Raw genomic sequence first — 71,013 nt, 5'->3', positions numbered from 1 at the left:
CTTCCAAATATTGGTGGTGTGCTTGAATGCATAGAGAAAATAAGTTTCACCATAAATGCACAACCTGTGAGTATTCCGTTTCTTGAAAAGATCCGCATAAAATCAACAGTTTAAATAGTCAACAAAACAAAATCATAGCTTGACTCTTGATGGTGTCTTTATGTTGACTCTTTCCAGGCAGATATCACTCTTGGTAGTTTTGGCCAAAGATCAGCCTTGTCATTGCAACTAGAATCAACTTTTGTACGTGTGAGTAAGTATGTGTGAGTAAGTATGTGCGTGTGTGTGTGTGTGTGTGTGTGTGTTTGTGTGTGTGTCACAACTCCATACAGTTGTAGGGAGGATAAGAGTACCGCTGTAGAGCGAACCACAGCACCCTCACATACCGACCCAGTAATACTAACATCATTTAAACATACACACACCAAAGGTTTACAACGGCATCGTCATGTCGTTGGACAAAGTATAATACTAGTTAACTCAGAGACCTTTCTGATGTTTAGTATCAATACTAAAAATAGAGAATACTTAGTGACGGATTATACAGAGACAGTTCTGGTTGTCCACAAGTTATTCTTTAATATAACACTTGTAATCTGTTTCTTCTAGACTTTAACAATTGAAACTAATATGACGACTGTTGAAACACTACTGGCCACAAATTCAATGAGAGTCTTTGCTGAAGTGAGCAAATGTTTTTCAAATGGTTAGTATGTTTACTCACTCCACAGATCACCTTCTGACCCAACATTCACAATTGTTTCTTTTGGTCATGTTATAATTTCATGATTTGTGAGCTCTACAGTGAACTATGACATTTTAATCTGAAGTAATCCTACCTCATATTTCAGGTGTAGTCCTATCTCCTGGTATCATTGCTGGACCTGACCCAAAGACTTGCGTAACAGAAATCTGCACTGATGATGGATTTTTAATAACATCTACATGTAATAACCAGCAACGCTGTGAAAACGGCAGGTAAATAAAGTGTGTGTCCTTCATCTTGAGAAGGGAAGTTGCTTGCGATGATATCCAGCCTGATGAGAACTTTCTAAACTTAAATTTTATACAGGCATATTCAGTCAGGGCAACAATTTGCTTTGTAGGTTTTCAGGTTGGATTTTTTTCAAATAGCAGCAGCAGGAAATATTGTTTCAGTATGAACTATGTGCAGTGAAATTTGTGAACAATGAGAATGAGAAAAATGAGAATTTAATTTGAAATCCAAACCAGAAGGATTCTCCTGCACACAGATATACAAAGTCAAACTTGAAAATTCATCTCATTGATCTCTTGGAATGGTACAGATCAGTTCTCTGCCAGAAAAAGTTTTTGGCCCACATAGATCAATGCAGTTCTCCTATGTTGTAAGGCTGCAGAGGAATCTCAGTGTTCATCACATGGTGTAATTGAAAAAGGTAATACTGAGGGCCATAACCGATGAAGAATACCCATTCAATTTAAACAAAAAACTAACCTTACTGGCATTTATATGGGTATATACTGCAGAGTATTTCATGATGCCAGTGAGACATGTCCAAGTAAAACCTTAATTCTACGAGGTGATATTGTTAGCAGCAATTTGAGCCAGAGTTGTGAAGTCCTGAAAACACGTATAACTCGTAATGTCAGGCTTAAGCAGAAGGCTTCCTTCCTGCTGTTTGTTTGAGAGCCCCCTGGTGGCTTAATTTGTCTCTTGCAGTTTATGACGATGCTTCTGTGTCTCTCCCTTTAATCAGATGTGTTCATGATCCCTTGTGCACTGTGATCGGACCTAGTGTCATCGATTTCTTCAACTTTAATTTTACTGTTGAGGACCGATGTACATACACTCTGATGTCAACCTCCAATGTAACAATAAATGGGGAATTCAAGCAGAGGCGACGTAAAGATATCTCATTATTGGACAATTTGACACTGATGTTCACGAATGTAAATGAGATCATTAAGCTCTTACATGATGGGAGAGTTCTGGTAAGTACTACCACGATCCTGTGACGCATCGTCTGACACAGCCTTTTTCATTTGTGTGCTCATTGACTCAGAAGCAGATATTATGACAGATGTGTTTTTGAATTTTAAATATGTTGCATTCTTTATGTTTTCTGTTGTTCAGGTTAATAACACTGAATTGAATTTAAAAAATACACCTGAAGACCTTGGAGGTGGCTTGATGATCTCAAAGGATAACTCTGGTGTCATTACAAAATTGACGACCAGTGAATCCAGCTTGACTGTTTTTTTTAATGGCCAATATGCTCAAATCTCCTACACAGGTAAAGACACTATAATCATTTACTCACCATTTGAAATAAGATCTTCTGAGGTATTTAGGGTGTAAACTAGCCTTTTAGTGAATGTGAAAGTTAGTTTACTTTGAATGTTGATACTAATCTGATTTACATTTTGTTGTGCACATGTATAGACGCTGATAAACCTGGAGTACCACTGAGTGGACTCTGTAATAATGCTGCTTCTCTAGATGACTCAAGGCTTCCTCCATTGGCTGGGTAAGACGTCATCATTTAAAGCATTTATAAAAGCATTTATATTGTTGATTGTAATGTTTACATGACTTTTGTTGTTTGGATTTGAATTTACAACCATTAACATATCATCTACAATGTTAATATACACATATTTGAAACGGGTGTGGTTTGGACCCAAATGCAGTACACAGGCGCACAGGAACAGTTGGTAATGACCTTTATTATCACCAAGAAGATGAGCAGGACGCTCTACGTTCTGGAGAGCCGGCTGCACGTGCTTTGAGGCCGACGAGGAGTGAGCTGAAGAGCGGTCGGAGACAGGTGGGGGGGTCGTAGCCAGGTGAGCAATCAGCGAAGACAGAGGCACCGTTGGGGAGAAGGCAGGAGAGGAGACGAGGCCAGGCGGAGGAGTCAAAACCAGATGAGCAGGCAGATACCAGAGACGCTGAGGCAGAGCACGAGGTCAGGGACAGAAGGCAGGTGAGTTTACTGGGAGGCAGACGAGGATGGCAGGTCAGGGACAGGCAGAGTCGACACCGGGAGATCAGACAGGGAATGAACACTGGAAAGTCTTGCATGACGCACAATCTGGCAAGGACTGAAGGTGCTGGAGAGACTATATGCAGGTCTGATTGCAGTGATCTGCAGCAGGTGAGCAGAGTGGGCTGGTGCAGTAGGTGTGGCCGGCAGGTAGAGTGGAGCAGTGGGAGGGAGACTGGAAAAATACTGCAGCAGTGTGACAGGAGGGGAATGAGTGAGAGGCAGGGACTGTGACAGAACCCCCCCCCCCCTCAAGGGACGACTCCCGACGTCCCAAACTGACACATATGTATATTCATTCATTCATTTTCAATACAAGCTTCTTCTGTCGGTGGTCACGGGGTTGCTGGAGCTTACAGGCTCCTTGTGTGTGTGTGTGTGTGTGTGTGTGTGTGTGTGTGTGTGTGTGTGTGTGTGTGTGCGTGTGTGTGCGTGTGTGTGCATAATGTGTATATAAGCATAGATATGTATTTATACATGCATTTTTATAGATATACATATTTACATACTGGAAAATATTTATTCATGCCTTTATAGAACAGTCATCATTTTGACTACTTGTTCAATATTCTTTGCAGCTCTTTTAAATTTCCCCATCCTTTGACTTTTACATCACTGTGTTTATGGGCACCAAGTCAGAGCAGGTTAGTCATCCTGACCTTGTGTTGTGTGTTGCCTCTAGATGTATGAATATGAAAAGTCAAGCTCCTGACGATACAATCAACTGCACTGCTGTGCAAAAGAAGTGAGTAGATGGCAATTTGTATTTGTGTTTATTTGTGTGTTTCACGTAATGTGGGGGCAGGTTAAAATGAACCCTCCTGAATTCAAGATTTTCTTTCGGCAAACTAATTTTGTATGAACAAAAGTCTGTGTGAAGCAAAGCTGTGTCTGCTGTTCTGTATGGAGGTTGATTCCCAGTTGTACAAGATGAGATTTGAATTCATTTTGTCTTATTTTCTTTACATCTGTGGATCAGGTGTTCTATGATAAGCGATGACACCATATTCAACTGCACAATTGTGGACCCAGCACCTTATGAAGCCATGTGCAAAGAAATTTTGTGCAAATATCCTCAACTGGATGGTTTCAAATGTCCATTCCATGAGGCCTTTGCCAGGGCCTGCATCCTGAATAGTAACACACTGGGAGACTGGAGGTCAGCGATAAGCTGCGGTGAGACTTCTCCCCTTCACTTCAGTGATGTATTCAAAACACATCTGTTGACGGAAATCACACAACAGAAAATGTCATCTAATAATATTTGAAATCATACTTGAATCACAAAGAATGAAAGTGTCATGAAAATGCCAGGCAGGATTTCTCACGAGGACTTTATTTATTGAACTCAAGCGTACACATATAAGACATGCTTCTGTCCTAGCATCTTCACGAACTTCCTCCTTCGGAACCTTCCCTTCACGTAATGACGTCACCTGTTCAAATGCGTCAGATAAATGATAACGAATATTGCCTTGCATCACATCTCCCCCCTTAGTTAAGGCAAAACATTACTATAAAACAATCCCCTTCTTCACAGCCAAGGATACTTTCAAATAAAGCTGTAACAAAGCAGAACATCAATGGCTGGTTATTATTTCAAATCTTCGTTACAGTAATTCTTACTTTTCTGTACTGTAGACCATATGAATTCTTCAACAACATTACATTCCACATTTTCAATTTTACATTCTTGACACATTTTTTTTCTCTTTTCCACAATCTTTTCTTTTCTCTTATTTTTCTTTCTTTTTTTTTCATTCACCTCTTTTTTTAAAAAAATTATTTTATTCTTACCACCTACAGTTCTATTTAGACATGTAGTCCTTCAACCAGGTAGAAGGGTTAGTAACTCTCCCAGATGATCTGTATAGGGCGGTAGGTGGTGGGCTTTGGACCGCAGTGGGACCAGGAGTGACAGGCCCTACCATAGGAAGGTGAGAAGTGCTTTGGTCACTAGTGTCTGGTGCTGTGACCTGTTCCGAGGACCCCGGCACTTCCTGGATGTGTCTCCGGTTCCGGCGAGTAAACGTTCCTTGGTCTGTTTGGACGTAGTAGGACCTGGGCTCAGGAGCCTGTGCGATGACTCTTGCTGGAGTCTTCCAGCCTTTCTCTCCATCCAACTTGATACTGACCTGTTGACCTGTCTGAAGTACAGGTAAGGGATGTGTTGAGTGCCGTCGGTTGTAGAAGAAACGATAGGCACTTTTGGCTTGTCGATCCTTGTTCCTCACAGCCTCACGGTCCACAGGGCTCTGAGTCAGCTGTGCAGGTAGGACGGGAACTGTTGTCCTGATCTGTCGCCCGATGGCGAGTTTGGCTGGACTCTCATCTGTTGCAGAGATTGGAGTAGCCCTGTAGCTCATAAGGGCTAGCTGAGGGTCTGGCTGTCGCAGGATGCGCTTTGCTGTGGCAACGCTCCGCTCTGCTGCCCCATTGGCTTGTGGATAATGGGGACTGGATGTCATGTGTTTGAAGTTGTACTGTTCACAGAATGCTTTGAATTCAGCTGAAGTGAACTGGGTACCGTTATCAGATACCAGATCCAGAGGAACGCCCCAACTGACAAACATGCTTTTCAGGCGAGCAATCACTTTCTGGCTCGATGTTGTGGTCAGCAGGGGCAATTTCAATGTCGCGGGAGTAATAGTCCACCACTATGAGATACTGTTTACTGTCCTGTTCACAGAGGTCAGCAGCAATCCTTTGCCACGGACCAGGCAGGGGCGTAGTCGGCAGCGGCTCACGCCTCTGCGTAGGCTTGTTCTCCTGGCAAAATCCGCAGGTTCTCACCTTGTCAGTGATGGCCTTGCTGATCCCTGGCCACCACACTGACATGCTGGCCCTGCTGCGACACTTGGTGAGCCCCTGATGGCCTGTGTGTTGCTGGGACAGCGTCTCTGCTTGCATTGAGCGAGGAATGACGATTCTGTCGTCATACAAGAGAAGTCCTTCGGCTACTGACAAGTGTGCCCTGGCAGCATGGAAACCATGTTGTGTGTAATGCGTGCTCGCTCACCTGGCCAGCCGGCTCTGGTGTAGTGAATGACCGTCTGCAGATCGGAGTCCTGGCTGGTGGCTGTCCTGATTGCATCCAGTCTGTCTCCTGTTATTGGTCGTGTTTCGATCACAGCTTGCACGTAGGCCCTTACTTCGTGTCAGATACGTCTCTGTCTGGCAGAGGGTTAAGTGACAGCGTGTCTGCCATGACAAGATGCTTTCCTGGGACGTGCACAGCTTCTGCACGTCCCAGGTCGCTGACATCTCACTGTTTCCTTATCGAGGTAATAAGAGTTGATGAGAGGGACAAGCGGCTTGTGATCGGTCTGCAGAGTGAACTTTTCCATACCCTGCATATACCTGGCAAACCGCTCACATGCCCATACGCTGGCGAGGCACTCTTTCTCGATCTGGGAATAGCGTCGCTCAGTCTCCATCAACGTCCTGGAACAGAATGCCACAGGTCTGAGCCATCTCCCTGCTCCTGTAGCAGCGCAGCTCCCAGTCCAAAGCTGCTGGCATCAGCGCTTACCACGGTTGGTTTGTTGGCGTCGTAGAACGCCAGCACTGGCGCAGAGGTCAGCATTTTCTTTACCTCCTTAAATGCTTGCTCCTGTTCTTCTCCCCAAACCCAAGCCGTGTCCTTTTTCAGGAGGCTGTTGATGGGGTGCATGACTGATGACAGGTCAGGGAGGAATTTCCCCAAATAGTTGATCATCCCAATGGTCTGCCATAGCTCTGTCAGGTTGGTGGGACTCGGTAGCTCTGTTATCGCTCTGACCTTGCTCGTATCCGGCCTGATGCCCTCTTTGCCTATCACATGACCGAAGTACAGAATCTCAGTTTTAGTGAACTGGCACTTCGGTTAAGCTTCAGTCCGGACGCTCTGATGGTTTCTAGCACTTTGCGAAGATTCTTGTCGTGGTCCTCCCTGTCCTTGCCAAATATCAGGATGTCATCCATGACCACCTTAGTGCCCTCATGGTCTCTCAGGAGAGCACTCATCTTCTGCTGGAAAATCTCCGGAGCAGAGGTTATGCCAAACGGCAGCCTCCGGAAACAGAACCGACCCACCGGCGTGATGAACGTTGTGAGCTTCCTGCTGTTGGCATCAAGTGGTATTTGCCAAAATCCACTGGAAGCGTCAACAGTGGAAAACACAGTGGCACCTGAGAGCTTTGGCCCTATGTCCTCCAAGGTTGGCAGAATAAAACGCTCACGTTTCACAGCCTTGTTCAGTCTCTTTAAGTCCACACAAATTCTGGGCTTTTTGTTCTTCTTGATCACTGGCACCATGGGAGCGCACCAGTCAGTGGCACCTCCTCAATGATGTCCAAGGCGTGCATGTGCTTTATCTCCTCTTACACCTGAGGCAGAATTGGGAAGGGAATGCAGCGTGGTGCAGCAACACTGTAGGGAGTGGTATTGGGCTGGAGCTAAATTTTCAAAAACATCTTCAAAACATTCAATGCCATCCACCCTGCGAATCAGCCCCATTTCAGTAGTTATGTTCCTACCCAACAGGTTGGTAGTGAATGGGCCCCTCATCACATAAATCCAAAATTGGTGATTCACACCACGTTTCTCCGTCTCTGCCAAGAATTTGCCTTTGCTTCGAGCTTTCCGCCTGGGCTAGTGAAAACGGCATTTGTTTCTTTCAAAACAGGGCGCTGGGGCAGGCTGCTGAATGTCTGGTCTGAAATCACTGTGATATCAGCGCCTGTGTCAATTCTAAACTGCACCGTAGTTCCTTTAATGCTCAGATCCGTGAGCCACTTGTCTTTATCGACTTCGGTGTTCTCAGTAACAACTCCTAGGAACCACAAGCTGCTGCCCTCGTCGCTGTCACTGTTAGCTGCTGCTGCTACTGCTCTAACAGCTTTTGATTTGCACATTGCTTCAAATTGTCCCTTTTTATTGCATTTACCAAACACGTGCACTCTGCCACATCTCGAACATGCATTTCCTTGTTTCAGTTGCCCACTTCTAGGTTTAGCATTATTTAGTTTACTCTCAGTCTGTTTGAATTGCTTAGGTTTCCGTGTGATTGCACTTACTTCACTCTCTGGTGATCAGACGGTGAGGCTTTGCAACTTGACGAGCTCTAACTGTCGCGCCATGTTGATTGCTTTTTACAAAGTCAAGTCCGGCTCGAGCTGCAGTTTCTGTGACATGTCCATGTCCACTAATCCAATGATGATACGATCCCGTATCTGTTCGTCTTTTGTCGCACCAAAATCACAATACTCGGCCAGTTCATACAATTGTCTCACAAATGCTTCCACACTCTCCCCTTGCCTCTGCGAGCGCCTGCAGAAGCACGCACGCTCGTGGATAACGTTCCGTTTGGGAATAAAATGTTCGTCGAACTTTTTCATAGTTTCGCCAAAATAATCCACAACATCCTCAGGAAAAGTAAAAGTACTGAATATGGGCTCCGCGTCCATACCCATCGCGTAGAGTAGTGTGTTTACTTGAATTTCTCCATCCTCCTTGTCGAGTTTTGTAGCAATCCGATAGCGGGAAAAGCATTGTCTCCATACCGGCCAAGTAGTCGGTTGGGTGAAGTCAAACGACTCCGGCGCGTGAAACTTCGCCATTTCGTTGCTTCAGTCGAACCCTTCTCCTCGCAGTCGATCACACTTTCACTGGGCCACTTCTGACACCATGTCATGAAAATGCCAGGCAGGATTTCTCACGAGGACTTTATTGAACTCAAGCGCACACATATAAGACACGCTTCTGTCCTAGCATCTTCACGAACTTCCTCCTTCGGAACCTCCCCTTCACGTAATGACGTCACCTGTTCAAATGCGTCAGATAAATGATAACGAATATTGCCTTGCATCACAGAAACCTTCAAGCCTCCTTTTTGGAAATTGAAATTTTAGATTTCCGAGCAGTTGCAGGGGTTTTACTTGACTTACTTGAATTCTTTGTATGTTCATGACAGAATCACAATTAAAAACCCTTCATATCTACTTGGAACAGTGGAGTTCAAAAATAACTTTGTTTTTTCTCTAGAGTCTTGTTGGCAATCATTTTTAGGAGTCTTTTACCTAAATACTCTAATATTTTGTCTGTCTGTCAGATGTCCAGGATATCTTCTGTCCAGGTCAGTCCTGTGTTGCTGATGAGTTCTGCGGGGACACAGAATCTGGTGGTAGAGGCTGCAGATGTCGGGCCTCAGACTCCGGATTGACTATTTTGGGTACGACAGCTATGACACAACAATGTGATTGAGTTCTGATACTCAGAGGCTGACGTTCTCAGTTCAGATGTTGTTGATCTTGGTTAGACTGCTGAATTATACTGACCCAGAGAACATTCTAGAACTTTTTCTATCAGGTTTTCTTTTACTTTTGTATCTCCCTGACTGTGTTGTTATTGCTTTGTGTCAACAAATAGTTTGGTTTCCGCTTCCAGAGGAAACCAAACAGTAATGCCAGGACAGCAGAGTTGACTGCTTTGACTTGCTCTGTGGTCTATTAAATATCTGTAGAGTCTCCTCTGTAACACGCATTATTTTAACTTGTCTGTGCTGCTGAATGTTTAGGTGATGATCCAGTGTGTGAGGACAACTTACATTCAGTCTCAGTTACTCTGGTCGGTTGTCTCCTGAGTGAACAAGGCTTTAACATCAATAATTTACACCTCAATGATGACACCTGCCTTGGTCAGGTGGACAACGCCACCAACATGTTGACATTCAAATTCAATGACAGCAACCGCTGTGGAGCAGAATTTACTGTAAGTTTTCTCGACACATCTTTTCTCTCAACAGATATATCGCTTCTAGCTTTTAGCTCAGCTTCTTGTTCTCTTCCTAGTTTGGGTTCTTTCTGTCATCGTCATGATACTTTATTCAGCTGTATAATGGAAGCAATCCTTCAATTATACAGCTGAAGTCAAAAACTCATGACAAAAATGTACCTGAACAACATATGAATCTTTGTGACCTGGCAGCTTGACGAATTCAACAACCTGGTTGTCACAAATACCATCAGGAATACAAACACGTCTGCCACTGTTGGTTCGACTGATCAAGTCGACATTGACATATCCTGCCAGTTCGCTAATGTGGAGAACCAGATGTCCAACTTAAGAGTCATTGACAAGTGAGTTAATATTCGTCTGAACTTGCTGTGAATCTTGATAATGGACAGTTTGACAATTGCGGAGTTTATTTGTGTGTGTGTGTGTGTGTGTGTGTGTGTGTGTGTGTGTGTGTGTGTGTGTGTGTGTGTGTGTGTGTGTGTGTGTGTGTGTGTGTGTGTCTGTGTCTGTGTCTGTGTGTCTACAGCTCTGTTGTCCTGGACCTTAAAATTGGAGAATTTTCATACACGTTGACTATGATGACCTTCACTGATGCTGACTTCACAAAACCCGTGACAAAAAATACCAAACTCAGCCTCCGCCAGAAGATCTTTGTGTTGATAAATACTACAGGGCTTGAAGGTGCTATGGTCGCTGTGTTTATTGACACTTGCTGGGCAACCGATAACATTTCAAGATTCGACCTAATCAAAGATGGGTGAGTTGAACTCAGATTGTGTCAAGAGAAGCCAGAGGTTAAAGTTCACATATATTCCACACTGAAGTAAAAGTAGACTTACTTGTGTAAAAGAAGAGTGAGGCAAAAGTAGAAGTATTTGTTCAAGTACAAGTTCACCACTCTTAAATGTTCTCTGAGTTTAAAAGGAAATTATTTCCCTTAAATGGACATACATTGCCTATTGGCTCATGCCATACAAATATAAAATTAACATAACATTTAATTAAGACACTAGACTAGGAACAACTATCATCTCCTTTGAAACACGTGGAATGTAGGTAGGGTTGGTTATAGTGTCACCACAACTTAAATTATTTTTTTGTGTTTTTTGTTAATATCCACTGATGTATTTCTGTTGTGTTCGATATACCTTATGCTAGTGATACACCAAGTATATTCCTGTGAATTTTTGTTCCTTTCCATTAAGTTTGAAACCACAAAAAACACAATGCCACATAAATTTTAATAATTTCTTTTTGAAAATGTATTATGGAAAATGGATACGTTTTAAAATGTAGAGAATTAAAGGTAACAGAAAAATAAACATTGATGGGAAAACTGTAAAGTGTTCTTATCTAGTGTCCATTTTTTGTACATTTCTGCATTTCTGTCTGTGTTCAAATATGATGTGTTTTCTCCTTTGTGTGCAGCTGTGCGATCCCCAGTGATATTATGTTGAGCGTGACAGGAAATGGACTGGGAACAACTACCTCTTTCAGCTTCAAAATGTTCCAGTTCTTGGGATCATCTGATGCAGTTAACTTGAAGTGCCAAATCAAGCTGTGTGAAGCAAATTGTGACCCGGTACACCTCCAAAATACACCACACATACATTGAGTTCATTTCCAGCTGACAGCCAATTATTCCCTGTCTCTCCTAACTTCCTGTGAGTTCTATTTTGTTCAATTTATATGAAATTATGAAATTTCCTTTATGATCTCACTAGAATGCAGTTAGACCAATTTGGAGACACCTGCTGCTGAACTTCTAAGATCTTCTAGTCGTGACTTATTTGATTTGTACTGAGTCACATTTTGAATTTTATGCACCAATCAAATTTATATAATCCAGAAAGGTTTCTTGACTTCAGAAAAATTTAATCCAAAACCTAAACATTCCCAGACAAGATCCATTGATCTCAAAGAATTGTAGCAGCCACCAGCCAATCACTATACCTGTGTCTCACTATCTAACATACAAGCGTGTCTTGAAAGAAGATAACTTTATGTTCTGTATGAATCATGTTGTTGCTCAAATTGAAGAACATTGACACAGGACCAATTCTGGTCTTCCGAGAACTTGACTTCATCTCTCTCTGTGCCTTCCAGAATTGCATGACTCAAAGACGCAGATATAACAAGATTTCATTTTTAAATGAATACCCACCCATCATCTCAATGGCCTGGATTGAATAGGCAAGTAAGTCTGCTGACTGGTGATATAGTCACACGAAATGCAAACGCGGTGAATTCAGTCAACTGTGGAGAAAATACATCAGTAACACTTTGGTCTGGTTGTCTTGTCAGGTTGTGAACAAGCTGGCTCTGACTGATTGACAAGCTGTCCACCTTTACAATGATTCCTGACTTTTGATTTGTTCAATCAAAGATTTGGTTGTGTCAATTCTTCATTTTGAAAAGAACAAGCTCAAAAGAAGAGTTCAGCTCATTATGAGATTGTGAGCAACTATAGAAAACATCTTAGGTATACATGTCCCTCTCATGGGGTGCTCACCTGCAACACTTAAGTTAAAAATCGTTAAATTTCTCCACAAACCACACAGACATAATTCTTTGAATTAATCTAGACACTAAAACTAGTTAAAATTCATTAAATAATGCAATCTAGTCATCACCTGGAATGTGAACTCCCATGTGGGCCTCAACCATTTTAACACACAGACACAATCACATGACCAAAAATCAGACTTTTCATTGACAAACCATCAGACTTGCAGGTATTGCCTTGTATACTTATGATTCCTCCTTTTTTTTCTTCAAATCTGAAATGTTATAAAAACATTATGGATATATATATATATATATATATATATATATAATGATGAATGTAAGGGTGTTTGGGTGAAACTTGTAGTTAAACATGTTTCGGTGATTCTGTTATCTCTTGCTAATAACAATAAGTTGTTATTTGGGGTTTTTAATGATTACCAGTAATTTTGCATTGATATTGGAGCCGTGCAGTTGAAAACAGCATCCAATTTTTATTTATTTTTGCTATTTGGGCTTATGGTTAAGCTTTATGGTTAGGGGTTAGGGTTAGGGGTTAGGGGCAAGGAGTTAAGGGTTAGGTTAAGGGTTAGGTCAAGGGTTAGTTAAGGACAAATTGCTTGAAAGTGAAATTCACAACCCTAACCCTAAATTTGTCCACGTATGTGGCCACTAGGCCTTAACTATAATCAGAAAGTGACATGGTGGAATCTGCAGTGTAACGTTCAAGTACTGCATATTGACTAGATTGATAGAAAATTCCAGTTCAGTCAGACTTCTGGGAGGATGTCTCCATATTAGATCACTGTACTGACCAGGTAAACCAAAGGATTGCATGTAGCTGAAGGGAAATAAAATTATGAAAAACTGGAGCAAGGAAAAGTGGATTTCAAATTGCCATTAAATGTCTTCCTTTTCACTCCAGCTGTTGAAAAAGACCACCTTTCAACAAAGTGATTCATTTTTAAATCTTGTAATTGACAAACAAATCCTACATTTTTAGTTTTCCCTTACTCAGTAATAAATATTGAGAAGTTAATGATGGAAATGGTCCTTTCAGCTTAATTAATTGGTGTACATCTAATTTGAAAACACTGGATTTTGCTGTCACCCTAAAAGTGACTGACAGCTGTTCTCACACGAGCTGCAAATGAAGACAAAATTTGAAAAACATGGTTAAAATTTCTAATTCTTTAAGTCCTAATAATTCTAATAATTCTAATAATTTTATTCAGAGAAAAAAAATTCTCTTCCACCCAAAATTTTACTGGCTGACTAATTTAGATAAAATATCTGTTTACAGAGACTCTTTTATGTTAAGGTCAGTTGATCCACAAACACATGCCTTTACAATACCTTAGTCTACATAATTTGTGTGCTCTTTAGTTTCGGTGTTACTGGTGTTATCAATTGATAAAAAAAAATAATAATAAAATGGATTATGGGGGAAAAATCATCACTGAGTTTGTTTCACTTTCTCTCTTTTTTCAACAGTTTTAACGGAATCAGCACAACTTAACAAATTAATCTTTCATCATTTAATAACATACTTGTGAAAAGTCTGTGAGTGAGATAATGTTCAGTGTACAACATGTTAGTGCTGTGTGTTATTTCTGTTAGATCCTACTCAAACATATACAAGACATTTTATTTTTAAAATAAAGGGAAACAAATAAAGGGAAACAAATAATCGGGAGGACGCAAAATATATTCATCCTATTGACAAGGTAATTGCATTTTGCTACGAGTTACAGACTGGGCGGCACCACTCCCACTTTGCTGTCGCCGCACAGCAAAGCGGTTTCGGGTTTGTGTCTCGCTCTGTGCGGGGTCCTGAGTAACTATCTACAAGATAGTTACGTTAACAACATCTAAGAGAAACATGAATACACACTTTTAAAAAAAAACTATGAAATGATGTTAGCAGTTTCCTAATATACACAAAATGGGATTTTTTGGTAGGGCTGAAGAAGAATGAAACACTACTTGTTCTGATCCCAGAAGAAAATGACTGGCCGGATTTTAGGCTGCATTCAGACTGGTAGTCAGAATCCAATTTTTAGGCCATCCAGACTGAAAGCGGATGGAGCTTCTCTAGTCTGAACAGTCAGGTACAACATCAAGTCTGATGATCTTTACAAAACATATTGAAACCACTTTTGGCAAATGTCCCTCACTCTAGTCTAAACAGCTCCAAACACACCAATCGGTTTTGTCTGTGACGTCACTCTACGGGCCACAAGAGCCAAAGCGCGTTCCGGAGCGTGGAGGATGCCTCCGCCCCAATGTTTTTGCTGTGGCACCTTGTCAGATCAGCCAGCAATGTGGCCCAGTCTGAACAGTGCAAAATCCAATTTGAACACCTGCTAAAAACAGTGGACAGTCAGCCCTAAAAATTGGACTCTAATTGGAATCCAATTTGCCTGCAGTCTGAATGCAGCCTCAGTGTAAATTTGAAGGGAAAAAAAAAAGCAAACATGCGGTCCTGGATCTTTTTTGTAACAGGGACCAGTTGTGTGACAATGTTTCTTCAGACCAGTTAGAGGTGTGGGGGTTCCAATAATAAAAAAATCTTTGTCAGTTCAGTATATGCTAACTGATCACAATAATTACATTTTGTGGAAAACAATTTTGCACTACAATATCAACTCACGATTATGCAGTTTGTATGAGCCCTGGGTTTGTTTCCCTGCAACTAAATGGTTTTATCTGGGGAAGGTAGGAGACAGTGACCCTCCCTCACCCCCAGCTTTGGGTCATGTTGTTTTGGTCGTGACCCAAAGCTCATGAACATAGGTGAGAGTAGGAAAGTAGAATGATGAGTAAACCAAGAGTTTCGTCTTTCGACTTGCCTCTTTCTTCACGACAGACATATACAATGACTGCATCACTGCAGAAGCTGAACTGATCCGCCTTATGATCCATCCTTCCCTCACGCCGGAACAAGACCCCGAAATACTCCACCTGGGACAAAGACTCTCCAGCAACCCGGAGAGGGCAGACCACCTATTTTTGGCCGAGAACCATGGCCTCCGCTTTTTGAGGTGCTGACCCTCATCCCAAGTTACGCTCAGCTGTAACCCGCACCAGTATAAGTCTAGGGACAACATCACTCACAAAAAGCAGAGATGAAATCCATTGGTCCCCAAACCAAACTCCCTCCAGCCCCTGGCCGCGCCTAGAAATTCTGTCCATAAACATTATAAATAGCAGGTGATAAAAGCAGCCCTACTGAATTCCAACATGCACCTGGAAAAGGTCCGATTTACTGCCAGCAATGCAAACCAAGCACCGGCTTTGGTCATACAGGGTTGGACGTGCCTTAACAAAGGGCCTCAAACCCCACACTCTCCACATAATACAGGGGAGGTGTTCAAATGCATTCTCCAAGTCCTCAAACCACATATCCACTCCCACAAACCCTCAAGCACTCGATGGAAAGTGTAAAGCTTTTCCAGTGTTCCACAACTGGGATGAAAACAGCATTGTTCTTCCTGAATCTGAGTTTTTTAAAAAACATGTTTTTATTCATTTTTTTATTTTACGCAAGAACATCAAACAATACATACTTTAAAGGAAAACAAACAAAACAAAACCGGGTCCTCCAAAAAAACAAATACCGACAATCAATATTTAGCTTAGATCTCTAAATCCCAACACGGGGTGATTTAGGGGGTTTCTGGTTTCTACAAATCTGATAAATCAAAACAAAAACGAATTAGCAGCAGGAACAGCAACAAATGGGGATAAATCCTATACCTCACGTCATGACCCAAAAATCACATTCTGCCAACATTTAGCATAACAGTCCTGCAAGCCCTGTAATACAACACCAGTCAATCTTCTATCCAAATATCTTAAAGGGTGCCCAAACTTCAAAAACATTATTTGTTTGGACCTTAAATCTCAGATATTCCAGTCAGATATTCCAGTGGTATTGATGCAAAGATTATTTTTTGTCAATGCAATAGGAGGTGGGGTATCCCCAATCCATTTAAACAATATATTTTTGTGGGCAGCAAATGTTACAACATTGAAAAATCCCTGTTTTGCACAAATATTATTATTCGGGCTGGGTAGCCAAAGAAGTAGAGACTGAGGATCAGTGTCTACATAGGTATTTAGGATCAGATTGAGTCCTGATTATTTTGTCCCAATATTCCTGCTGAGGACCATTGGCCTCAGATTTGGAGGTGCTGATCTTCATCCCCACCGCTTCACACTCGGCTGCAAAACCGGACCAGTGAGTGCCGCAGGTCACAGGCTGATGACGCAGACAGGACCACATCATCTGCAAAAAGCAGCGACACAATCCTCAGACCATCATACTGTAACCCCTCCTCACCATGACTACGCCTCGATATCCTGTCCAGGAAAATCACATACAGAATTGGTGATAAAGCACAGCCCTGGCGAAGGCCAACAGCTACTCGGAACAAGTCCGACTTACTGCTGAGAACCCGAACAGAGATCTCACTTTGGGCATACAGGGATTGGATGGCCCTGAGGAGAGGCCCCCTCACCCCATACTCCCGCAGCACCTCCCACAATATCAATCATTTTGATCTTGTGATCGTATCATCTGACCTTCGACTGTGTGTTTTGAACACACCCTACCCAGGGTGCTCTGGTACCAGGTACACTTATGAGCATCCTTGTGTTCAAACATGGTGTTAATTATGAACAATCCGTGACTAGCACAGAAGTCCAACAACTACACCGCTCGGGTTTAGATCAGGGAGGCTATTCCTCCCAACCACTCTCCTCCATGTCTCCATCATTGCCGACGTGTGCATTGAAGTCCCCCAGGAGAACAATGGAGTCCCCTACAGGGATCCCACCAAGGACCCCATTTAGGGACCCCAAGAAGGCCGAATACTCTGAGCTGATATTTGGTGCGTACGCACAAATAACATTCAGAGTTTTCCCTCCCACAGCCTTAAGGCGTAGGGAGGCGACCCTCTCATCCACCGGGGTAAACTCCAACACAGCTGCACTCAGCCGGGGGCTTGTGTATATCCCCACACCTGCCCTGCGCCTCACGCCTGACGCATCTCAGGAGTAAAATAAGCCAACCCCTATCCATGAGTTTGGATCCAGAACCAAGGCTATGCATGGAAGTAAGCCCCACCAGATCCAACTGGTAACGCTCCACCTTCAGCACAAGCTCTGGCTCCTTCCCCGCCAGTGAGGTGAAATTCCACGTCCCCAAAGCTAGCTCTTGCCGCCTGGGTCTGATCCATTGTGACCCCCTGTTGTCACTGCCACCCATATGGCAGTGCACCTGACCCCATTGATCTGGTGGGTCCACAGGAATGGGAAGAGTCCACGTTGCCTTTTCAGGCTGGACCCGGCCGGGTCCCGTGGCAGACCCGGCCACCAGGCATTCGCTGACGGGCGCTCCATCCAGGCCTGGCTCCAGACGTGGGCCCAGGCTTCCTCCAGGCAGGGTCACTTGTTTCCCTACTTTTTTTCTTTATGAGTCATAAAGTTTATATATTTATTTATTCATTCATTCATGTTCCTCGGCAAAGATGCCAATACCAATTCTGGGTCAGACCAGTATGCGTTGCATACTTGTGGGAGAACTCTGTGACGGGTGCACTTGGTTTATCATACCAATACATTTGTTTTCATATGTTTGGTATGAAGTGTGACATTATTGTTTTATCGTGAAATGTCCACGGGTTCCTGCTAGTTCCTGTATAAATTACTTTTAAAAAGTCACAGTTGAAGCCATCAGGTCTTGGGGACTTTCCTGACTTTAAGTGTTGTAATGCCTCCAATACTTACTGTTTAATAATTCAATCCCTATTTCTGATCCCTTGATAACTTTGGTAGATTGAGAGTAGACATAAATCTGGAAATACTGTAGAAGCCTGTACTCCTGGGAGCCCGTCACTACTATACAACTCAGTCTTTAAAGATCCTATCAATATTATTTTTGTCACATCTTCTTTCACCAGTAGTATCTTTAATGGATGGAATTGCCCAGAAATCATTTCTTCCATTTACCAACCGAGCAAGGTTGGTAAACCTGGCTTATTACTATGTTCATATAGCATTAGCGAGTCAAATATTCTGCTTGGTCTTATGAATATGAAGAGAGTTTGGGGATGCTTGTGTAGCCAGCATCGCCGTCACAGTGCTCTCATTAGGACATAGGTCTTTTCTAAAGTAGAATGTTCGATTTCCAATTTCACCTGAGCTTCACAAGTTAGTTTTTTTATTTTTAACATAGAAGATAATCATGTCTTTCAAATACCCTTAACATGTTCCCCAAGCATTGAGAGAGACACTGAAGAGTTTTTATGAATTGAGCAAAAACATCTCATATTTCTGATTTAAAATACGAGATGAATTTGAGATCACTGTCACTGGACTAAATTTTCATGAATTAGTAAAACCCTACCTTGAGTGGTCACCTTATCGTGGTGGAGGGGTTTGTGTGTCCCAATGATCCTAGGAGCTAAGTTGTCTGGGGCTTTCTGCCCCTGGTAGGGTCACCCATGGCAAACAGGTCCTAGGTGAGGGACCAGACAAAGTACTGCTCAAAGACCCCATATGATGACAAAAAACACTGACACACGTTTTCCCTTGCCCGGATGCGGGTCACCGGGGCCCCCCTCTGGAGCCAGGCCTGGAGGTGGGGCTCGAAGGCGAGCGCCTGGTGGCCGGGCCTGCACCCATGGGGCCCGGTCGGGCGCAGCCCGAAAGGACAACGTGGGTCCCTCTTCCCATGGGCTCACCACCTGTGGGAGGGGCCATAGGGGTCGGGTGCATTGTGAGCTGGGCGGTGGCCGAAGGCAGGGACCTTGGCGATCCGATCCCCGGCTACAGAAGCTGGCTCTTGGGACGTGGAATGTCACCTCTCTGGCAGGGAAGGAGCCTGAGCTGGTGTGTGAGGTTGAGAAGTTCCGACTAGATATAGTCGGGCTCACCTCCACACACAGTTTGGGCTCTGGTACCAGTCCTCTCCAGAGGGGTTGGACTCTCTTCCACTCTGGAGTTGCCCATGGTGAGAGACGCCGAGCAGGTGTGGGTATACTTGTAGCCCCCCGGCTTGGTGCCTATACATTGGGGTTCACCCCGGTGGACGAGAGGGTAGCCTCCCTCCGCCTTCGGGTGGGGGGCCGGGTCCTGACTGTTGTTTGTGCGTATGCACCAAACAGCAGTTCAGAGTATCCACCCTTTTTGGAGTCCTTGGAGGGGGTGCTGGAGAGCGCTCCCACTGGGGACTCCATCGTTCTGCTGGGGGACTTCAATGCTCACGTGGGCAATGACAGTGAGACCTGGAAGGGTGTGATTGGAAGGAACGGCCCCCCCGATCAGAACCCCAGCGGTGTTCAGTTGTTGGACTTCTGTGCTTGTCACGGACTGTCCATAACGAACACCATGTTCAGACATAAGGGTGTCCATATGTGCACTTGGCACCAGGACACCCTAGGCCGCAGTTCGATGATCGACTTTGTGGTCGTGTCATCGGACTTGCGGCCGCATGTCTTGGACACTCGGGTGAAGAGAGGGGCGGAGCTGTCAACCGATCACCACCTGGTGGTGTGTTGGCTCCGATGGTGGGGGAAGATGCCGGTCCGACCTGGCAGACCCAAACGTATTGTGAGGGTCTGCTGGGAACGCCTGGCGGAATCCCCTGTCAGAAAGAGTTTCAACTCCCACCTCCGGCAGAACTTCACTCACGTTCCGGGGGAGGCGGGGGACATTGAGTCTGAGTGGACCATGTTCCGCGCCTCCATTGTCGAGGCGGCCGACCGCAGCTGCGGCCGTAAGGTGGTCGGTGCCTGTCGTGGCGGCAACCCCAGAACCCGTTGGTGGACATCAGCGTCAAGCTGAAGAAGGAGTCCTATCGGGCCTTTTTGGCCTGTGGGACTCCTGAAGCAGCTGATAGGTACCGGCAGGCCAAGCGGAATGCGGCTTTGGTGGTTGCTGAGGCAAAAACCCGGGCGTGGGAGGAGTTCGGTGAGGCCTTGGAGGACGACTTCAAGACGGCTTCGAAGAGATTCTGGTCCACCATCAGGCGTCTCGGGAGGGGGAAGCAGTGCAGCATCCACACTGTATATAGTGGGGATGGGGAGCTGCTGACCTCAACTCGGGACGTTGTGACTCGGTGGGGAGAATACTTCGAAGACCTCCTCAATCCCGCAGACACGCCTTCCCATGAGGAAGCAGAGTCTGGGTTCTCTGAAGCGGGCTCTCCTATCTCTGGGGTTGAGGTCACCGAGGTAGTTAAAAAGCTCCTCGGCGGCAGGGCCCCGGGGGTGGATGAGATCCGCCCGGAGTTCCTAAAGGCTCTGGATGTTGTGGGGCTGTCCTGGTTGACACGCCTCTGCAACATCGCGTGGACTTCGGGGACAGTGCCTCTGGATTGGCAGACTGGGGTGGTGGTCCCCCTTTTTAAGAAGGGGGACAGGAGGGTGTGCTCCAACTACAGGGGCATCACACTCCTCAGCCTCCCTGGTAAGGTCTATTCAGGGGTTCTGGAGAGGAGGGTCCGTCGGGAAGTCGAATCTCGGATTCAGGAGGAGCAGTGTGGTTTTCGTCCTGGCCGTGGAACAGTGGACCAGCTCTACACCCTCCGCAGGGTCCTTGAGGGGGCATGGGAGTTCGCCCAACCAGTCTACATGTGTTTTGTGGACTTGGAGAAGGCGTTCGACCGTGTTCCTCGGGGGGTTCTGTGGGGGGTGCTTCGGGAGTATGGGGTACCGGACCCCTTGATAAGGGCTGTTCGGTCCCTGTACGACCAATGTCAGAGTTTGGTCCGCGTTGCCGGCAGTAAGTCGGATTCGTTTCCAGTGAGGGTTGGACTCCGCCAAGGCTGCCCTTTGTCACCGATTCTGTTCATAACTTTTATGGACAGAATTTCTAGGCGCAGCCAAGGCGTTGAGGGTGTTCGGTTTGGTGGCCTCAGTATCGCGTCTCTGCTTTTTGCAGACGACGTGGTGCTGTTGGCTTCATCAAGCCGTGATCTCCAACTCTCACTGGAACGGTTCGCAGCCGAGTGTGAAGCGGTTGGGATGAGAATCAGCACCTCCAAATCTGAGACCATGGTCCTCAGTCGGAAAAGGGTGGAGTGCCCTCTCCAGGTTGGGGATGAGATCCTGCCCCAAGTGGAGGAGTTCAAGTATCTTGGGGTCTCGTTCACGAGTGAGGGTACAATGGAACGGGAAATCGACAGGCGGATCGGTGCAGCGTCTGCAGTGATGCGGACTCTGTATCGGTCTGTCGTGGTGAAGAAGGAGCTGAGCCGAAAGGCTAAGCTCTCGATTTACCGGTCGATCTACGTTCCTACCCTCACCTATGGTCACGAGCTATGGGTCGTGACCGAAAGAACGAGATCCCGGATACAAGCGGCCGAAATGAGTTTCTTCCGTAGGGTGTCCGGACTCTCCCTTAGAGATAGGGTTAGGAGTTCGGCCATCCGGGAGGGACTCAGAGTCGAGCCGCTGCTCCTCCGCATCGAGAGGAGCCAGATGAGGTGGCTCGGGCATCTGGTTAGGATGCCTCCTGGACGCCTCCCTGGTGAGGTGTTCCGGGCACGTCCTACCGGGAGGAGGCCCCGGGGACGACCCAGGACACGCTGGAGAGACTATGTCTCCCGGCTGGCCTGGGAACGCCTTGGGATTCTCCCGGAGGAGCTGGATGAAGTGGCTAGGGAGAGGGAAGTCTGGGCTTCCCTGCTTAAGCTGCTGCCCCCGCGACCCGACCCCGGATAAGCGGAAGAGAATGGATGGATGGATGGATGGATAGTAAAACCCTGTTTTTTACTCAACAGATTTAGAAGTACTGCGCCATGATGAGAAACAGAAATACTTCCTATATCACAAGGCATCATCAAGGGTATCATTAACTCAGGGGAAAATAAATAGTCTAGGTGAGATCTAATTTTATGGGAAATTGAGAAAAAAAGGTGAATTTCTTTAAATTACAATGTGCATTCCTCCATACATGAACAAATACAAATGTATCACATGTCTGCCAGTGCTTTTGCTCTTTTGGAGGGAACCCCAGAGACAGAAGGATGTCCGTCAAACAGTGGGTCCAGGTGGCAATTAGAGTCTCCAGCCAACACATAGAATTCAGTTTCAAGCTCAGCAAACTCCGGAAAGGCCTTACTGATAATATAATAGTAAAAGTCAGGATAAATTGGTAGAGCATGTGTATTACGGATTGAAATATATTTCTCATATAACACCCCCTTAATGACCATTGCTGTCCTCTGCACAGGATGAAGTTTAAAGGGTAATTTCTTTTTAATGAGGATGCAATCTCCTCTACTGTTCAAGGTGTAAGATGAAGAGAAAATCTCACCAACCAAGTCATGTTTAAATTTAAGATACGGCTGATCCTTCAGATGAATAAATCATGGTGCAGGGGGCACCATCAGGAGTCCAAATTAACTTTTATGTGCTTTTCAAGATGTTTATAATTCCTTTTGTCACACGGATGTTATCTGTCTCATGAAAATCCTCCAGAATTTTTGTTACATGAAGCCTGGTGCAGGCAGGTAGAACGGTAGGTGGCGTAGTTTCCACATTTAGCGGAATTTTAACTACAACTACTCAACTATGCTGCACGCACGCACACACACGCACACAAACACACAGCAGCCCCATCTGCTAAGCAAACCTAGCGCCATGTCCCGCAATCATAATGCACATGTTCGTCATCACAGACGATCTAATTTGTTCGATATCGATTGCCATTCCTCTCAATATTTAAGAATGCATTTCAAGTATAATACGAATCACTGTAAAGTGCATGCCTCTTAGTCAAATTCACTTTTCCGACGCTAACGGATTGCTGCCCTTTAGACCAGAGCCAACACCGCCACAGTCTCTTGCTTTGCTTTCTGCTAGTTTTCTGAGATCGTCCCGGCCGCTCCGCAGTCGAGCATGTTGTTGCAAAGGGCGCTACACACCAGCTAGTACGTAGGGGTGTGTTCCCTCTGCTACAGCATTGGTTAGCCGCTTGTCAATGTCCAGTCACGTGGTATCACACAGACGGCCATGTTTCCGAAACACAAACAACAAGAAGAGCAGCGACTAGGAGCTAGCAGACACATACTGATACGCAACTGCGACCGTTGGAGGAGAGTGGAAAATAATAAATAAAACACAGAGTGCGACTTTCTGAAAGTACGATTCTGTCGAAAGAACACGTTTACATCGTTTGAAGAGACCAATGCATACGAAATATTGGCTGTAGACGCATTTTGCAGACGAGCAGTCTGGTAGCTATAAACAGTGAAGGTAAGCCATGGTTCCCCTTTGCAGCTTGTCTTTTAGCTAGCTGGCTAACATTAGCTAACAAGCTAACGTAAGCTTGATCGATTGCTTTGACTTTTGCGGGAAGGACATTTGATCGAAGTCATTTCACGGCTGAATCTTGTCTTTCTACAGTTGTGTGCGTTTTTAGCATTAGCATATTATCGACAGCCAAGCGGAGATGGTGGTCCACATATTGACGGAGCAGGGCCTGCGAGTCCGATCCCAACCCTCCGCCCCCTCCGCCATCATATCTGGTGTCATTTGAACCTCAGGCGAAGGCCCGAACGATTAACGCAAACCTCACGCTAGCTTATTAGCAGACTAGCTAAATAGTCTTATGGGATGAAAAGTAAACCATAAATATCGTATAATAAGAATTATGTGTAACAATCGGTTAAATCATACTTACCACAAATTGATATGCCGCAGTTAGCTGAAAATGCAAACTGAAGGTTACACGCTAATGTAGCCCCAAAACCACAGACGGAAAGGTAAACTAATGGCAACTGCAGGTATTTTGTTTACATGGTTTTGTTTCAGACAGTGAAAAATAGTTCTATGTAAGTAAAAAAAAAAAAAAAATCATGTGTGAATACCAGCTCCATAATAGGTTTACGATCTGCATCACCGCAGCTTGTAGTCCTTGACCCGCCACGTTTTAAAGTGCCCATTTAAAAACATTCAGATGAATTAAGAGTCAATGTTGAAGCAACGTTATCCCTCTGCGACCTGGCTGCAGTTTTTTCAATGCAAAGTTATTCTACTTTTATAAATGTAAAAACATTCTGTGGGGTTGGATTTTTCCAGTCATCTTTCATTCTGAGTGTGAATCACGAGCAAATGCACCTTCTATTTTGAACATTTTCCAATTTAGCTGTCTAAACTTGAAAGGCAGTGTAGTGTGAATGTGTAAAGCAACAAAAGCTATTTACCTTAGAATTTGTGCAGCTTGTGTTTGTAATCAGTCATCCAGAGAAGTCAATTCTCTTTGGAAACCAGAGTCCTATTTTTATATATTTTTTTATTGTACTGTTACCTTTGTGTGTTTATTTTAGCAATAGTAACGCAATAACTTAACAGTAATGCAGTTTTTGTTACCTTTGCTCTCTAATGTTGGCAAGTACTGCAGTATCTAAAGACTGGATTGCAATCTTACAAAGTTGACATGAGAGATTATTTTTCAACTTTCTCCATTGTTCTACATGTGGGTTATTCAGAATTTCGCATTTGTCCAATCAGTGTCTTTTTCTGAGCAACCTTTTATTGGATGCTGGAGTTGAATACCCCTAATTTTGAAGTAATTGGTAATATAAATAGATAATTAGAAAACTGTTTGAAATGAAAATTAGTTGTCAGCTGCTATTTGAGTGTTTGGAGCTTTTATGTTGCTGCTAAAATGAAGTGGCTTTGACTTCTAGGTGTAATGGTAAAAATAATCTACTAGTGGAGTTCTAAACATTTAAAAGTTAAAAAGGATGTAATTTGTACTTATTTATACCATCATTTTTCAAGAATACCATGATCCTCATCAGCTAAGTAAGACAGGGCCTGTATTCTCTAGTGTCCTCAAGAAAGACAAAAAATATCACTGAGCATGCTTTGCAATTTCAGTGTGATGGCCATGGATTTGTTCTGTTCCAGTCAGTGGTGTGTAACTTTCACAAGATATTTTAATACCTTTTTGGCTTAGAACCGCAGTAGGGCATTTATTGCAAAAATAGTACTAGGTACTCTTATGCCAGTGGAAATCCAAACAAGTCAAGAGTCAAGTTGGTACTACACAATGGAAATGCTTCTCTGAAGTGCAAACTCGAAAGACTAGGTATGGGGGTCTTTGCCAAACACATTCAGGGCTAAAGAAGTGGTATGTCAAATGAGAAGCAGTATAATTTGTGCTTTGATTGAACATTGAATCTAAATCTGTTTAATTCTCTAGATCAAATGAATAACACGTTTATGTGGTATCACGGAAAAGTTGCTGAATCCCCCTGTTTTGTTTTGTGTACAAGTAGACTTCAACATATACATAAGTTGAATTGTTTTCAAAAGTCAATTTACATTAAATTTCAATCTATAATCGCCATTTGAGGCCATTTAAATGCCACTACAACTCTAAATAATAAAGAACTATTTCTTAAGACATACCAGAAACAATAACAGGACGTAGATATAACACATGAACAAAATAAAATACTGTAGCAGCATAATGTAACTTTTACATCTCTACCTGTGATGAATGGATTTTATCCTCGGGGTTGTAGAGGCTAAGCCAAGCAATAAGGCACTAAGGTATTCCACTGCACTTTTGTGAATGACGCACTGATGCGCTTCCTAGTCATCAGAAGTCCAGCACGTCATTTTATGCTTGATTACTCTGTTTTATTTCCATTAAATTTCTCAGTTAAATTGACCAGTAGTTAACATCATAGCAAAATATTTAAAGTTCAGCTTTAGCGTCAGTTAATACTTCTGTGCAGAAACCTAGCTGAATACATTGGTTCCTCATCATCTAAATGGCAATAAGACAACAGAAAAAGAACACATAAAAAATAAAATACAGGTACAGATCATTTCAAATTAAGTTGTTATTGATTACACTTTGGTTTCAAAAAATGCAGGAAAAGAAAAGGGGTACCGCTGGACAATAGTATGATATGACGGTGCATTTGTTAATTTCTTTGAATGTTCATAAGTCAAATGTTCGTACGTTGAGGACTGCCTGTATATCATACAATAAACTGAAAATCTCACAAGTTTAGTTTCCCCATTAAGCAACGTTTGTTTTGGAGCTGTTACTACATCATACAGCTTTGCAAAGGTGGAACAAATCAACAACTCATGACCCCTCAATGCATTCAGATACTGGGTAACATTGTAGGCATAACACACCCACAATTAAAGTACTGTCTGAGTGGATCTCGATTTGGATTCATCAATCAGCATCGTAAAGATGTGTTCGCCAGCCTGTAAATGAACTCCAAGAAAACTATCCAAATTGCATTATTTGGTGATTTCGGCTGGATTTGAGACACCCAGGCCTGATTGTTACCACCCTTGTTTGATGAAATTATCATTTCAATCAACCATTTAAGAAGCATGATGTTGGCCGAGAGACTACATCATTAGGAGCCCCCAAGTTAGAATCATTAGACTGAAGAGATGAGTAAGACTGTGACTGAAATTTGTTTGTCTTGGGTGGGATTACAAAGCTGTAAGGTATTATCTACAGGTAGAGAAGATTTGGAATAATTGTGAACCTTTCCAGAACTGTCCAATTTTTCAACTTTCCTTCAACAACGGTAAAGTTTCATTAATTAAATCACAAAAAGATCCATATAAAACATCCAAGGAATCGTAAAGATCTGTGTTCATGACTCCTTTATTCTGAAGACACTGGGCAAAGATTGCATCCGTTTGAGAGTGACGAGGTGAAATCCTCTGCTCATTTAGAAGAATTTTAAGACTCATCAAATTTTGTTTAAACTTACATCTGTCAACTTAATTTTGTTGACTGATGCCTCAAAATTTTAACTATTTGAAAGACAAAGCTCCCATGAAGTCTGCTGTAAACCAATAACATCTGTCACAGAAGTACCGTATTTTTCGCACTATAAAGCGCACCTAAAAGCCAAAAATTTTCTCATGAACCCCTAGGGCGCCTTATAATCCGGTGCGTCTTATATATGGATTAATAATCATATTAATATTGGTTAAAAACATGATCGCTGAAAAAAAGCCGGCAGTCTGGCCGCCAGTAATGCCGCACTCCACCACCAGAGGAGCCCCCTCACAAGGCACTCGGGCCTAGGCCCCTTAACAACGGTAGTCAAGGCTCTGAAGTCCCGGCTCTGACGGAGCTGCTCTCAGACGGTAGAGCAGACTGTAGGAGCACCGGTGATTACGTAGCAAAACAAGGAACTTTCAACAATTCTATTAATAAAGTTTGACTGACTGACTGATCTCAGTATTTCCTAACTATTTGGCGTCGGAAATAACCCACTTTAAATTTAATTGGTCTCAAAATGCCATTGTGCTGTCATCTGGAACCTAGTGACGGTCCATTCTATTAGTCTGTGAAAACACACGGAGAAACTGGCATAAAGATGAATGAAAGACCCTCAAAGCTGAACTTACAGCCTTTTCTGAATATTTCAAGAGCGGAGTCACTGCTAGACAAAGGTGCCAACAGGTGTGCTGCAATTGATTTACAAATGTAGTTGATAGCTCTGGGCGGGCGGCGGAGGGGCGCGTTCAGGCTTGTGTATTCTGTCTGCAGCAACGTGTTGTGAGATTCACGGCGGTGAGACACCGACGTTAAAGTCAGTTCTAGGAGTAAAACAGCATCACATTTGCCAGTAAATTAGCCGCCTGACATTAAAATCTAGTTAAAAAATTGTTTAGGACACACAGCAGCAAATGGCTGCACCTCACCTCCGACTGGACTACCGATCGATCAAAACAATATTTAATTAATAAACGAAGACAAACGTCGGAGCTTAAATATCTGCTTCGAACTTCAGATCAGGAAATAATCCGCTCTGTTCGCACTGACTGCACTCGTAATGAATTTAACCAGTTTTTAATGTCAGGTTTTTTAATATGCGTGTTGACTTCTTTCTACGATGGCAAAGTGATCAAGTGATCAGGTTTCGTTGATGAGGCTCAGAATGGCTTATTGACATAACAATAGGGGCCATTCAAAGGTAGTCAGGGAGTCATGAATGCAATCTTTACTGCCTGAGCAGCGCGGCTCTAACAATTGGTCGGATTATGCAACTACAGCCGCTGCAGTTTATTAAATAAATTTTATTTATTTTTATTGTGTGCGCCTCATAATCCGGTGCGCCTTATATATGAAATACATGATAGAACAAACAATTTATTGAGGTTGCGCCTTATAGTCCAGTGCACCTTATTGTTCGGAAAATATTGTACTTGAAACTTGCTGTCAAGAAGTGTAGTAAAATTTTATGGATGCTTTCCTGCTTTTGGACAAGGATAGCTTTCCATAACTGGTGGAAACATGAGTTGTGCTCTCTACCAGAAAATTCAGTAGGAGAATATCAACCCCTCTGTCAGTAAGTTGAGACTAAAGCACTATCAGGTTATGCAGGAAAACAATACTCCCTCATAAAAGTAAGTCAACCTCAGAGTGGATTTGAAAGTAGTTACATTATATTTTGAACTGGCACATTATCAAACCATAACCTCAGAGAACTGCCCATGTTTATTACTTTATATCATGGTATACTTTTAAAGTTTATTTTCTCCATTTAAATAATGGAGAGATATTTTAGTCATAGATGTATGTAATCACTGCATCAAATCCTCACAACATGTATGATTGACACATAAGATTCTAATCCAAAAACAACAAGAACAAAAAAAACAAAAACGGGTTTTACTGACTTGAGCTTGCATCTCATCTGTGTGGATGTTAATGTTTAACACAGCATGTTGCTAAAGCTGTGAGTCATCTTCCTGCTGCTGCTTCAGCCCGAATGTCTTGAACCTATTTTTGCATATATTCTATCTCCAGAACCGATAGTTTATGGAACATAGCTAGATCAAACATGGAGGATTAAGGGGAGAATGGAGAATATCGACCATGATGTTGGCTCAGTTGGTACTCTTGTCATCCATTCTTCTTTGAACGAAGCTACATTTAAGAAGAGAATCTAGGTTAAAAACGTAAATACATAACTTTCTGACCAGCTCATTCCAGTTTTACAATATCAGGATTAATTCAGGGTCCTATTATGAAAATCACACTTTTTCAGGTCTCTACCTATACATGGTGGTCCTCTCTAACCCAACCAACTCCTACAATCTGGTAAACAAACGCTTCCTGCATTAATAGATATTTGGAGTTTTAGGAATTCATGGCCCGGACCAAATCAAATTGATCAGATTTTGCTAGAATGGTATTTGTGACGTCACAAATCGCTCTGTGATTGGACAGAGTGATTGACAATATTGATTGGATGACATGCCCAAGGGCGTGGCAACCTGAGGGGGAGTTCATTCAAGCTATGGTAGCATTGTGCAATAATGTCCTAGCTCAGAGCTACACACTGAAAGTTCCTCACAAACTGTTGAATTCAGTTAGCATTTGGCTAACTAGTTAGGTCCACTTCAATCGTTTGTGTGCGTGTGTGTTTGTGTGTGTCTGTGTGCACGCTTGTGTGTGTGTGTGTGGTTTGTGATCAAGCTACATAGGGGTGTGTGGTAATGACCTGGCTCAGTGCTACACACTGAGAGTTCCTCACAGGCTGTTGAATTCAGCTAGTATTTGGCTAACTCGTTAGCAGTCAAGTATGTGTGTGTGTGTGTCCGCCCGCCCGCCCACCCGAGGTTATCCCCAGCATCACAGCGAACACATAACCAGTTATATTAATTATTAATCAGAACAATTGTCTGTTTTTTCGTGAATTAAAGCAGTTTTAGCTCTTCTAAGTGATCGGAGAGCTGTGTGTATCCACGCACGCACACCTGAGAATACAAGACAAAAACTTGGTCTTACAGGTAAAATCCCATGTTTGCTTAAGTTTAGCTCCTGTGTAATCCACAATCTGTCACTGTCCATGACGATTTTCGGAAAACACAGCTTTAACTATCACAATACATCACCGTTTTTGAAGCAGGATGTAATTATCTCACTGGCCGGTCTCATCGTGTTTACACAATGAGCCACAAGTCTTTGTTCAGCAAAGACTCAGGAAGCAGTTCCACACTTGGCGCCAAAAAATCAACTGTTATATCATGAACAACAGTACTAAACATGAGAAGAATTAGAAATACATAGCAGCAAAGTTACTGAAAGTTAAAAAAGTTCCAAACTATACCGATCGATCGATCGATCCATCTGTAATGTAGGAGCATTCGAGTGGCGCAACTAAACAAACATACATGAATGCGCGAGGGACGGCGGTGTTGATTGGGCAGCTCAGAGGGGGGAGGGGTGAAGATAGGGAGCTGAGAGCTGAACATGAATCATCAATATTCAATCAAAGATATTGTGGACCACAGATCACTTTGGGGCAAGACATTTCAAATACAGTGTTGTTGGACGTCTGGCAGCTGAATGACATGAATTAAAAAAAGCATAATATGGGACCTTTAAAGCCAGAGGAGATTCATCTGTTTGATGAAGACAAGTGGAAAGAGGTTGTTTAAAATATTTAATGCAAGCAGTTTAGGTTTGTTCATACAGTATATATGCATGCTAAATATGTACGAATGTTGAAATATAGGATAGTAGTTTAGTAGCCATAAAATCACTGGGAACAACTTTAAACTGTTTTGGAAGCCAGTTCAGAAAACTAGATTACCAGCGTCTATAGTCTATAGTCATAGTTGAGTGTTTGTTCTGATTTATTGTGTAGGAAAGTGCAGTGTTTTATCTCTGCTGGAATTGAGCGAATTTAGGAAGTGACTTTCAGTGAGTCTAAGGCATGCTGTGAAAAAATGTCATGCTAAAAAATCGCATGACACTCCCTTCCTTAAAGTAACTACATACAGTTCTGTTCATGTAATCAGCGAACAGAACTGTCACGTCTCTAAAATTTCTTTTCCACTTGCTCTTTTGACAGGTGCCTTTTCCTTTAACGTTAGCTCCTTTCCCAATCTCACGACCATTTAGTTTTCTTTCTCCAGTTAGCCTGCTAACATTCATCTAAGGCTTCGCAATGCCCGCCCAGCGTAATCCATGATTTGCCAACACAAAGTCGTTACATCACCACGTTTATTTTTGACTAAGTTGGGTGCGCTTAGATTATAATACCAACACATTTGTTTTCATATGTTAGGTATGTAGTCTGATATTACTGTTTTATCATGAAATTTCCACGGATTCCTGCTAGTCCATATCTAATATTCTTTCCATGTCTTGTTCTATTTCACTCAGTCCCTCTAATTCTGCTTTGTTTGCAGTGGCGAAAGGGAGGAGGACAGGAAATAGAGGAGTTACCTGGAGGGTCTCCATCAATCCACATTTCAGTTGGAGCAAGAGAATTAGGCACAGAGGGGGAGAGAGAGAACGGAGGAGAGGAGTGCGAGTCGCATCTGCTCTTGGCAGCTGTTCCAGCAGCCTGTTTTGTCGTGTTGGCTGTTATTTTGTTCCTGTGTTACCTTTTTGATAAATCAGTTCCTATTTTAACTTTAATGTGAGATCTAACTGCTGTAAAAAACACACAAAAAAAAGAGAAAACAAGTACTAGCAAGAGTGTTTTATTTTTCCATTGTTACGTTCCAAGGTTCTTTTTTTGTTTCTTTTTTATGTTCAATAACATTTTTCGGCTGTGAGTAGCAAGAGCTTCCAATCTCCAAACTATCGTCAAACCACCTTCCTTGTCTAGTTAGGACCTTATAACCTGGTATTCCTCAAGCACCTAAAATTGGCAGCTATTCTCTTTGTGTGTTTGGGGAGCTCTGTGACCACAGCTTAAGCACCACTCAGCCTTCTTGTCACCTAAGCCTAACTAAAGTAAGCCAGCTCAAGCCTGGTCCAGCCTAGTCCAGCCTGCTCCGATCACCTGGACAGGGTAAGTTTAGCCTGCATTTACCACTTTGCATTAATGTTGTATGAGTGTGTGTATTTTCTTTCTCACCAGAAACATTTTTCTTTTTTCTTCAGATACTCAGTTCTGTGTGGAAGTGAGGAATATGACTGCTGAGACACTCAACTTCGGCCCAGAATGGTAAAAAAATCCTCGATTCCATCCTTTCCATCACATCACGATTCATTTCTATCACATCATGCAGGTTTTAATAAAGAATAACCTGCACAGAATGAATGATCAATAGAGCAATTACTGTCGGTAGTGAGCTTGTTCCTGAGCTTTTGCCCATATCATCTGGTTCTTAGTCGTAGCTACCGAAGAGATGTTGAAAATGTGCTTTGCTTTCAGTCCATGTCTTTTGAAGGGAATCAAGGTTTACATTAAAAAAAAAAAAATTCTGCGTCTGTGGCATCCTGTCCATCTGTTTCTCATCATCCTCTTCAGTATGTATTCACATGAGACATAGTAGCCTGTGACTACTGTTTGCATTCTTGGTGCAATGTGAGCCTCGTGGCATTTTTCTGTGTGGACACATCTGCATCTGCTTTCCTCTCCGTGGACAGTTTTACCCACGTTCATCCCTCCACACTATTTAATATAGCTAAGTGGCTGCCAATTCATGCACTCACCACATCCGACTGTCTGGCTTATTTGTTTACAAGACTTTTTAATGACTGCTAGTGTCACAAAATTATTTAGAATATCTTTGGTTTTATTGGCTATGCTGTCAGTCGCTTTTGTGGAATTCACAGTGCAAATTCTCTGGCTTGTATTCAGATTTGTAAAGAGAATTTTAAGCCGCACACTGACAGAGGATAATGATTGTTAAGATATTTGAAGTGTCTCTTGGATTGCTTGCTTTGTCCTTATAGTGGGGAAGCTTAATTTTGGCAAGGTGAAGTGCAATTATGCAAAGATTTCTGATTTCCCCTCCCACTGGCTGATTTCCTCAGCTCCTCTGTTGTTATGCATATTAATCCCTGCTCTACTTATTTTACCGTTTATTTTGCCTATTTCTACCAGCTGACCTCTCATGGTGCTTTCCTTCACTTGTTCCACTCAACACCCACCTCTGCACCTCTCAGAAATGCATATGGTTTAGATGTGAGTTTGTGAGTCAAAGGCACACTTTGTGGAAGTATGTGAATGGAGCAATTGTTAAACAGCAGGCCTTGGAATCCGGCCTGCTCGTAATAGCTTTGTAAAATGAAATCTTGAGATTGGCAATGTAATACATCGTCTGTGTTGAGCTAAGTGCATTCAGGGGGACCTGTGTAGGAGTATGCTTGATTTGCTACAAAACATTTGTTAAATTCCTTTTTTTCCCCAGCTAAAAGATGGTTTCTGTTAGACCGTTTTATCAAGTCAAATTTGGAGGAATTCTATTACAACTCAGCACAGAGCTAATTTTTGTCCTTTTTGACCTAAGGGAAATCTAACTCTTACCAATGAGGGATGTAATTATTCTCCACATGTACAATGGCAGCTCATACCTGGTGTTTGTCTGTCGGGTTTTTGTGGAGGGAGGGATGTTTAGATATTACTGGAGGTAAGGAGTCTAGGATGTAAATTTCTATGCGACAGGTCTGTGCCTTTTTTTCCCCTCTGTTTCAGTCTAGTTTTAAAAATCATTACCTAATACTAAGTGAGTTATCATGTATTTAATGACTTTAAAAATTAAAACCGTGGAAAAACAATGTGTCTTGTCTTACAAGTTTAACTGTGACTTGTAATCTGTTTGAGAGTCAGATATCCTAATACTTGATGCATTCTCTTCTCAATCCTCATGTAGGCTCCGTGCACTGTCCAGTGGGGGAAGTGTGACGTCCCCCCCTCCTTCCCCTGCCATGCCAAAGTACAAGCTGGCCGAGTACCGCTACGGCCGAGAGGAGATGTTAGCACTTTATATCAAAGACAACAAGGTCAGTGGGAAGTCTCTATCGAAGATAACATAGATGACAAAATAAGAAGAAAGTTTTGGCCATTTTGGCAGTTGATTAATGCTAAAAATGACCAAATACTGTAATGAAGTGACAACCAGTCAGTTGTTTTGTCCTGCAAAGTCCTCATTGTTGGTCCTTTAGGTCCCAGAGGACATGCAGGATAAGGAGTTTGCTGCTATTCTGCAAGATGAGCCCATGCAGCCACTGGCACTGGTACCTCTCACTGAGGAGGAGCAGGTCTGTCTCAAAGCACCGTCTCATAGACGCACATATACCTGTACATGTTGAACTGTTTTGTCTTGTCGTATGACGTGTCAGCGTGGTATGACCTTAGTCCTAAAGCGAGCCGTTCTTTTGAATAACAAGTTTGACTCCATGTTTCCCTTTCAATTCTCTCTCCCCTGCAGAGAAATTTCTCCATGTCTGTGAACAGCGTGGCTGTGCTGAGGCTCATGGGAAAAGGAATGGGTGGGACCGCCCCAGCTGGAGTGGTCCGGGGTCGAGGAACAACACGAGGCTGTCGAGGTAAAAACTTCAAAATTAAAAAATAAAACAAGTTTAATCCCTGTCGGACCCAAGGAAAAAAACGGCAGCAGTATTCTTTCAGCAGAACTGCACTCACAATAAATCCACAACTACTTGTGCTCAAACTAGCATGGTCTAACAGCAACAAAATGCTGCCCAGAACCATTGGCTGAAGCTACAATGGCTGTTATCCAGGGAAAACTAAGCCGTTTAAATCCAGACACTGAAGTACTTACCTCCCTTGTTCTTCCACCATCTTCATGCAGCACACTTCCTCTTGGCTTGTCTGAATAGCTGCCCTTTTGTCCAGCCACACCTGTTAAACCACTAGTGCTGATCAGGTCACCTTGTGCACACAGTTTTCTGCACTTATGAAGGGCCAATGTAAACACGACCCGTCCTGTTTCTGGGCAGCCAAGACAACTTAGAAGAATGATGTTAGGTGGATGTTCTCATTTGTCTTTATTTGTTAGCCCGTCTGTTTAGGATCCGATAAGCAAATAAACTGTAGTTACAAGACATTAGATTCAATTATGAGTGTTAAAATTATTAGAGATTGTTCTCTGGCTTCCTCCTACCTCCAAAAACACACGCTTCAGGTTAATTGGCCGGTCCCAAATTGACCGTAGGTGTGCGCGTGCTGGTCTGCGGCTCTGTGTGGCTCCGTGGTGCGCTGGCGTCACGCGTGGAGTTTCCCCAGTCACACGCCCTAAGCCGGCTGACATAGGATCCAGCTTCCCGCGGCCCGCGACAGCGGAAGAAGTGGCTGTGCAAATAAATGGATTTTAAAAAGTAAAATAAAATCCACACTCTTTGTGCATCTACCAGGACGAGGTCGTGGTGAAGGTGGATTCTACCAAAGAAGTATTGAAGATGCAGAGGTGGGTTTCGGTCGCAGTGTCCGAGAGATACATCGCAGCCAGAGCTGGGACGACCGGTAAGACAAGTCCAGTCAACCATAGCTGCATTTCCACTGCATATACCGGCTCCACTCCCGTCGGTTTTGTGTGCGTTAATGTACTTCTTACGCAGGGTTGATTAATCTGGGTCCTCAATGCAGCACATGCCTTTCCAGATCCTATCATTAGCTATCAAGAGGATGGCTGTGACAGATAATGATTTATGTTGTTCGGGCTGTTGCCTGTGTCCCAGGCATTGGCAGTTAGGGATGGCAGTAAAGATAACGTAAAACTACCACCTGGTACTAAATTGATTGGTAGGTACCAGGTGGTAGACCAGATCCCTTTTACCCAGTGGAAGCACAAAAGACTGGAATTTATCTGGTACTACACAGTGCACCCTCACCACTGTATTACACACGTCTTCATTGTGTTTGTGGGTCTGTATTTATTATTTGCAGGTATCTTATCCATCTTAACCTAAAATTTCTCTTCATCATATTTTGTTTCAGTACTTTTTCTGCTTGAGTTTGATCCAGATGCATTTCTCCAGCATAAAACCTTCTTTCACTGCTAACTGCTTTCCACTGTTAAAGTTATTTAAATGTTTTGATTGTCGTCCTGTCCCCAGGGGTGAACGTCGCTTTGAGAAAACGCTACGGCGGGAGGTCGGGCGTCCCGGCTTTGAAGAGTCTGCAGGTCCCGGCGGTTCAGGGAGGAAGGAGTACACAAGGGCTGACAGCGATAACTGGCGATCCCTCCGGGAGGAGCAGGATGAGGACGAGGTGGAGTCAGGCACCAGCTGGAGACTCTCTGGACCCCGCAGGGACGGTATGGAAGTGCCAAGTATTTGTGTTGCAATGAAAAATTTTGGACTTACTTGACCTTTGTTTTTGTGTGTTGTCATACACACAAAAACAAGAGTGATGTGTTACATCAAACATAAGAAAATCTCAGTCAAAGATAATTTTAAGTAAAAAGGTTTTAAATCATGACTGTGTAAATGTATCCCGTCGCCCAAACTGAATAACTACTTGAGTCTCCTTAAGCAGCAAAAACTGAAACCAAATGCTGCCAGTAAATGGAGATCCGTGTCTAACAACTCCAGAGCGTACATTTGGCCGACTCTTCTTTGCAGGGCTGTTTTAGTGCAGCCACTCGGTGTGGTTCGTGAGCATGAAGTGCTGGTTTCAGGTTCCCCAACAGGATCTCAAAGGGTTCAGGTCCAGGATTTGACCAAGCCACTCCAAACCTTTACTTTTATACCATTTGAGCCAATCACAAGTGGACTTTCTGTTTTGATGGCGTCATTCTACTTCAGTATGACCCATGATGATCTCATGACTGCTTTTTTTTTTCAGTTCTGACTGTAGACATCAGCTTAGTTTAGCCAGAGTTTAGAGTGAGTTTATTAAGAGAGAGAATACGCTTTAATGATCCCCCTGGGGAAATGATCTTTTCACTCTTTTTACTATAAATATTTATCGTGTGTGTGTTTACAGGCCCCTGAAACTGACACACACACAAGTGGCCTGTAGGCATGCAATGTACACACAATGGGGGGGGCTCCATCTTGGTGTGCCCCAAATGTGCAGCTTGTCGGGGGAGGGAGTTGCCTCGAAAGTGCTATGGAGATTAGCTGACAGCTCCTGCGGCCATCTCACACTCCAAATATTTTGGCCCACCCGGATCTCAAACCTGTGACTCCCGGTTCAAAACCTAGTGGACTGCCGCTCAGTCCACAGTTCAAAGTCACATCTGATGTTTCCACCTTGAAATGCAAGCAGCGATTCACCTTAAATCTTTAATTTGAATCAAAATTTACCAATTTGTTCCGTGTAACTCAAGATTAAAAATTGCGTTAACATTGAGTGATGTTCATTTAAACACGTCTAAGCTGTTTATTCACTGATATAAGCTGATATTAGTATTATATATTTCTATCTTATTACCAGTCTGCCCAAATTAGGTAAAAAACTAAGCTAAATTCTGTCTTATGACAATATATAGTTACAGTTAACAGCTATTCGTATGTGGTTTGAAAAACGACTAAGTGTTAGACAACCTCAAACCCCTTATGACATGAGCTCCATTATTTATAGCCAGTATCAGACACATCAGCACCATGATCGCTGGTTGCTGTGGTTGGTTCTGTTTGAGATATTTTGTAGTTTTAATAATGAACCGGATGTAGTTCTGTGGTAGGGTGCATGGTTTGCATGTACGCTGCCCCGGGTTTAATCCCCAGCCTCTGCAACCCCTGGGGGGCACAAGCCAGCGTCAACTGTAGGCTAGTCCCAATGTTGGATAAAATCTTTGCCACACAAATATGAGCGTTCATCTAAAATGGAAGAAGGATGACACGCTGTGGCGACACCTAATGAGACGAGCTGAAAGGGAAGATAGGACCATTCAAACTAGTCAGATGTTTGAAAGAGTTACTTAAGTTAGGGTTGGAAATGTTTCAAAAACCAGTAAAACTTGATAGTAATATTTAATAGTTGATGAAACGGTCTGTGTCGAAGCTGTTGATTCACTGAAAAACCTTCATTCCATGCCTCAGTTGTGAGATTTTGCAGTGTGTTGAATATAACCTGTGTATTTAGTGACATCTAGTGTCTGTGGAGTGAATCTTACTCACCAGGCTGTGGGCTAAAAGAGACAAACATCCAGTGTTTGATATCTGCTGTAAGTTTGAAGTGAAACATTGTTTGTCAGAGTCTCCTCTATGATGGCGATCTGTTTCTTTGTCAGATGGCGGTCCTCGCTCAGCAGGCTGGCGGGACCACGCCGGTCCAGGCGAGGGGCGTCGGAGGAAGTTTGATTTTGACTTCCGAGACTCTGACGGTCACGGTAGCAGCAGCCGCCGGCGCGCAGGCAGCGATGGACCGGAGGATGACAGGGATGGCCTGCCAGAGTGGTGTACCGATGAAGAGGATGGAGAGATGGGCACTTTCGACTCGTCTGGTGCTTTCATGCCCATGAAGGTGTGCATTAACAAAAGCGGAGGCTATTAAAGAAAAATAGATTTTTCAAGTTAAGTTAAGTTAAGTACTGCATCTTGTTGTAATTTAACGTAAGACATTTCCCTTATTGGCAGTTTCTCATGAATATTTCTTACACTCTGTCTTCTATCAGAAGGGCGGCAAGGAGACAATCTTGGAGGAAGAGTTGGAGTTTAAAGGGATAGAGGAGGAAGAAGAAGAGGAGAACCTCGCTGACAATGAGAGGGCCAGTCCTGAAGGAGATAAAGAAAAGGGTGAGAACTGTTACAGAATAATACATAACTGTTGAGACAGGTGAAAACGGACTGGGAATTCTCCAGATAAAGAGTTACTTGATGGATTTCAGTTGTTACATTGTATCATCACTATGAAGGTCACCCAGAGGAACACACAGTCAAATAATGATGAGCAAAATCCAAAAAACTATTTTTTATGTTGGTCTTTTCCATCCTAAATATGAAGAACTGCAGCTTGTTTGTAACTGATCCATTCAGTATTTTTCTTTCTTCATCACAAACCCAGAGAAATGAATGACTAACGATTGAATTCATCCAACTTTATCATCTTTTCCTTCAATCATCCTCTTCCAGAGAGTAAAGAAGCTGGTTCTGCTGTAGCAGATGGTGAGACAAAATCAGCCTCTCCGTCCTCCTCCTCCTCTCCTCCAGCCCAGCGCACCCCTCCGTTCCTGGAGTCTCGGTCCAGCAACAGTGGCCCAGTGGTGGACGGCCCTCAGCTGAGCAACAGCCACTCAGTCCAGGCCAGCAACACACCCAGCGAAGGTGCGCCTTTTTGTGTGCAAGTGTTTTCCGCACTATAAGGTGCACTTGACTATAAGGCGTACCATCAACGAACGACCTATTTTAAACATTTCACATGTAAGACACACTGGATCTGATTATAAGGCGCACCTTCAATAAATTGCATATTCTAAAACTTTTTCCCATATAAGGCGCACTGAATTATAAGGCGCACTGTCGATTTTTGAGAAAATTAAAGGCTTTTAGGTACGCCTTATGGTGCGGAAAATACTGTATCGGTGCTATCAACAACGCGAGATGGATCCAGCTAGCATCAGTATGTTTTATAATTATTTATAGTTATATTTAAACTGTGGTAAGATTATTTTTAAGGTGACATATTAGCATGTATCCAAAACAGTAATCACTGCTCATGCTTCGCTAAACAAATTGGGGAGATGATGTGTGTGGTCAATTTGCTCTACAGTTTTTGGAAGAATGTTTAAACTGTGAGTTTAAATATTAATTTAGTGAATTTGATATTCAGTGTTGTTCCCCAGTTATTTTGTATCTTAATAATAATAATAATAATCTCTTATTGTCCCACAGTGCGGAAATTTGTGCGATTGTGGCAGCGGGGGAGGGGGGGGGTCGTACATAAATACTTAAATAATATACATACATATTAACTTATGCCACATATGAAATATACATATTCACACATTGTGAACATTTTAACATATATCATCAGAAATTTACAGTTACATTTACAAAACTATACACTACAGACTGCAGAACTGCAGATTACACTGGTCATCTAGATTTAGAATGTTTTGTTCTTTGAGTGGTCTGCTGGGAGGATTGCTGGTTATACAGTCTATAACTGAACCTGCTGCTCCTGCTGCGTCAGACACAGCCAGCAAGTTGCTCCTACCACCATCCCTCCGTCACGGTCACAGAAATAGAAAAGCCAAAAATAGAAGCTACTGTTTTACTTACGTTTTGGGTTTTTTTTCTATGCATGTGTCTGTTAGATGTTGCTCCTGCAGGGGGCTCCAAGGCCCAGCTGAACCCCAGTGCTACCACCTCCTCTAACCTGCCTCCCCCACCCCCTTCTTCTGCTGCGCCTCATGTCCCTCCTTCCGGAGGAGACACAGAGGATGATGAGGGCATGAAGCACCTGCAGCAGGTAGGAACAAACAGGAGTCATACATTGAGCGGCCAAATGTTATATAATCATAGTGGGAATCACGCATTTGTCTCCTGTCCTTGTAGGAAGCAGAGAAGATGGTGGCATCACTGCAAGACACTTCTTTGGAGGATGAGTGTTTCACGCAGGCTCTGCAGCAGCAGCAAGAGAGCAGGAACACAGCTGCCGCTCTGCCTCTGTCACACGAGGCTGCCATGAAGTGGTTCTACAAAGACCCACAGGGAGAGATCCAGGGTACTCTCACACAGACGTTACGTCACCTATACACTCCTACATGAAAACATGGAGTACTGATTTGTTTTTACTGTGGTCCGACCAAATTCCAACCATAAGTGTAAGAAGTGTTTTTCATGCCCACCACCACCAGGCCCGTTCACCACAGTGGAAATGTGCGAGTGGTTCCAGGCTGGCTACTTCACCATGACCCTGCTGGTGAAGCGGGGCTGCGACGAAGGCTTCCAACCCTTGGGGGATGTTATCAAGATGTGGGGCCGTGTGCCCTTCGCCCCGGGGCCCTCCCCGCCGCCCCTGCTGGTGAGACAGCCACCATCAACTCAGCGCCCGCAGCCCGTCCGGGGGCCCGCAGGGACTGTGAGTCAGAGCTCAGCCAACATAGAGGATGGGGAAGGGAGGATGCAGAGGAGAGGAAAGATTGATAGACAGGTCACGGTAAAAAAACCAGCAATTAATTCAATTTAACATGATGGGCACCTTTTGATAGTTTGTAATACTGCACCCATTGATTTTATGATGCAGAATTTAATGTTACTGTGTTACTGTACTAAAAAATGTGTGTCCATAGTCAAACGCATGCAATATTTGTGGAGCAAGCAGATTTTTAACCACTATTTGATGATGTAATATAATGTCTATATTGTTGATCTTTATCTTATATTTGTGTTCTGGACACTCAGTCCAGGTTGTAAGGTAGGGTGTGCTTACAAAGACTGCTTGCCATATTTATGAGTAAAATAGTAAAAGTATATTGTAGACTTTACCTGCTTTGAAGGGAACTCTGTGTTTTGATGTGATGTTCTTGAGGGTCCGTTGTATTGACTGTTTCTTTTCCCTCCTTACAGGGAAACCTGGACCAGGAGCGTTTGAAAAAGCAGCAGGAGCTGGCAGCAGCAGCAGCTCTCTATCAGCAGATACAACAGCAGCAGTTATTCCAGCTCATTAACAGGTAGGCGAGTAAGGGGCTGGGGGGTCCACTAAAATGTCTGGACTGGCTTCTTTCACTTTACACCAGAGGAGACTTAAAGTTTGAACTTGACGTTTCTGTGCCTGGCTTTGCCTTTATCTTTAAGGTGCAGTGAGCAGGGTATGATGCCTTCGATGAACAGGTCTATGTCGGTGCCAGATACAGGGTCCATGTGGGACATGCATACCTCAGCTTCACAGCCACAAGGTGCCTTTCAGAACACAAGCGGTTGCACATGTGCATGCATTGACAGCTCACAAATTTGTATCTGCTGCGCGACATTGCTAAAATAACCCGCTTTGATTTCCACGCAGGCGGTGAAGCCAGTCTTTGGGATATAACAATGAATCCTTCTACTCAGGGTCCAACTCTAGAACAGCTTCAAAAGGTGGGTTTAAGAGGTGTTCACGAGTTTCTGGCAGTATTGTTTTTTTTAGTGGGGGGGGGGCTGCTTTATTCTACCTGACCCCTGTTGGTTCCCTTTCAGCTCCAGCAGGAGAGGCGAGACGCTGAACTCAGGGCGAAGCGTGAGGAGGAGGAGCAGCGTAAGAGGAGAGAGGAGAAGAGGAGGCAACAAGAGGAGCAGAAGAGGAGGGAGGAGGAGGAGCTCTTCAGACGCAAGCAGGTGCGATTATTGAAGGAAAGAATTTAGTTTTCCTGTTTTCTATCCGTTGACACGGACACCAAATATTGAGAAACTTTTTGTTAAAACAAAGGTTACTTTTTTATATTACATCCCAATTGTAAAACACTGGCCTTGTCATATCTTCTTGAAGTGTCGTCAGCTGCAAGAACTGTCAATGAAGTTGTTGCAGCAGGCCCCCCAGCAGCAGGGTCCTGGAGCAGGGGGCTCAGGATGGAGCGGGGCCTCCCCCTCTGGGCTCTCCAAGGCAGGAAAGCCACCGTCTCTGGCTTTGTTGGAAATGCAGCAGGAGGCCGAGAGGCTCCTGAAGCAGCAGCAGCAGCAGCAGAGAGCCCAGCAGCAAAGGGACCGCGTGAGTTCCACAGTCGTGCACTCCTCAAGCCTTAGTGGAGTTTCATAGTGGAGCCCACTGGGGAGAGAAATCTTCATTATCTGTTTCATCAATTTGTTTCCAGCACTCCGGAATGTCGATGGGGAGCTCATCGATGGGAGGGCAGTGGGGGGACAGTGTCGGTATGTGGGGCGGACCTGGAGGCATGGAGGGTAAGGGTAGCAGCGGAGGCTCTTCGGGCAGCATGGGCATGTGGGACGAGGCTGTGAAGAGCCAGGCCGGCCTGCGTGGCAACAGCAACAACAACATGGGCCTGAAAAACAGCCGCAGCAGTCCCTCACTCAGGTAACTTATACCACAATAAACTGGCTAGTACACTTCGGATGCTAAACTCGGTTTAGCATCCGATATGAGTGAAAGAACTGCAGTATTACTGCACTGTGTGCGTGCATGCCTTGAACCTTGTATGTCCTCTGCAGCGATCAATACATGATGCGACGCAAGCGGACAGAGGAAGAGGAGAAGCTGCTGAAGCTGCTGCAGGGCATGAAGCCTCAGGACGGCTTCACCACCTGGTGTGAACAGATGCTGCACGCTCTCAACACCTCTGCCAACAACTCCTCCTCCTCCCTGGATGGTATCCCTCAGCAAATTTTATGAATGTCATGGGTGTTAGGAATTGACCCTAAACTTATTTGGTGGAAATGTGCTAAATGCAACACACATCATTGCTAATCAGTAAAACGTGTGTCTTTCATTCAGTTGCCACAATTGTGGCATATTTAAAGGAGGTGGAGTCTCCCTATGCAGTGCTGGACTTTATCAGGTCCTACCTAGGGGACACAGTGGAAGCCAAAGAGTTCGCCAAACAGTTTCTGGAGCGACGTGCCAAACAGAAAGCTAACCAACAGAGACAACAGCAGCAGGTCGGTCTGGGTTCAGAGGGTATTTAAAGTTCCTTCTGTGGAAAACTCTTATCTTTTGTGTGCAACCTCCAGAATTAAACACATAAAGGAAACCTACCACTCACTGGACAAATGAAAGTCTGAAACCCCTTTCTCTGATTGCAGTTTGACATTTACTGTTTAATGGAGGCTGACTTGTATCATCATTCCTAGCTTTAAACAACTAAAAACAGGCTAAACCGGCAATGGGAGAAACCGTTGGACTGTGTTACTCCATTTGATGTATTCCTCCTCTTTGCTCTCTGTTGCAGTTATTAAAGGAAGTGGCTGGATTGAACATGAACTTCCCTCTGCAGGTAAATAGAGACATGCCACTCTGCTGTGCATACGAGCATGACCTAAGTTTCGTTGTGGGGGGAAATAACAGCAGTTGTGTATTTAATGCCTTCTGCTGCTACAACAACCTTCAATTTTCTTCAAGCTAACCACACCTCGACCCAAAATAACAGTGATATTGTAGGGGATATGGAGGGCCTTCAAAAGTAGGCTTCAAAAAATGTCTGCTGGTCTCTGAATGTCAAACTGGGAGAGCTCTCAGAAGGCACACATGGCAGCTGTTTATAAGTTTGCAGTCAGGGATTTTGAAAACAAGCCAATACTAATAGTAACTACTTAATGCTGTCAGAAGAACTGACCTTTATTTTATAAAAGTAAAAGAATTCCTTCCATAGCTGATGAAATAAAAAGGTAAAGGGAGCATAGATATTGTCTTGAAGCTTTTCTGTTGATCCTGACTTTTCTTTTACTTTCCTCTTTTTCAGGACTCAATGCGAGGTATGAATCCAAGCGCCCTGCAGTCGATGTTTCAAGCCAGTCACATGGGCAAGGCTGGTCTCTATGACAACCAGGGGGGAAAGATGAAGAAGAAACAGCCCATGATGCTGCACTCTGATCCCAGCATCTTAGGTAAGTTTGTTACAAAACCAGCAGCCACACACTGGCATATCGGAGTTGGAAGTAATACAGAAAACAGAACAAAAAGTTTAAAAAAAATGAAAAATCTCCTGGAATTAAAAGGATCACAAGAGAAACTTTAAAAGAAGTTCAGCTTCCTGAAACAGCAGTGAGTGTTGTATCTTCTTAAAGGGCTTCTTGGCTCCACTGACAGGTGACGGGTGGGCTGTGGGTGTAGGGTGGTCTGATGTTTGTTGGCCTGTGAGTTGTTCAGTGTATAAACGCCAGAATGGAATATGGCTCGCTCTTGGAAGTTGATGCTAACAGGTGGCTGCGCAAGTGTGATTGCAGTCAAAGTGCCCAAACACTGGACTTCATAAGGATGGGATTGACAACCAAAACCCTGCTATTTTTAACATGTTTGTGTGTTTGAGAATAAGTTTTGTGCATATAATATCCTGTCTGAAGCACACGCTACCTACTTTACCTAGATGTGACCTCACAAATTTCCCTAATGTGGGACAATAAAGGTTTATTATTATTATTATTATTATTTATTTAAATGTCAGTTCGTAATCTAATGGAAATATAATCTTTATGGTTTATAGTGAATGTTTATTAGTAATTGCTGGTTCATGTCTTCTTGAGAGCGTTTCTACCTCCTCTGTGTGCCGTTCTCCTCTGATCTTCCTCTCCTGTCTGTTTTTTTTTTTTTTTGCCCTCATTGCCCTCCCCCCTCTCCACCCTGCAGGGTACTCATTCCACAATGCGGGCGATTGTCTGAGCCTGAATGAAATGGAGATGGTGGAGGATTACTGATGTGACGCAGCGCAGCAATAGCTACCTGAGGCCTTCTGTCTTTTAATCAGACAAACCTGATGACGAATGTGCACTGCTGGGGGAACCGGGGGTGGGGGGGTGGGGAGGGGAAGGGAGGGGGAATAGAAAGGGAGAGAGCATAAGGGGAGGAGCATTGTGGAGGCACCTGGATCTGCGCCTCCCAATTTTTCTTTCGCTTGGAAGAAACGAAGGGCTCCCTGCTGCACCAGTTTATCATGTGAGCAGGGAGCGGGGGGTGAGGTTAAAAAAAGAGATGGGTATCCTCTGGCACTCAAAAGATTAAGCACCTTATACTGAACTAATGCACTTTATTGAGATGGGATTTGAATATTTTTGTGTGTGTGTGTGTGTGGGTGTGTGTGTGTTTGTAGGGAAATGGTGCGCAAACACAGTAGTGTGTACACACACGTTACTGTGTGTGTGCATTGGAACTGGAACACGGATGGCGATGGCGAAGCAGCGAGTGAATGGTCTGGCCGTTAGGTGTTCAAAGTCAGGGGGACCGTCAGTTGAAACCTTATCGGAGAGCAAATCCTTTCTCGAAAGACAAACACTGTTGATATTTCTCTTGTTTTGCTTTTTTTACATTTATATAAAAAGTAAAGCTATTGAAAATGGATTATAAAAAAACTTGAAGATTTGCACTTGCCTAAAAAAAATAATTGACAAAAACAACAAAAAAATTAAACAAACAAATGGGGTTAGTTATAGAAGTGAAATTTTTTTTGTGAATGTGTGCGAGGGTGACTGATGTGTGACAGTTCGTTTGTGTCAGTGATATATACGAGTCTGCACAATGTTATTTTCTTTTGTTGCTTACCAAGATGTATGAAACAAGAGGCCATTATTGTCCTTTTTTTTTTGTTGTTCAAATGTTTAATTTTGCTATTCTCATGTTGTGAATGTTTGTGGCGTGTCTGTGTTTTGAAAGAACGAACAAGTGAGTGAGTGAATGAACAAGAGAGAGGGCAATTGCACAACACATCCTTTCTCTCACCAGCTCTTCATCCCCAGACAGACAGATACATGCATTTGTAAATGTTAGCTTTTTTGCTCATCACATGATGACCACCACTAGTTCATATCCCTTAGCTTCTCCACACGGGGAGTTGTCTCTAGACCTATAAGGATGAGGAGACAGTGCAAATCATGAGGGACTTTACTGTGTGTGCATCAGAATGAGACTTTGTGTGTGCGTGTGTGTGCAGTGTGCATGGTTATTTACTGTTCATAGAAGTGAGTTAGGACTACAGGTACTCATTTTGAATAAATGTGCTTTTTTGTATGTGTATGAATGCACATTTGTGCCTAAGAACTTGGATAGGGTGCGTGGCCATTGAGACATTAACTCTTTTTTGAGAGCAAGTGTGACATGTGTCAGTGCTCAGCACAGCGTATGTAAAGTATGTAAGTTTATATCGTAAATATTTCTAGTACAGTCTAGGGGTGATCCATCGGAAGACGAGTCCAGTCTGTTTTCCTTGGGTGTGATCACGTTGCCTTTTGTCAGCTCGAACTTGTGAATGAAAGGTGTCGAGTTTCTGACTCTGAAAAAACAAAAGAAACAAAAGAAAAAAATACAGCATCTTAATGTGCGGGTGCACAGAACGGTGCATGAAATGTTAGCATATTGTGTTACTTATTCGTTGTTGCAATTTGATAATGACGAGTTTTCTTTTTTAATGAAAAATATATATGAATATATACATTATATACAAAGTTTAAAAAGTATTTGGATTAAGATAATGAGCACTTGGGGCTGCTATTTTTGTTGTGTGTTTTATCTTTTCCTTAATTTGTTTTTTTTGTTTGTTTCATTATCACCATGTGAAGTGTGTATTATTTCTTTCTTAAGAAAATATTGAATGTATTCCAAAAAAATGACAAGAAACCCATGCTGATACCAGATGTTTTTTTTCCTCAGAAGATTTCAAAAATGGAAACAAAATACAAGAACGCTTCAAAGAGTTTAGGACTAAAGGACTTTTTTTTTATTTACACAGTAGAGAAGACAAGAACTTGGGATGGATACAGTTGAACACACTGCCTCTATAATTCTGGTCGTACAAATAGTGACTACGAATTAAAAAGAAAGGACTCTCTATTCCATACTGGAGCTTTGGTTGTTTACAAACCACATGGATATCTGTGGGTGCAGTTCTTTTCTTTTTTTTTTTAAGTTTTTGTTTCAATTTTTATTTTTTTATTTTTGTTCCCACATACCACAGGTGGGGTTTGCAAGTGCGCTTCTGCCATATGGACATTGAGTGGTGTTGATTTGATAGAGTTGCAGGCATCACAACAAAAAGGACAAGATCCTCGAAGCGGGCCATTTTGTGTGTGTGTGTGTGTGTGGGTTTGTGGATCCTGAGACTTGATCATCCGTGGAGCGGAGGTGTGGAAATCAAGGACGGGTTCTGTTTTGTGGAGGACCGGAGTACAGAGCTCTAGACCTGAGAGGGTGATTGGAGTTCACCTGATCAGTGCACTTGTCTTCACCTCCACCCTCGCGAGCACTCAAACCTTGCCCTCACCAACTCACCTATGCACTTTTATTCATTCAAGCTGTGAGGTACCATTTTGGGGATGGGAGCACAATTACAACAGGAGGATTGCTACGACTTTGCTGAAGTCGCTGAAAAGAATATTCCCAAACTGATATGAGACTTGAGAAGCACGTCTTCTCCCACCTCCTGTATATAACCATATTTTTGTATGACCTTTCAGAGTAGAAAGAAAAATTTGAAAGTGGATGAAGGAAAATTCACGAGACATTGATTATATGGAGTGAATGTTCTTTGAGAAAACCAATCTTTTTTGAATATAGTTATAAACTCACTGTGAGTTTCCCATAGTTTGCCAGTAACCCTGAATGAATCGGGGATGGATGGGAAACACATGGACTGAGGTGTTGGACATGTGGCTCCATAACTGTCTGATAGTTCCTTGTCAAAATGGAGTCGCAGTCACTACAAAGAGCCTCGCCAAGAGTGTTGGATCAACATGCACAGTGAAAGAGGCAGACGAGGGTTTGAAGAACTGCTGGCAAGGATAGTTCACTTCATCTCCAACCTGATGGCTGCCTTCAGAGCTGTATAGTAACAGGAGGAGGAGTCCTTGGTATTGGTGAGATTGTGTTGCTACTACTCACTCCATTTGGTCAAGTTATTCTTCTATTTATGTTGTATCTGCTGACCGTGATCTTGTTCACTTTGTCTTCCCACAGGAGATTGGCTGTGTTTTATTTGCTGCCCTCTACAAGGAGGATTCAATCTACAGCCAACCCAACCAGTTAATCCTTAACATGCCCTTTTTGAACTAAGAAACTTTTCTGCCTTGACTTTGGACTGGGCAGGCCCATTGGCATTATCAGTTGGACAGTTACCAGATGAAGTTACAGGTTTATTGACCATGGATCGCGTCTGTGTTGGAAATGTTAGATTTGGGATTTGATCGGCCGTTCTCCAGCAACTAGGAGGATACAGAGTCTCGGATTGCCCGGATGTAATCGTCCACCTCTTCCTGAAGCTCTGGATTGGCCGTGCTTCCCAGACACCAGATATTTGGGAGCACGGCTGGCTTTTCGGCAGACATGGCTGAATAACATTGAAGCCACCAGGAATCCCTGCAACTATAGAACTGGATGAACTGAAAGAATTGTATAAATAAGACTGAAACATAGCCAAACACATAGCAACATGTCACATAGTTCCTCGAGTCCAAAGGAGTTGCAGACACTACATGCACACGTACACCAAAAGCAGCATATAGTAACATTGGCTCTCCATGTCTGCACTCGCAGCAGGACACAAAATAGACACAAGCATCAATGCTCAAAGTATAAACGCTGAGATTGTAAATAATGTAAAAGATGGCGTTGATTTTTCTTTATAGTGGACTTTGCTTTAATTCTCTGTTCAACATGCCTTAAATTGTATAGTTTGGTTTTGAACAGTTAAAAGAAAATTCTGCAAAAGGCAAATATAAGTTTAAAATCACCTTGTTGACTGTTGTATAAAGTCAAAAAAGTAGAGCTTGCTACAAGACAGTTTTGTGAACTAATGGAGCTGTCTGTTCTGTATTAACCTGATACATGTACCACCGTGACATTTACTAGTTAGCTACAGAATAGAGCTGCAAGTAGTTTTTGATTCATCTGATTTTGCTGGTAATTTGCTTTTTGTTGCCCTTTTGGTTTCCTTTAATTTGAAGAGTGGATTTGTTCAGATTCTACGTTGGGATTATTTCTCAAGGTGCAGGCTTATGAAAGGGCTGAAATCTGCACTGATTGGAGCTGAGCTGACTTGGTGGGATCCATGGGATCGGGACGACAGGCCTGTTTCAAACACAATACAGTTTGGGGCGTTTTGTTTGCGTTAAAATTTTTTGAAAGTGACTAATTGCGCCTTTTTATTTAGTTTTTTGAGATGTGAAATCGGGCTTGTGTTAAAAACCATGATTGTCAAATAAATATATACGACTTATAATATTCAGGCGTTGTTATGAAATTCAAGAGGGTCACAAATTGGCCCAGACTACCTGGTTATCTCTTTTAGGCAGTGCTATTTGGAAAGTCATGTTCCATCTACTTATAGCTGACTGGATTTTTTAGTCACTTAATCTATTCTATTCCAGATAATTAAACAATATGCAGATTTTAATCCAAATGGTAACTTGATATTCAATGCATCACACCAGACTAATGATATGTGTACATTTTATTTTTCAGACAGCTGCACTGAAGTGGCTTCAGCAGCCTTCAGTGTTTCCTCACTGTTCATATTGAATTAGAACAAAATGGTTATTAGTTTTAACGTAGTCAGCTAACTCAAACCATGTGAGCATACGGTCAACAAGTCTCCTGTTAGTGAACGCCTTTAAAAAAAAAAAGAGGCCCCTTTGACATTTTTAAAAACTTATGTATTGTTGGTTATTTGAACAGCCTGTTCCACGTTTTGTCAAAGATGTTTGAAGTTTATTTTACTGCACTACAAGTTGTTGGGTTTTTTTATTTTTTATATAGAAATACTAAAACATTAGTTTGTGTTAAAGCCCTTGAGATTTAGATAGTCTTTTTGTAAGGCCTGTCACAACCTGTAGTTGAACATCCAGCTTGTTTTAGCTCTGGTAAAGGACGTTTAAACTAGTTTAAGAGGATTGAATGGAAGATGCCACAGTCAGCTCAGCTCCTTTCCCTTTAGTCTGAATGTTGTTAAAAGAACAACGTACATGTAATAAAGCTGAAAAAATAAGTGAAAGATGTGTAAATAGTTTGGCTTTTGTTTGTTTGAAGAACAAAATAATACAAAAATAAATAGCATTTAGCGGTGGAATGACCCCGTGTTGTGTGTGTTTTCATTTAAAACCTGGTTTGTGTGCGTCCGAGGCGCTGACTTGACCCGACGGGCGCCTCGGCGGAAATCTCGCGAGATTTGGGAACACGTGGCCACAGACGGTGTTTACATCATAGCGTTAACTAGTGAGCAGAAACGTAAAAGTCCTGAAGTTGCAGGTCGTCGAACCGTTGCGTACAAGCGCTACACTGCGGCCGTCAGTGAGACACCGTCGACGACCGACGTGTTAAAACCACAAGTGGAACCAAAGGCCACGCAAACCACGACACAGGTAGGTAGCATCGGACAGCAAGCGTGGGCTAATGCTAGCAGGAGCTAACGCGGCGTGATTGGCGTTTCCGTGGAGCTGCTGACGGCTGCAGGGAGTTCAGGCAGTGCTCATTCATCATCACGGAGCGATGTTGAGGCGTGTAAAGGCTTCATTCTGTAACGTGTGCTTCGTAATCGTCAGGTGATGTTGTCACGACACGACTAGCCACAGGTGTCCGCCGTGTGTTCGCATCTGCAGCTATACGTCACTTGTAGCTTCATGAGTAAAGTGGAAAATGAGTACATATTGTCTGCAAAAACACGAGCAGTTTCAGGTGATCCTTCCAGCAAATGTATTTTTATTTCTATTTTTCTTGCGTGCAACACAAAATGCAACTTTGTACCGACTGCTTGCTGTCTAAAAAACCATTCAACCCCATCATAATATGCGTTTTTAGCACTTTGTAGATCATATTGTTACAGCCGCCACTTTCTCTCAGCATACTGCATTTAGAGGATCATAACCAACTCCTGAAGGAAAACCACTGGTTGTGAAACAGTCCTGTAATTTCGAGTTCCAAGCACCTTTTTCCAATCCTAGATTGTCACCTCAGGTCACTGAATTGACCCCAGACTTCTTCTAAAGTCATTTCTGAGTGGATCCCAAGTTTTGCTTGTGATCACTGGCCTTTCGGAGTATCCCAAGTTTCATCTTCCTCATAGATTGTGAGATATGTTTTCCTGGGATTTCCTCATATGTGATAGAATCCATTTTAGGTTTGTCAAAGGTAAGGTGTGTTCAGTGTATTCTACTTCATTTTCCCCTAATCTAGACCTTTTGTGTATCTGTAGTCTCCAAAACGTATAGTTTTGTTTCTATTGAACTTTTGAGTACAGTAGTCATTAAAAAGACTTTTTTTTTCTTTAATATATGCAACTATCTAGTGAGTTATATACCTAGTATACAAGGTGTGTGAGAAAATTTGACTTAAAACTATTTTCATCATGTTTAGTATTTGGTCTCACCTGTCTTGTACCCCTCTATTTTTCATTTTCACGCTACTAGGATAGTGGGTGCTGTGATGTCCTCGACCCCCAGCAGACTCAAACACCCACACTGCAGGAAGAAGCATTATCCCAGTAGCACTTATCTCACCCACGTCTGACAGCCAGTGACTGGACTTAGACGCCAGCTACAGGACTTAACCGAAGGGATTGATAAACAGAGAGATGTCTGACTCAACTGGAGGTGGAGAAAGTGGAAGCACATCAGGGCAGGATGCAGAAGCGGATAGTGAACCCCCTCTTCGGGTGCCACCTTTACGAGGAGATGACAGTTTTGAAGTAGAGGAGACATCAGAAGAAGGGGCGCCTCCATCTGCCAAGCGGGCCAGAATGAACGAGGAGGACCAGGCGCTGGAGGAAGGTGCAAAACCTGTCAACATGCATGGAGACACATCAGCGCAGGCTAGCCTGCAGCAGGAAGACGAAGTAACGGCGACTGAAAGTAAAGTATCTGTAGCAGCAAGTACTCCATAAAATATAAGATCAGTAGGGAATTCTGTTCAATTGGAAATAAGAGTTTGGATGCTTTCAGAGATTCTCATTCAGACTTAGCTTGAATTAAACTGTATGACATTGTCTGATTCTAGAAGGAGAAGGAGAACAACGTAAAGAGGAAGCTGATGAAGGGGAAAATGAGGGTCCTGTCAGTGGAGGAGGTGAAAAGGAATGCCACCAAAATGGAGAGGCAGAACATGATACTCATGGAGAAGAAGGTGAAATGAAACCAGCGGAGGTTCACAGCAGCAACGGATCTGCAGACAGCCCCAGTGAAGTCCACCAGTAAGTCAAGAAGTCAGGTTTATTTTTAAATCTGTTTGCGGCTCACAAGTGGTAAAGCTACAGGAGACGCTCCACCAATGGGAGCTATTTTAAGCAAGGTTTTGACAGTGAGGGGGTGAAGATGTTGTGTAATAATTATTAAGATGTGTCACAAGTGTTGTTAAAAATGAGAAAGAATATTTTTTAAATGTATTTCAGACCAACAGCTTCTGGTAACAGCCCAGTACAAAAACAGTGAAGTGCAGCACAGCACTTCAAAATCTCATTGTTAATTATTAATATCTTATTTGAAGTTTCATCATTTCAAATATCCAAAACGATCAAAACATTAAAAGAATAGCATCTGTAAAGTTACTACAAGAAGTGATTCTCTGATTTGATGATTATTACACAACTTTATGAACACATGTAGTTGTCAGTGGTTGACGGGATCGTTCGGGAACGGCTTCTCATTTTAAATTAGTGAAGTTAAACACTTCACAGCATTAACTCAGTCAGCATGATCAATCAGCACTGACACAGGATGAACAAGAACAAATGCAGTAAGAGACTGCAACATCCTGCGACACCCCTGAATTCAGAATTTTACCCTGACCTACTTGCATAGGTCAAAAAAGCTAGTGCTCTGACCTTTTACTGTCATTGATCAAATCAGTAGCTTTGATCTATGGTCTTACTCACGCTGGCCTTCTATCTTATCTAGTTCCTGAGTGTACAAAAGCTCAAATTTGACCTTGACCCAGTTTTCTCAAGGTCACGTCTCATTTTCATCCCCTTTGCCGCCTGAGTAATGTGCTTTTTGTTTCATCTTTCTTCCTGCGGTTGCGAAGATATTTGGTGGACTAACAGACGGGCGAACCGAAGAACACACAAACGCTGACAATTACAATACATCACCGCTTTGAAGCGGGATGTAATAAGACCAAATCGAATTCTTGATTATATTGGTTGTGTAGCAACACTATAAATGGAACAGCTCAATACTATCCATTAAATAGTCTAATTCACCTCTGATTTTCATATCAACTAAGTTGACACATTTAACATTTAATACATTTAACACAGTGGCTCAGTGGTAAAGCGGCGGAGCGGTAAAGCTGGTCGTCCAATGTTCCAAAGATCGGCGGTTCAATTCCCGCTCTCGCCCAGCCGACTGGAGTGTGAGCTGACAGTGGGGGGTGTCACCTCACCTCCGGAGCACTGCCGAGGCGCCCTTGAACAAGGCGCCGTCCCTCTTTACAAAGTTGCTCATTTGGGGCGCACCGTGTAGGAGCTGCCCGCCACTCTACCTCCCCTGCATGCCTACAGGCCCCATTGTGTGTGACAGGGGTCTGTACATACTAACATATATTTATGCATGTGTTTGTTCAAACTAGAGTGTGCTCTTAATTTCCCTTCGGGATTACTAAAGTATACTAAATAAAAACTAAATTAAAAAAATAGCTTTCCCCCCCAAAGAATAGGATGTTCCTCAGTTTCTGGTCAATTTAAACAAATTCTTAGTATAAATGTCAGTTATGATCATATTCAGTCAATCAACTTTGTGACCTCATTTTACACTTAATTTGTTAAAGTGTGATTCACCTTTTTAAACTCATGAACTGAACATTTCCCTTTCTGTTTTTCCTGCTTCCAGCCTTGGCCTAGATTTCACCCAGAACCCCCAAATGCTGACTGGGTCGTGGTCTGAGTACTCGAGATTCCCAGAGAATTACCTCAAAGGCTGCAAATGGTAATTTATTTTCAAAGTTAATGTGATTTGTGGGATGAACTTTTGTAAAGTGTTCAGTATAAAACGTCATGAAAACAAGACTATGATTAAATACCACCACATCTGAGAGGAGACACACCTATTAGTATCATTTTCTTCAGAACATTCACTCCACCCCCCCACCAGTACCAGCCATACTTCTTCCACTCATTCAAAAAAGACTGTTGTAAGAAACTTCACTTGGTTTTTAGAGAAGCATCACTGTCCTGTAATCAGACATTGTCTTTCAAACTTTTTGATATCTCACTAGTAGAGATTTGACCCACTTTTAAATTAAATTGATGTTCACTGAAGCCCATAATACCTTGACTTGGAACAGCCTTCCATTGGGATGAAACACATTCATAAATAATATTTATTACACTCAGGTCACACTCTGTGAAGGTGTGTACATCGACTTTGTTGCCTCTGGCAGAAATGTCCCCGAACACTTCATGAAGGTTGTTTCAACCCCACTAAATTTGTCTTTACATAAAAGAAGATTCACATAATACAAGAGTCAGATGTGCAAAAAGTCCTTGTCCAAGTGTGTTAAACAACCAAACTAACCAGGAGCAAACCAAACGCCAACACTGGACTGTCCAACTGGACGCTGATACTTGTTGTCAAGAGTTGATGTCAATTCTCATGCCAGTCTTTGAAGTTTAAGTCTAATGCAACTGGATTTCTTGTAAGGGTTTCAGACGTCCTGACTTTCAGCTTAGACTTTTTTTCAATTCTAGCTGACAGCTAAGAAGTGCAGATACTGAAACCATTCTGAGGACTGGGTTGTTGCAGGCTTTTCACCACCCAGTGCTACAGACACTGGCAAGCGGTAGTTACGTTTCTTAAACCCATTAGTCCCATCCAGAAAGATACATGAGGCTCTTACAGGACAGAATGAATTTAGTTTGACCTCTGCTAAAAGCTGTTGGTGGACTGGAATCAGCTCCAGTGTCAGGCAGCCTATAGAAGAAGATTTGCTAACCTTCAGCACAAAAGCAGAGTTGGGGCCCAACTTCAGCTTCCAGAAGTTGTCGGTTGAGTGCAAACAGAACGCACGCACAATAATCACAAGCAATTCCCTAATCTTGCCACTGCCTGCAGCAGCATACATTTGAGAGAGCAACTTTATATCTGAGGAGTCCAAGGGCATGGAAGACATCCCCCAGAAAACCATTTCCATAACTCCTACAGGTTGACTTTTTTTCTTAGGGGGAAGAGCGAATCTGTCCTTCTCTGCCTCTTCACCAACGGAGCTGCTCGTCTTTTCAAGAGCGTTGACTCTGATCAAGCACGGCAAAGGCTGGACTCAATTTTCTTAACCTTGCTGCCACTAGAAGTTCCCCTAGAGCAGGGGTGTCAAAGTCAAATACACGGAGGGCCGAAAAAACAAATTTTCTACAAGCCGAGGGCTGGACTGGTTCAGTGTTTGTTAAAACATATTCAAATGAATATAGCCTACTGAACCAAGAGCTAACAAAGTGTATATTATTTGATGATTAAATAAATAAATCAATATTTTCTTACAGCTCCATCAGTAACTTCAAGGAGAAACCTTTTCAACAGCCAACAGCAAAAAAGTAAATGTCCTTCAAAAACAAAATATGTTCCTTAGTATCAAGATAAATGCATAAATGAAATTCAATGCATTGTAAACCGAAAATACACTATTGTGCGTGCATTATTGCATGAACAATAATATTGTGCATATACAATAATAATGCTTTATTGTGCAAAAAAAGTACATTTTTGTGCTGCTCTACAATCCTACCAATCACTGCTTTAAAATATGAAAATAAAAAAAACCAGTTGTATCCTTTCTCATGGCTCTTATCTGCAATTTCCCCTCAGTCCGTTCAACTCAAATACATATAAATAAATTAAAAATCTATGGCACACAGACAAAACAATACTTCAAAGAGACGTGTCTTGTAGAAACAAATGAAAAAATTTGACTTGACTTTAAAACTGAAATACGTTACTGCTGTTGTCTGATGCTCACTTGTCTGAGGCTGACCCTGATCTTTGATAATGTCTCATCTTTTGTACAAGTTCATAAATGTTTGGGGTCAGGCTCTGAGCTGAGGAAATCCTCAGGATGGAGTGAAGGTGTTTATCAGACGGCTCCGGTGTGATGTTTTGTTCAGCTTCATCAGAGAGAACAGTTGTCCACACAGGTCTGTGCTACAAAACATAAAGCGTCCGAGCAGCTTGGATGCACAGCTGGGGCATTGTGTTGGGGATGAAACGTGTAAACTTGGCAGAAGACACTCAGGTTTTCCTTTTACCTCTTTGATCATAAATTCTGACTCCCACCTGGCTTAAAACCCCCTGCTCTCTGCATCCACCTGTCTTTTAGCCGTTTTTGAGGAGGGGAGTGACTAAATTGTTTTGGTGTGTGGGGAATGTTGTTTTGGTCTGTGCAAAACATCGGGGTCATGTGCGGGTCATCTGCGGGCCAGTTCTTAATAGTACTGTAATTAAAAATGATCCGGCGGGCCATTTCACCACGGTTGCCACAATCACCAGACACGACTCACCATAAGATGCTGACACGTTACGAAAAGAGGTTAACCATCAAGTTGCAATGGGAGCCTGCACTTGACAGAGACGATTGACAATTCTTACAGCAGACAGCCATGATCTGTGTACCAGAGGACTGCATTACAGACCAGTTAAATGAAAATCCAGACATCAGCTGCAGAGCTCAAAGATGGGTTTAAAGCAAAAAAAGCCATTTAGGACAGCAGGGATGTTTAAAACGGGGAGCAGTCTGGCCAATGCCAGTCAAGATAATTGTCTTGCCTCCTAATGTGGTGTTTTTAGAATTGTCACGATTGCTCATGCCAGACGTCGCTTCTGAGAGGAAGACCACCATCCTATGTACAAGTTGTTCTCAGTTTGTCACTGTTAGTATATCACCATATTGTTCCCCCGTATCTTTCTTTATCCAAACTAGGGCCCCTGATGGTTCCTGTATCCTGACGAACAGCGCAGACAATGTGCTCCGTGTGTTCAACGTTCCCCCAGAAATTTACAGCTACAACTGGGACTTGCTTCCTGAGATGGTTAGCACACACAAAGGTTACTGTTTTTGCAGATGAAAGAATGAGTAAGGCTAATTGAACATTGGCAGCATACCAAAAATCCTTGACATTATATTGTCTAGGCGTGACAGTTGAAATTACGCAAACAATCATTGTTATTATTTTATTTGCGTAGCATAATTGATGAGTTCCAGGTACAATGCACACTTGGGGAGAAAAAAAAAACGTGAGAAGCTGGCAACAGCTTAATTGTTATGTGCATGTTGGTCATTCCCCAAAGGCAGAGCATCCCATGACAGCTCATCAGATCTCAAATCTAATTTACACAGTCTTCAGCCAGTTTTGATTTATGATGAGTCATTTAAAATGGAATGGAATGTCAGAACTGTAGTCTTTTTTTAAAAGACTACAAAAGACTACATAATATCCTATAAAAATGTGCTGCCAAGAAATATCCATCTGAATACTCAGACTAACCAACATAACCCTTTACATTTGAACCCTTTAAGACATCAAATTAAATGAAATGGACATTTATCTGTAATAAACTTTACTCTGTGACTACTGTAACTACTGATTCCTGCTGGGGACCGGTTTGTGGTTTAAGATTACAAATATGACACAAAAAACTCACTGGCAGGAACAAAGTTGTTGTGACAGAAATATTTTTGACTACATTAAAAAAAAAGTTAGGGAGCCAAAATTAATTTGTAAAGTCTTTTATTGTCTGTGTTTTTAAAAAAGAAATGCAAGAGAGTAGAACATTGACGGTAAATCTTTGATTGGCTTGTTACATACACGAACCTTCAGTGTGCTTTAATACAGATTTTAAAAATTCTCGTTTGAGAATACCTTTTTCTCTATTAGGTTTCTGAGATGTCTAATCTTGTAAAGTGAATTCTAAATAAAGTGAATCTGTGGAATGCTGCTTTAATTATGTTTTTTAATTGGAAAAGTCTCTTGTTCTGAAAAGCAGAGTATAATAGAAGTTGAGTTACTAACTCTTACTTGTCATTCTTCATCTGTTCATTGTTTGTAGCATAGAGCTTTATAAAAAGTTTTAATTTCTTTCAAACATCTAAAGTAATTTCCTGTACAGAAAAGATCATCAAACTGTTGAGCCTTGTCTGACCTTTTTTATGCAGACGCTGTCAGTGAATTGGTGATTGTCTCTGTTGTTACAATCAACTAAGAACTAATTAAACATTTCAATCATTTAAACCCAGAATTTTGAAATGCTTTGCTGAGGATGTAAGTTAGAATAAACGTTTAAGCATTAAGGTTTTTGGAAATAAGTAGTGAGTTGATGTCTTAATTAATTACATTACAAGCTCATAGCTTGGGATCAGTGAGCAAAAACAATTGAAATACAGTCCATTTTATTCCATTACAGAGATCGCAGACCTTTAGCGAAAGGGTAGAAAATTGAACTTTGATTGCTCCATTTCTCACCTAGTGCTCCTGGCTTTTTATATTTAATTTCTGAACAAGGAAGATCTGCCGTGTAGTCCTCTGGCCTCCCATTCATCATTCGCATCTCACTAAGTGATGCCATTGCGTATTTCTCGTTCTTAAAGGAACGTTTCTATCCTTACGATCCTGACTTGATTTAACTCTGTGGCAGAGTCCAGCTCTGAGGATGGCTGAGGGAGACACCGTCTATGACTACTGCTGGTACCCCAAGATGAACTCTCTGGACCCGGACACATGTTTGTGAGTTTGACTCTGTTCGGTGAACCATGCCCTGAGCCTCGTCTCTGAGTAGCTGGAGATGAGACATTTAAAGTTCACTTTGAAGGTCAGCCTGCCAGGTGTTGAAGGATGGATCCGCAGAAAACTTAACGTGTTGTTCATCAAAGCCACACATACAACTATTTAAATGATCTAACATGCATGGCCTCAACTCCATGGCACTTCGTTTAGGATGTGCATACCTGGCTTTTCCTAGTTTGACAACACATATCATCCTAATCCCAATTCCACCCTTACCACATAGCCCTACCTTCCATTTTGTGTACGTCTGCATAGGATAGTGTGACTCGTATCTACAGGGGATTGAAGGATAGTGGTCATGTAGCCCACCAGATAGCCCTCCCAGCAAAATGTTTTCAGACGCAGACTTCAAAAAGAGTGACGGAAGAAAAACCACTAATAGTTGTGTATATTTGTATTATTTTCTCAAATGACTCAAAAATCACTGCTGAGGGAGTGAGAGACCTGTTCACAGATGTCTGTGGTTATTATGTAATCATGGGACGAGTTGAGTCCATTTCCTAAATGGAGATTCCAGGTGCTACCCGTTGTAAGTTGTTGTTGAAGGGGTGAAGTGAGAAAGAGGGTTAGAGTTTAAAAGAAGAATTGATATTAGGACAAAGTAAAATGTGAGATATAAATCGGTTGTACTTAATCTCATATGTATAATCAGTATTATTTCTTATTGCGATGTAGCAACACCTGACTTTCTTTACCTGCATTGATCCCTTACAAGCCAAAAAAATGCCTTTTACGCACAAGGGACATCAGTCCATACCGCCCACCTGGTGTTGTGGTAAACAATCATAGATTTTGTATAATTGACATGAAATGGTTATGAAAAACATGTTAACATGTTTCATGAGGTAGTTCATGAGTGTAGATAGAAATGCTGATGTGAGGCTAAAATGAACTGGGCTGTCTCGGGTGTCTCCGGTGCCACTTGTAGAGGAACATTGTGATGGGAGCTCGAGTGTGAGTAGATGCTTACGTCTGAACCACAGCGGCCCACAGGCACCATTAATTAGACTGGTGTGAACAGCAGCGTCACTTAGACAGTGTGGAAGTTTGTGCCAGGCACTAGCCGGAGCCCATGGTTTGAGTATGAGCTCAAGCATTTCTGATCGACTCTCCATTTACAGAAGAGCCTGTTGTCTTGTTTGTGTCTGATCCCTGTGGTGCTCCCTTCCATTGTGAGAATTGTGTGTCTGCATCAAGGGAATCTATAAAAGCTTTGTGATGCTTCTCATTATGAGTTAAGAGTCTGCCTTCATCCTTTCTGCCTCTGTCGCAATCCACTTGGCTGTTTGAGGCCCGTTGTGCTTTTCAGCATGATTTAGCCTGCTAACGGCTCTCCTGCGTGCAGACAACACCTAAAGGGCCTCATGATTCCCCGTCTTGGGACTTTTCTTTTCATCTCATCTTTTTTTTTTTTTTTTTCCAGTGTGTGTACACGCCAGCTTTCAAACTGTGTCCAATATGACATCACAATATTTCTGTGTGTACTGTGAAGTAAAGCCAACAGTAATCCTCAGCTGTCACCATGGATAATGAGTATCGTCCGTGGCGATAGGGGTAGGGCCCTACTAATGAGCCGGGGTCAAGTTGCCAACAGTTTTTACTGTGTATGCGTCCTCTCCCAGCTCCCATCATCCTCCACTTACAGCCTCCACCTCCGACAGATCCATCTGATCAAGGCCCAGCCCTGGCAGCCCTCCATCCTAACATCAGACATTCTTCAGTCTGCAATGGGAGAGGTATCATGGGTCAGGAGCTGCACGTCCAAAAATGAGCTGCGCAAACAGAACAGTGATCAACAGACGATTCCTGTGGACATCGAACCACTTGAGAGACTTGTTAGTGTCTTTACCAAAGACTTGTCAGGAGGATGAAGATGCCAGCAGGAGGCGATGACAGGGAGGCTTCATCCTCCTCAGATATCTGTCACGTATCAGACAGGAGCTCCTGGAGGGGGGGGGCACAGCCAGGTGGTCAGAAAAACAGTAAATAAAGGCTGAGGTGGGCAGATAAGGGGTTATGTTATTGATCATTTGCATTTACAGCAAACCTTGTTTCAGTGCTTTCGCGCTCCCTCCTCCTCTGTTCGCCTCTCCAGTTTTGTTTCTCATTCCTCACCCCCCCCCCGCTCTGCCTGAACTCTGTCTGCCAAAAGCCATGTGCTGATGTTGCCCCTCCTGTAGAGAGGGAATAAGGGCCCCTGTTCTGGCTCGGTTAAGTTGCACTGAGTTCTAGGCATCGCTCCAAGCTAGCAGCAGTCTAGCATTATAATTGGGCATTTCCCTGCTCTGGCATAAAGCTGTGGCTCAGAGGGGCCATAACAGAACACAGCAGCAGCAGTAGGGGCTAATTTCCTTTGTCTAATTTAGTGGCAGAGATGTTTCGGCATTTATTCAGCACCCAATAATTTGAGTTAAAAAGGCATGGCTCAGTCTTTGGCCCTGATTTGAATCAATAAGTCTGTGCAGTGGGCTTGTCTCCTTTGTAAAGTATGGCAAAGAGCTACACATTTGTTTTTAATGCATAAACTCATTCAGGAGGATGTGGTGCAGCAAGAAAAACATGGAAAGGAATCAAAAAATAGATCGTATATATTTCAAAAGAAGCTCGGCAGTCTATTTCTTTTGAGCCTGTTTTGAATTGCTGAGACATCCACAAGTTTGTTTTACTGTTATAGACAAATACTAATTACATTCCTTCACTACACTCTTAAAATAAGGAATTCCTTAATTGTTAGGTGTAAAAACAAGAAGTAAAAAAATGTCCTCAGGGAGAATAAAGATTTACTCTTGATCGCTCATCTTTTTCTTTTTATTCTCTATTGGATTACAGATCTTTTCCCACATGTCCTCTTTATTTACCTTCTTCTCTTTGGCATTCCTTTCTGCCTGGCTTGTCACGGCTCGCTTTACAGTTTAGCCAGCAGTAGCCGCGATAACCCGGTCCACTTGTGGGATGCTTTTTACGGGGACGTACGAGCCAGTTTCCGGCCCTACAATCACCTGGACGAGCTGACGGCCGCCCACTCCCTCTGCTTCTCCCCCGATGGGACGCAGCTGTACTGTGGCTTTGACAAAACGGTCCGGGTCTTCTACACTGATCGACCTGGACGAGACTGTGAGGAGCGGCCCACCATAGGTCAGACATTAGCCGTTTGAAGCATGCTGATGGATTTGTATTATTTGAATGATAATCTCACAACCACTTCACAAAACACGTGACTGACCTTTTTTTCAGATTAGTTCTTTGAATCCATTAAAATTCCACTTATGAGTTATGGTGAAATCACTGTTTCCAAACAATATCTGTGACCTAAATAAAAATTAAAAAAGATGACAAATGTTTTTTGGAAAGTAAAAAATGTCAGTAAATTCTCCCTTTTTCACCTTCAAAAAAAAGAAACAAGTTTCCGCAGTGTTTTTTCTTTTACTTTCAAATTACAGTGGAAACATTCTGTTTATTGGACGGGTTGTGCTGCCTTTTCGTTCGACTGTATGACCCGAGTAAATGGGAGAAATGGTAATGGAGGGAAGGAGCTGCTAGATGGCTCCAACATTCCCCAGAGGATCTGTGGCACTCAGAACCTCTGGGTGCCTCAGTTTCATCCGGTAAAACCAATTAAACAATCACAACCCATTCTCAAACTTAAAATGGATAAAAAGCTGAGTGAGTCAGACATGATTCAAAATTAATATTCAAATCAAAACCTGTTCCATGTCTGGATGAGTTTCTTAAATTGACATCATCATCAGACACTTTCTGCTAAGCTGAAGAATCATTCCATCTGTTTTTCTTCAGATAATAAGAGAAATCTAATGGGAAAAATAGTAAAATAAATAAATAACATGCAAGGAATAAAATCACAGAAACAATACAGAAATAAAACAAACATACCCAGATAGTTAGGAAACCTTTTCCTGGAAAGAAACAGGATAATGTTGACTTAAAAAGGACGCATTACTAAAATTGAATCCTTGACATCATTAACATTAGAAAATGGCCAGTTGTGAAAACTGCCGGCGGTAAAAGATGCCTCAAATTTTGTCAGTAAAACAATGAGAATCACAAGCATATTCTTAGAAAATCAAACGCAAACAACTCAACCGGGACATTGTGGGGGAAAAAAATAATGTGAAGTTTGTTGTTTTTGTGCTGTTTTGTTTCGCTGTCTGTCACATCTTTTTAGACTCAAGTCTCCTTGAACAAACCAACAAAGAGTTTTATTATGTATGTCTGACAAAAATAAAAGAACAGAATGTTTACTGTGAAGAATTGCTATTTTATGTCACGCATTTCAAACAACTCTGTTTGTCAGCAGGTTTTTGTGTCGCCATCCTTTTGCGATTAATGGGGCGAACTATACCAAATCATGAAAACGTCAACAGATAGTTTTTCGTTTTCAAGCTTTCTGATATCCTCCATTATTTTTAAAGCATAAAAATAAAGGAGGCCTCATAAGAAATGCAAAATGCCTGGAGGAGTAATTTCACTCTCTTTGATAGTAAGTAGGCATCAACTCTGCTGTTCTGGCAGCTAAACACACAACTTTACTGCCTCCGTTGTCTTGTCTCTTTGGCTCCAACAGCTCAGCTTGATGACTAATAACTGCAATTTATGCATAAATGTACGTTTAATCTCAAAAAAGAGGTTATGTTGTCCGTGTGAGGACATTGCCAAATGTTTGTTCAGCTTTTTGAGCCAAAAAAAATACAAGGTAAAGAGGAAGTTAAAAAGAACCAGATGATCCAAATGTGTAGTTTTAGGGGGGAAAATATTTTCCTCTTGATGACGTAATCAGTGTTTGAGTGACTGGGAGTTGCCTCGTAACCCTTTTAAAAGGCTATAAACTCTGCCAAATGCCACTCTTGTGTGCTGCAGTGAAGAAGCAGGGCCAAAGTGGCATCATCTCCTGCTTTGGCTTCAGCCCCTGCCAGTCTGTTTACGCCTGTGGCTCGTACTCGCGCTGCGCCGGCCTCTACTCCTGCCAAGACGGCACCCTGCTGGCTCTGCTGCCAACCCGGCACCACGGGGGGCTCACCCATCTGCTCTTCTCCCCTGACGGCAACTACCTGTACACCGGTGGGCGCAAGGTGAACACAAACACACACACACACACAGACGCACAACAGCATGTAGAGAAAGAGACCTGGGGGTTACTGATGCTGCTTCGTCTGAATGATCTCCTGTTTTCTTCAGATATAAACTGACTTTGCCGCATTCCGGAATTGATTTACAGCTTTTTATGCCAGGTTTTTTTGCCTTAATGGCCTGAGTTAGCATGTAATGAATCTGATTAGCGTTTCTGGCATCCCCACAAAAGTCAAAGTCAAAAAGATTTGCTGGATTTTCACAACAGCGTTGCAGAGGTCAGCCATCGTAGGACGATTTAGGTGATGTACTTTTTTTGGGGGGCGACGACTACTAGACAGTTATCAACAGTGAGCCTGCGTAAAGGTTTATTTTGGGTTTTGTTTTTCAGTACTTCCCCATAGCGTAATCCTGCAGTAGATGAAGCTGAACAACAGCTTCATCTACTGACGGAGGACAAACATACCGTATATTCGCCTCTGGCGTAAAATCAACATTAATCTTATTGTAAAATAATTTCAGCTCTTGACCTTTCCGTCAAACTGCTCCGTCTGACAGGAAGCTGACGTTTTCTGTTCTTCTCCGCTCTCCTCGGCCACCAGAGGAAGAAGACTTGTCGACCGCAGCCTTGATCAATTTATTTGAATTTGTTTGTTATTTTGGTGGATTAACACGTTGGTTTGGATCTGAAATAAGCCTTTTGAAAAAGAAAAACAAAAAAACAAGGTTGTATTTCAAGTGGTTGGAAAAACATTTGATTTTACATCCCGCTTCAAAGCGGTGATGTGTTGTATTTGATATTTGTTTTACTCAGGGATTTTTAATTTAATCAGTTTCAGTTCATTGGTCGGTAATGATTAAGATCTTCTTTCACAGGTGATCTTCATCTAGTTAAGTTTCCTCTATTATTTAAGCTTGGAGTTTTACTTACCGTATTTTCCGCACTATAAGGCGCACCTAAAAGCCTAAAATTTTCTCATAAACCCCTAGGGCGCCTTATAATCCGGTGTGTCTTATATATGGATTAATATTCATATTAATATTGGTTAAAAACATGATCGCTGAAAAAAAGCCGGCAGTCTGGCCGCCAGTCATGCCGCACTCCGCCACCAGAGGAGCACCCTCACAAGGCACTCGGGCCTAGGCCCCTAACAACAGTAGTCAAGGGGCATCACCGAAGTCCCGGCTCTGACGGAGCTGCTCTCAGACGGTAGAGCAGACTGTAGGAGCACCGGTGACTACGTAGCAAAACATAAGGAACTTTTAACAATTCTATTAATAAAGTTGGACTGACTGACTGATCTCAGTATTTTCTAACTATTTGGCGTCGGAAATAACCCACTTTAAACTTAATTGGTCTTAAAATGCCATTGTGCTGTCATCTGGAATCTAGTGACGGTCCATTCTATTAGTCTGTGGAAACACACGGAGAAACTGGCATAAAGGTGAATGAAAGACCCTCAAAGCTGAACTTACAGCCTTTTCTGAAATTTCAAGAGCAGAGTCACTGTTAGACAAAGGTGCCAACGGGTGTGCTGCAATTGATTTACAAATGTAGTTGATAGCTCTGGGGGGCAGAGGGGCGCGTTCAGGCTTGTGTATTCTGTCTGCAGCGACGCGCTGTGAGATTCACGGCGGTGAGACACCGACGTTAAAGTCAGTTCTAGGAGTAAAACAGCATCACATTTGCCAGTAAATTAGCAGCCTGACATTAAAATCTAGTAAAAAATTGGTTAGGACACACAGCAGCAGATAGCTGCACCTCACCTCCGACTGGACTACCGATCGATCAAAACAATATTTAATTAATAAATAAGACGAATGTCGGAGCTTAAATATCTGCTTCGAACTTCAGAACAGGAAATAATCCGCTCTGTTCGCACTGCCTGCACTCGTAATGAATTTAACCAGTTTTTAATGTCAGGTTTTTTAATATGCGTGTTGACTTCTTTCTACGATGGCAAAGTGATCAAGTGATCAGTTTTCCTTGATGAGGCTCAGAATGGCTTATCGACATAACAATAAGGGCCATTCAAAGGTAGTCAGGGAGTCATGAATGCAATCATGACTGTCTGAGCAGCGCGGCTCTATCTAGTGGACAGATTGCGCAACTACAGCCACTGCAGTTTATCAAATAAATTTTATGTATTTTTTATTGTATGCACCTTATATATGTAATAAATTATGAAACAAATTATTGAGGGTGCGCCTTATAGTCCAGTGCACCTTATAGTCCAGTACGGAACATACTGTACAGTTATTATTTGTCGTCTTTGTGGATCAGAGCGTTCTGTTTAGTCTGCAGCCCTTAACAAACATTTGATTGTTTGTGTTTGTCGGATGTTTAGGACCCAGAGATGCTTTGCTGGGACTTGCGAGAACCAGGCAAAGTTGTGTTTTCACTGAAGAGGAATGTTTCCACCAACCAGCGCATCTACTTCGACCTGGACCAGTAAGATCACGTCACCAACTTGATCAAAGATGAAGTCACCCGTCCTCTCTGACTGTATAGGTTTCACACCAGTGTTTAAACAATGATCAGTAGTTAGCGTTAATCTTTTGTGCAGGTCAGGCAGGTACCTGCTGAGCGGCGACACAGAAGGAGTCGTGTCTGTATGGGACACGCAAACAGCTCCCCTAGATGGTGAGGAGGAGCTACTGCAGCCTCAGCTCCAGTTCCAGGCCCACTGGGACTGCACCAACGGCATCAGGTGCAAAACCAATCAGAACTACTGTGATGTTTTTAATTTAAATGAACTGTTAGGAGAATGAAAAGATAAAATATCACTTTGAAATTAAGTTCTTCCCAAAACTGTATCAGGCTGTGTAAAAGGTTCCATTTGTAGTGCAGAGTAAATGTGTTAAGATTTGGGGCTAACACTACTGCTGATCACTTGCTGACTGACTGACTGACTGACTGACTGACTGACTGACTGCCTGCTGCATCTTTTATTCTTCTTGATGTGCATCAAGCAACAATTAAGTCTTCTCTAAAATACATTGTTGGCCTGCTGAGACCTCTTCCTCTCTCTGTCACATATACTGCCTGCTAATTATACTGCAGCTAAACACCATTAAAGCTGCTACAAACACTCTTAAACATAAAGCATCCTAGTAGGGAAAGATCTAATTGGACCTTAGGACAAAAATAACTCACACTTAAGAGGAACAGAAAGAAAGCTCTTTCCTCTTTTCTTAGCTCCTTTCAGTAGCATTCAGAGCTTAGTTGAACTGTCTGGATCCCACACAAAAGCATCAGAGACAAAGCAATCATCCAAAATATTTTGGATAAGAGTTCTAATAAAACAGAACATGGCATTGCTGCTTCTTGAGAGCAATAATTACAGTGTCCGTTAAAGGCAATGTTTTTTTTTTGCTTGTTTCTTTGTAGTCATATCAGTGTTTCTTTCATTCATCCATCTTTCTTTTTCTGCAGCGTCCATCCCTTCATGCCATTACTGGCGACTTCCAGTGGACAACGTCAGTTCCCGTGGCCCGGCGACAGCGACGGCGACTCGGCCTCCGAAGGCGAAGGCGGCGAAGTTGTGATGTCACCACAGGAGACGCGACAAGACAACACCCTGAGCTTGTGGTGGGCCGGCCCCCTCGGCACCCCCGCGGAGGGGGCCCAGGATCAGAGTCCAGCAGCGGAGGAGGCCTGCGGAGCCACAGCCGCCGTATGATATTTATTCTGAGGGTGGAGTTTGTCAGGTGTCATGGTTGTGTGTTACATTTGATTCATTCATCCAGGTGCCCTAAATGTAGACAGTTCAGTTATCTCAAACATAACCTACAAGTCATCCGAGTTACACATGAGCTGATCGGGTTTGAAGACTTGTTATAAGAATGAAATGTGTGTGCCAAGACAAGCAGTTTATATCCCTAAATTTGACTCAGGTAGAGACAGGAAGTGGTTTCCATAAGAAGTGATCTGAAGCGTGATGTTTCTCAAAACCTTTATTTCATTCAGTGAGAAATCCCTTTGGAACTCCTTTTATTAAAAGTGTGTACACCATTTTTCTGTTCGTGTGGGGCGTCTACTTCCTGAACTGAATAAAGATGCACCTCTGATGCCATCCTCATACTGTGTGGCTGTAATGCTGCCCTGGAGATTGATAACTGCTATAGTTATTCCAGTTAAGTGCCATTAGGTCTTTGTCTTTTTTTCTAGCTCTGCTTTTGTGAACCGATGGGATGTCACTATTCCACCTTCTTTCTTAAAACTGGTGCACTCAGCAGACAAATGATTTTAGATTAAGGGTTGGTTTTTTTTAAATTTGTGATCATTCTCCCTTTCTGATTGTATGCTCTGTTCTGTGATGGCCTTTAAGTAGTGACTGCACCTGGAAAAATCTTATTTCACACAGATTTTGCTGAGATTTAACTTGTTCTTGCTTGTGTGGCAATGAAGCTCAAATCACATTTTACTGGGGTGATTACATTAATATTGTCGCGCTTTGTTTGAGGTTGTCCACTCAATCGTACCTTCACACACACCGAGACGTCAACTTTTTTTTTTTTTTTTTGCCATGCAATAATTGTATTACTGCAGCTTCAGCTTCACATTACTTATTTACCGTTATTTACTCAATAAATGCTCTACCAGGAAGTACAATTAATCACATCGGCCTTGATGTCACAGCGTTACTGTAAGGACTGTGTTTCTGCACGACGAGTGGATTCCTAGTGGTTTTATTAAAGTGGATGATATCTCTCATATTCGTCTGATTTTTTTTCTTTTTCCGTTGAAAGAAATCCAGAGTTGAATACACCGTAATAAATCCTCAATGAATATGAGACGATGTCCCACTCGAATCAAGAGGCAGCTCTTAAAAACTAAAGGGACCTTTTGGCTTTTGCTTATGAGATGGAAACTATTCATAGCCTTCACTTCTCCCACACACATTCTGTACAAATGCGCGCACACTCGTGTATTTGATTGTCTGAAACCACGGGGGCACTCTGAGTTGAGAGCCGCGCTGTTGTGTTGTGTGCGTTGCTTAGCAACAGTCTCCGCCTTGAGAGAGGAAAGTGGGTAGCGAGACGACAGGAAGGAAAATTGAGCGTGAAAAAACTGCCAAACAAGTGTGATGGATCATCCAGTGGTGGTGTGATTGCGACATATTCGTTTGATGGTTTGGACTTGTCTCCATCTGTGTGTGTGTGTGTGTGTCGGCGAGGTTGGAAATATTTAGAGTATCCTTGATAATAGTTTATATTGCAATGTACATTTCTGATATTTATGCCTGGAAGAGTCTTGTCAAACAGTTTCAGACATGCTTTCCATTGGCAGTTTTTTTTTTCCCCCTAGCCTTTATTTTAGCTCAGTGTTTAAATGTCCACGTTGAAAGTGCCAACCCAAGACATCGGTATTCCATGAGCTGCCAGTGAGTCTCCAGAACCATCAGTTCTTCACAAACCCATAAACCTCTGGTACTGCAAATTTGGGTTAAAATATAAAGCTCATTTTTAAGGACTGAAATCTCTAAACGCTCTAAATATTTGTCAGATCATCTGTTGAGCAACACAACAAGTGCCCTGAAGATTGCCAACATTAAAATAGCCCTTCGTATAAGCATGGAGAAGCCCATACAGTATTTATGGCTGGCCTTCTAAGCAATTATACGTCTACCGTCTATATCCGTTAATGTTAAGGCATCATTTTACTTATGACAGGTCATGATCTCAATATTAAATGGTTAGAGGCTAAATCCAATCATGAAGGTTACATCAGGAAGTTGTCATCTCTACTTTCAGAAACATCTGTCAATATGTTTTTCATGCGTTGCCTCCGGAAAGCCATGTTGGAAAACCCTTAATGCCATCAGACAAGATGACGGCGAAGCCATCATCGTCATCCTCAGGTGGCTGCAGTGTCGTCTTTTCGCTTGCGCAGTTAATGAGCCAATCATCAAGTGTTCTGTTTCTTTGTTTCCTCTGCGTTGCATCTTGAGCGAGTCTCAGTGGCCTCACCTAAGCGCCATCCATTACACAGACACACACAAACCTAACAGTGGGTAGAACAGGAAGTAATGGGATCTTGATATTAAGAAAGACATTTGAAAACAATTATTCAAATGGATGTCTGCCTGTTGAATCTCGTAATCCCACAGTGAAGCACTTAAGCAAACACTCGGTGGCGTGACCCCGGCTGAATTAGCATGGAGGGGAAAAAAAAGCACACGATGCCGATTTTGAAGATGCTAAAATGTCTCGACTGCTCTCTGGTTTGTCACTCTAATGCCGCCTTTGAAAGGAAAAGGGCTTTTGAGAACACGATGCAGAGAGAACAGATTTTCTCCAGCTTTTAGAGGGTGTCAAACATGACATTTCTGAAAATGTCAAAGGGAAGGCTCCTTTATCTCTGAGACACTTTGGATGGTTTTTGGCAGGCGCTTAGCTTTTCTTAATCACACCTTTGAACACATCCATTTTTTTTAATGCTTAATAGGTTGCATATAAACAGCTGGTATATTATTCAGAAAACATTTAACTTTATAAGAATTAAAAGAATCTGAAACTTGCAAATACATCCTAGATGAGTGGACGTTCCC

The 71,013-nt window shown here is 42.7% G+C and overlaps 3 protein-coding genes and 1 long non-coding RNA gene across 8 annotated transcripts; all 4 read left to right on the top strand.

Annotated features, from left to right (window-relative positions):
- Positions 1-1,533: 1,533 nt before the first annotated feature.
- Positions 1,534-12,140, top strand: LOC137590971 (uncharacterized). The gene is made up of 14 exons (XM_068308831.1): positions 1,534-1,541; positions 1,740-1,974; positions 2,117-2,276; positions 3,086-3,140; positions 4,009-4,205; positions 5,183-5,187; positions 5,266-5,301; positions 5,815-5,889; positions 6,520-6,607; positions 9,586-9,779; positions 9,996-10,147; positions 10,333-10,563; positions 11,235-11,388; positions 12,111-12,140. The coding sequence occupies exons 1-14, from the start codon at positions 1,534-1,536 to the stop codon at positions 12,138-12,140; spliced, it is 1,620 nt and encodes a 539-aa protein (XP_068164932.1).
- An 11,224-nt stretch (positions 12,141-23,364) lies between these two features.
- On the top strand, positions 23,365-45,414 carry gigyf1a (GRB10 interacting GYF protein 1a). 4 transcript variants are annotated; one of them, XM_068307976.1, is made up of 25 exons: positions 23,365-23,578; positions 31,529-32,139; positions 32,232-32,295; positions 33,950-34,079; positions 34,242-34,337; positions 34,508-34,625; positions 35,454-35,562; positions 36,156-36,355; positions 38,279-38,511; positions 38,663-38,783; positions 39,120-39,311; positions 40,304-40,458; positions 40,545-40,713; positions 40,847-41,013; positions 41,559-41,662; positions 41,787-41,887; positions 41,995-42,068; positions 42,168-42,305; positions 42,457-42,675; positions 42,779-42,999; positions 43,134-43,291; positions 43,417-43,580; positions 43,871-43,915; positions 44,381-44,525; positions 45,265-45,414. In XM_068307976.1, the coding sequence occupies exons 3-25, from the start codon at positions 32,261-32,263 to the stop codon at positions 45,330-45,332; spliced, it is 3,162 nt and encodes a 1,053-aa protein (XP_068164077.1). In that variant the 5' UTR covers positions 23,365-23,578; positions 31,529-32,139; positions 32,232-32,260; the 3' UTR covers positions 45,333-45,414. The 4 variants fall into 4 exon arrangements, with proteins under 4 accessions (XP_068164077.1, XP_068164076.1, XP_068164075.1 ...); XM_068307975.1 differs by having other exon boundaries at positions 40,847-41,070; XM_068307974.1 differs by having other exon boundaries at positions 40,847-41,148; positions 41,793-41,887.
- A 50-nt stretch (positions 45,415-45,464) lies between these two features.
- Positions 45,465-50,689, top strand: LOC137590714 (uncharacterized). Its single transcript, XR_011034461.1, has 2 exons — positions 45,465-48,479; positions 48,580-50,689. It is a non-coding gene; the product is annotated as an uncharacterized lncRNA (long non-coding RNA).
- A 106-nt stretch (positions 50,690-50,795) lies between these two features.
- wrap53 (WD repeat containing, antisense to TP53) lies at positions 50,796-69,159 on the top strand. 2 transcript variants are annotated; one of them, XM_068308797.1, is made up of 11 exons: positions 50,796-50,978; positions 52,023-52,463; positions 52,612-52,801; positions 54,438-54,533; positions 57,514-57,622; positions 59,226-59,314; positions 62,286-62,509; positions 64,250-64,461; positions 66,808-66,911; positions 67,027-67,170; positions 67,896-69,159. In XM_068308797.1, the coding sequence occupies exons 2-11, from the start codon at positions 52,187-52,189 to the stop codon at positions 68,140-68,142; spliced, it is 1,692 nt and encodes a 563-aa protein (XP_068164898.1). In that variant the 5' UTR covers positions 50,796-50,978; positions 52,023-52,186; the 3' UTR covers positions 68,143-69,159. The 2 variants fall into 2 exon arrangements, with proteins under 2 accessions (XP_068164898.1, XP_068164897.1); XM_068308796.1 differs by having other exon boundaries at positions 52,609-52,801.
- Positions 69,160-71,013: the final 1,854 nt, after the last annotated feature.

This window comes from Antennarius striatus, chromosome 23 (assembly GCF_040054535.1).
Source record: "Antennarius striatus isolate MH-2024 chromosome 23, ASM4005453v1, whole genome shotgun sequence".
Lineage (NCBI taxonomy): Eukaryota > Metazoa > Chordata > Actinopteri > Lophiiformes > Antennariidae > Antennarius > Antennarius striatus.
This window is presented reverse-complemented; position numbering and strand designations above follow the sequence as displayed.

Bases quoted from the DNA above. Each gene is read 5' to 3' on its own strand.
- LOC137590971 (XM_068308831.1), top strand. The intron at 5,302-5,814 runs GTAGGACGGGAA...CAAAATCCGCAG, and splicing joins GCTCTGAGTCAGCTGTGCAG to GTTCTCACCTTGTCAGTGAT. The intron at 11,389-12,110 runs GTACACCTCCAA...TTGTCTTGTCAG, and splicing joins GTGAAGCAAATTGTGACCCG to GTTGTGAACAAGCTGGCTCT.
- gigyf1a (XM_068307973.1), top strand. From the start codon at position 32,261: ATGACTGCTGAGACACTCAACTTCGGCCCAGAATG. The intron at 36,356-38,278 runs GTATGGAAGTGC...TTTCTTTGTCAG, and splicing joins CTCTGGACCCCGCAGGGACG to ATGGCGGTCCTCGCTCAGCA. The intron at 40,714-40,846 runs GTACTCTCACAC...CACCACCACCAG, and splicing joins CCCACAGGGAGAGATCCAGG to GCCCGTTCACCACAGTGGAA.
- wrap53 (XM_068308796.1), top strand. From the start codon at position 52,187: ATGTCTGACTCAACTGGAGGTGGAGAAAGTGGAAGCACATCAGGGCAG. The intron at 52,802-54,437 runs GTAAGTCAAGAA...TCCTGCTTCCAG, and splicing joins AGCCCCAGTGAAGTCCACCA to CCTTGGCCTAGATTTCACCC. The intron at 54,534-57,513 runs GTAATTTATTTT...TATCCAAACTAG, and splicing joins TACCTCAAAGGCTGCAAATG to GGCCCCTGATGGTTCCTGTA.